Source organism: Pinus tabuliformis, chromosome 6 (genome assembly GCF_031772625.1).
Source record: "Pinus tabuliformis cultivar Carrire ecotype Pingquan chromosome 6, CPIR1, whole genome shotgun sequence".
Classification (NCBI taxonomy): domain Eukaryota; kingdom Viridiplantae; phylum Streptophyta; class Pinopsida; order Pinales; family Pinaceae; genus Pinus; species Pinus tabuliformis.
The window spans coordinates 1346952262-1347024350 of NC_142292.1; the positions used below are offsets into that span (position 1 = coordinate 1346952262).

The 72089-nt window shown below is 34.1% G+C and overlaps 1 protein-coding gene and 1 pseudogene across 1 annotated transcript; both read left to right on the forward strand.

Annotated features, from left to right (window-relative positions):
* Positions 1 to 11774: 11774 nt before the first annotated feature.
* On the forward strand, positions 11775 to 27234 carry LOC149263621 (uncharacterized). Its single transcript, XM_089389405.1, has 6 exons — positions 11775 to 11942; positions 12147 to 12213; positions 12326 to 12388; positions 12475 to 12509; positions 25902 to 26218; positions 26357 to 27234. Exons 1-6 carry the CDS (start codon positions 11775 to 11777, stop codon positions 27195 to 27197), a joined length of 1491 nt encoding a protein of 496 aa, XP_089245531.1. The 3' UTR covers positions 27198 to 27234.
* A 107-nt stretch (positions 27235 to 27341) lies between these two features.
* LOC149263622 (presenilin-like protein At2g29900) lies at positions 27342 to 28313 on the forward strand (annotated as a pseudogene).
* Positions 28314 to 72089: the final 43776 nt, after the last annotated feature.

Genomic DNA, 72089 nt, shown 5'->3' on the forward strand with positions numbered 1-72089 from the left:
GAGATATAATGGAATATATCTCAACCTATATAGCATTTATTACTTTATGGTTGGATGCACATTGATAATTGTGGTGAACAATATACACCCTCGCTATAAACACTAGTCTGACTTAGTATTTTAGAAACCTTATTGTCATAAATGGGAGCAACTGTGAGTACTAAATATTTTTTTCTAATTGTGTCCCCTTGTGAGGTTTACTTCTTGATGGGAAGAATCCATTTTTACTAAACCTATCCATACATCCATATCCTAGAGATCTCTCTTGAGAGATAATAGTAAGATTCCATGGATTGTATAATTTTGGATCAATGTTAATGTATATCTTTTTGTTTCCTCTTTTATGGAACAACTGGAAAGAGGTGTTATTTGATATTATGGAACCTTTCATATTTTTTATGATTTAATAATAGCTTGATTCCTTCTAACTTGTCCCTACAAGTATGAATGATAGAGATGCAAATTATACACTTCCCCTAGGGATTGTAGATTTTGAGATGCATTATCTATCACCCGATTAAGGAGATAGGTAATGAATTGGGGTTATTTGTGCATTTAAGGAGAGGAGAGAAAGTAATCACAATTAGTCGCCCCATCATATACAACTAGAGGATAAATTTCTAAAATGTATTCCTACTATTTTGGAGAATCTTAAACCCATTGAGTCTAATAATGATGATTGAGACCTAATTTTCATTGAGATGTAACCTATTAACATTGGATATTGACCAATCTCTAATAATGAGATGATCCATTCCTTGATGTTGTTCTCCTACTCACTAATCCATGATGTTTATGTGTCATTTTTAAGGATAAGTTATCTATTTATTAGTATTCATGTCATGGATTATATATTAAGGTATTTAATATATTTGATGTTTCCTACAATGAACAATAATCTTTATTTTCAACATTTCCCTTACTTTTGATGTCATAGTTTTCCATATTTTATGTACAAAACATTGTCCATATTTATACCTTGCTAATATAATAAAAATATAATTGGATTTCATTTTCACACTTAATCAAGCAAAGATAGACTCATGGAACTTTTCATATTTTTGATGTTTTAATAATAGTTTGATTCTTTCTAACTTGTCCCTACATGTATGAATGATAGAGATGAAAATGACACACTTCCCCTAGAGATTAGATATTTTGAAATGCACCATCTATCACCTGAGCAAGGAGACATTTGGTTCCACCCCTAGCCACACAATTTATCAATGGTCCCATATATTCATGTCCAATAATGTATTAGGGTTATTTGTGCATTTAAGGAGAGAAGAAAAGGTAGGCACAATTAACCACCACATCATATACAAATAGAGGATAAGTTTCTAAATTTTGTTCCTACACATTGAGTCTAATAGTGGTGATTGAGACCTAATTTTCATTGAGATGTGGCCTCTTAACATTAGATATGGTCCAATATCTAATAACATTGAGATGATCCATTCCTTGATGGTGTTCTCCTACTCATTAAGTCATGGCGTTTATGTGTCATTTTTAAGGATAAGTGATTTATTTATGCCTATTCGTGTCATGGATTATATGTTAAGGTATCTAATATCTTTGACTTTTCCTTCAATGAACAAGAATCTGAACTTTTCCCTTACTTTTGATGTCATAGTTTTCTATCTTTTATGTAGAAAACATTGTCCATATTTATACCTTGCTAATGTAATACAAATATAATTGGGATTCATTTTCACACTCAATGATAGACTAATAATTTTTTTTCATTATTACTCTTTTGAGAAATTAACTTTATCATTTTATTTTTGGTTTGATAAAGGGTCCACATTATAAAAAGTTTTGAGAAGGGATAAACATCATGCACCCAGAAATAAATTAATAATGATATATAGTACATAAATATAATGGAATATATCTCAACGTATATAGCATTTATTAATTTATGGTTGGATGCACATTGATATTTGTGGTGAACAATATGCATCCTCCCTGTAAACACTAGACTCACTTAGTAATTTAGAAACCTTGGTGCCATAAATGGGGGCAATTGTGAGTACTCAATAGTTTTCCCATTCTGCACCCTTATCAAGTTTACTTCTGGATGGGATGAATCTCTTTTTACTAAACATATCCTTACATCCATATCCTAGAGAGCTCTCTTGAGAGATAGTATTAAGATTCCAAGGATTGTATAATTTTGGAGCAATGTTAATTTATCCATGTATATCTTCTTCTTTTTTTTCATGGAACAAGTGGAATGAGGTGTTATTTGATATTATGGAACTTTTCATATTTTTGATTATTTAATAATAGCTTGATTCTTGCTAACTTGTCCCTACATGTATGAATGATAGAGATGTAAATGACACACTTCCTATAGAGAATAGGTATTTTGAGATGCACTATCACCTGGGCGAGGATACACTTGGTTCCTCCCCCATCCACACAAATTTTCAATGGTTCCATAGATTCATGTCCAATAATACATTAGGGTTATTTGTGCATTTAAGGAGAGGGGAGAAAGTAGGCATAATTAGCTACTCCATCATAGACAACTAGAGGATAAGTTTCTAAATTGTGTTCCTACTATTTTGCAGAATGTTAAACCCATTGAGTCTAATAATGATGATTCATAGACCTAATTTTCATTGAGATGTAGCCTCTTAACATTGGATATGGACCAATCTCTAATAATTAGATGATTCATTCCTTGATGGTGTTCTCCTACTCATTAAGACATGATGTTTATGTGTCATTTTTAAGGGTGAGTGATGAATTTATGTCTATTCATGTCATCATTTATATGTTAAGGTATTTAATATCATTGGCTTTTCCTATAATGAACAAGAATCTTTATTTCAAACCTTTCCCTTACTTTTGATGTCATCATTTTCCATCTTTATGTAAATAACATTGTCCATATTTATACCTTGCTAATATAATAAAAATATAATTGGATTTCATGTTCTCACTTAATCAACCAAAGATAGACTAATAGAATTTTTTCATTATTACTCTTTTGAGAAATGAACTTTACCATTTTATTTTAGGTTTGAATAAAGGGTTTTTGTGCATTTAAGGGGAGGAGAGAAAGTAGACACAATTAGGCACCCCATCATATACAACTAGAGGATAAGTTTCTAAATTTTATTCCTACTATTTTGGAGAATGTTAGGCTCATTATTTTCTAAGGTCTCTATGTTAAACATATGAAGAGAAATAATGTTCTTAATCTTTTGTTTGTTTTCACAATGTTCCAAATTGTTGAATTGGTTTTGAGTATTAACAACATCCATGATTTTTGCTCCAGATATTGCAGATGACACATTCACGTTAATGCTACTCTTTTCTACGCTATTGCCTTACGGTGTTTCCTTTGCAACATTTGGTGCAATTTCTAGTTATAAGGATAATGATGTAGTTGATGTAGAAGTAGAAGCTTTTAATTTATTTTTTCATTTGCAACAGAAACGTAAATAATTTTCATTATTATATCAAAATAAATTTCTATTGCGGACATAGAGGGGACATGCCTAAGTGTTCGGCCATGCATTATTTATAGTTCTCCAAATATTTTCAAAAATTAATATAATTTTTTGCAATGTTTGAATACCACATATATCTTTTCCTTTTTTTATGGTTCTAAAGAGATTTAAAATGCATGTTTCATTGGAAAAAGTATTGAATATATTAATTCTTTGTTTTACTATGAGATAAATATTAATATTTTAATTATTTTTTTATTTTAATATAATAAAAATAATATTTTAATTTTTATTATCGTTTTTGAAAAAAAGCATGTGGCCTAGAGACTGTCATATCACTAAAGAAAATATCTATGTTTTAAATATTTTTTTTGAGGATATGGTTAGTGAAAGTGTATATTGGAATTTTTAATATTATTATTGTTGGTGATGACGATTAATGTCTACTAAGGCCAATGTCCTCACTAATGCAGTCTAGGGACCTTAAGAAGAAAAATAATCTAATTGTAATTCTTTAGGATATTATTTCTATGTTAAAATAAAAAGAGAAAGATGCTCACTGTGATCACTAGAATTAAAATGGGCCGACATAACAAAACAAGAAGATTGTAAATGTTTTAAATTTAAATGAAAATGTAAAATTTTTAAACTATACACTTTTTAAAAGATTTAAATATATAATAATATAATATTACTTTTTAATTTTATTTTTTTTAAATCAATTGTAACATTTAAAGTTAACTTACCATTTACAAAAAAATTAAAATAAAAATTACTATATAAAAATGCCCATCCAGGACTTTGGTAATTGGTTCATTATGTGCAATCACATATATTTGATTATTTTAAATCATGAGTCCATGGAATTGACATGCACCGGATCTAATGAATCCCATATATGGTATTAAAGTCGAAAGGTTTGAGTTTAAATGTGAATGATCTGCCATGTGATTTCCCCGTTCTTACCCCTGGGGTGACCTACTACCCTCTGTAAGCCACGCAGCATGGAGACATGGAGTAAGGTTGCGCATGCTGACCAGATGGGTCATGCTGCTTGTGCTATCTGTTGGGTGTTGATGTTGTTGATCGGGCTCATGCGATCGAACGGTGGAGATCACTTAGGGTTTCAAACCCTAACTAATTGCTCGTCCTCGGCTTCTGTGTGGCTCATTGTTGCCGCTGATACTATGGTTTCTTGCTGCTCCATGAGGGTTTGTCGTTCTGCAAGGTTTCGATGTCTTGATCAAGGTTCTTGTCCATCTGGGCATCCTCTGAAAATGACGAAGATGGTAGTCATTGCCAATGGAGGGCCAAGTAAACCCCTTAGACCATTTCTCTGTGATCTTCTTAGATTGTATGGGGGTGTTTACCGTAAAGTTGGACTAAGGTTTTGGAGCTGTGTTAACACTTGGTCTCTACTGCACAGGAAAGCCGCATGGTACTTCCATCACTCCGGGCGACAGTCGATTCCAGGATTTAGCTGCAGAAGGTAACTTCTGAGCACTTCTGAACTTGAATGTTTTAAATCCTTTGATTTGCTTAATATTTCTCATATTGTTTTCTCTCTGTGGACAGGGAAGCTGCCTCCCGTGGGAATTGGCCACCTCTAGGTAACAAAATCTTCCCTTTGTTTATTTACCATGTTTGTTCGACTTTTCCATAAGGTTTTCTACCTTAAGGTTTCGGTTGCCTAACAGGTAACTATACAGTGCTTAAGTGTATTATTGTTGGTGAAGGTCATTCCTCATCAGAGCTTAAATTTCTCACAATGTCATTGTTGGCCCTTCCAGGTTGGAATCTTACCTCTGGCATGAATTAAGTTATTGAACATTTCGCATATGGTCAATGATAGAGACTCCGTGTCGAATTGGTTCAAGTTTTATCGTTCTGTTGATCATGTAATTAATTAAACACACATGAATAGTTAAGGGAACTCTGTGTAGGCTCTTTTGGTAATTTTTGGGGAGAATACTCCCGCTCTGTAATCGACAGAGAGTTTAAGCTCTTTCTCGCTGAGAGTTATTTTGTCAAGCGACCACTTAAGTGAACCAACCTATGTTCTGTTATTTAAAATGTTTAATTTATGCATTATCGTTTATAGGACTTTATTTGAATTATTCATATGCTTGGAAAATGGCACTGAATTAAGTTAATTGCTACCATAGTTGCAATCCGGGCTGAGAGGACCCTTCTCTTATTCATGCAAATTTAGTTAGGATGATTGGAATTCGGTTTAGTTTTTATTTAAGATATTACTAGGTTAAACAATCACTCTGTCGAAATTTTCGTAATTACGTAGTCAAGATATGATGCAGCACCTGCATTCAAACAATTTTATGAATTCTTGTTGTCTTTATATTTTAAATCTACAATTAACAGTTACATAATATCTATATTTAAATTTGAGTTCTAGCAGCAGTTTATGGATTGTCTTTCTATTGTAGTCACTTGTCTAGAGTGCGTAAAACTACTCAGGTCATTCCACAGATTCTCAGATATAGTACATTAAAAATAATTTATTTCTATATCTTACCAGTTTAACTTTGATTATAATGGATAGTGTATCGTAATCACTATATGAGCATTCTCTTTCCTTTTTGATGTGTTACATAGTAATTCTATGGTTATTAGAATACGTTGTCTACCATACGATTCCAGAAAATTTGTTTTATCTCCTATAATTACACTTTTCCTTACGACTTCTAATATAATTTGTCATTCCAGAATTTATTTTATGACAGTTCAAGCATAACAATTCTACTCTGTCATTAAATGTTAATCTCTATATGTTATCATTAACTCTAGAAAGAAACTAACTACAATACTTATCTATTCCACTTGTAGTTTCCAATAATTCCATAAAGTCTCTCCTCCCAGCCACGAACCTGGCAATTACGTCCAGGTCCTCCCCCGAGTACTTTCTCTGCTAGAATAATTTCGAGTTACAGTCAGTGCCTTGGGCCTCTGAACTCCACTGTCCAACCTCAAGTCCTACACTTCATTAACTGTTCATCAGCAACTTCCCACTGGTTTCCTCCCCTCCTCTAGGATAGTTCTTCTCTTTTCTATTTAGCCCCTATATCTCCCTTTTCCAGGGTAGGGGCATAATTATTTCTTGTTAACTGTTTCTTGTAATTGTAGTAAACAACTTCTTTTAATTAATCATGTTTACATTTCTAATCACTCAAAATTAGGTAACAATTTAATATCTAGCTTTCCAGCCTTGATAACACATAACAAAAAGTAAATGTAGTCAAATATAAACCAAATTAATATCCACAGTAAATCCTTTCAAGGAGCCAAGGGTGTTACATCTCACCCCCCATGTGCGGAACATTGTCCCTGGTGTTCCTTCTATTTCAAGAGAATAACATTGGGTAAGCTTCTTGCATAAATTCTTCTTCTTCCCAAGTTGCCTCCTCCGGGCCAAAGTGCTTCCATTGCACTTTAACCTCGGTGATCACTCGCCTCCGCAAGGTGGTTTCTCTCCGATCGAGAACACGAAGAGGTTATGCTAGAAACTCTCCTTCTGGTTCGACCTGCACATGCAATAATCATAGTCATATTCCTTCAAAACAATTGGAAAAATATATAAAACCTTTTAACTTGTTACCTGAATATTTTCTCAGTTTATTATGTGTTGCAGATTGTACACATATTTATTTAACAATGAAACATGCAAAAACGTTATGGACCCGAATGTGGCTTGGCAAAGCAAGTTTATAGGCTATAGGTCCAATTCGTTCCAAGACCTGAAAGGGTCCATAGTATCGGGGTGCTAATTTAACACAACCCCTCCACTATGAGGAACTTTTTTGGGGCTTAACTCTTAGATAAACATGATCTCCGATTAAAATTCTCTGTGCGTCCTTTTCTTATCTGCATAGATTTTCTGCCTATCTTGGGCAACCTTTAGATTCTGTTAAACTTTCTTAACGGCTTCCTCCATTTCTACTAGCATGTATGGGCCCAATGCTAACTTATTCACAGGGTTATTCGAATCCATAGGTACCTTGCACTTTCTTCCATAAAATACTTCAAAAGGGCTCATGCCCAGTGATTCATGAAATCCATTATTGTATGCAAATTCCACGAGGTGGAGGTAATCCTCCCACTTATGTGGTTGTTTCATTACAAACATGCATAGCATGTCCTCCAGTACTTGATTCACCTTTTCAGTTTTTCCATCAGTTTGGGGATGGTAAGCCATGCTAAACTGGATCTGGGTACCCAATCCTGAGAAGAGGGCTTTCTAGAATGCAGATGTGAATTTCACATCCCTATCTGAAATTACCACTTTGGGTATATCGTGCAATCGAAATATTTCCTTCATAAATATGTCCGCAATTTCCACAGTTTTGTATGTGGATTTCACAAGTATAAAATGTGCGATTTTGCTCAATTTATCTACTACAACCATAATTGAATCATGTTGTTTCCTAGTACGAGGTAAACCTGTGATGAAATCTAAAGATATGGTCTCCCATTTCCATTCTGGAATGGCCAGTGGTTGTAAAAAACTGACAAGATGCTGATGATCTGCCTTAACTAATTGACACTCCAAACATTTAGATAAATATTATGTGACATCCTTCCTTAATCCGAGCCAAAAATACCCTTTCTTAATAGTTGTTAATAATTTTTGGTAACCTAAATGGCCCACACAAGGTTTCCGGTGAAATTCATCCATTATTAATTGTTTATCAACACTTTGATTAGGAACATAGATTATATTTTTAAATGTAAGAATGTCATCCCGATCTATGTCGAAATCTGATTTTTCTCCTCTTAACAAAGCTTCTTTTGTTTGCTACCAAAGAAAACTATATTCTGAATCCTTGACAAATGCTTCTTTTATAATTACTGGAATGTTTGAGCATGCTTGACTGATCTGAACCTCATAAATTCAATGTATCTTCCTACTTAATGCATCATCTACCCGATTTTCCTTCCCTTTTAAATGCTTCATGTCAAAATTGAACTCACTTAAAAAAAAATTCCATCTGGCCTATCTGGCATTAAGGTCAGACTGGTTGAAGAAATTTGTAAGGCTATTATGATTTGTTAGCAACAGAAATTTCTTCCCCAATAGGTAATGTCGCCAAATTTTGAGTGCATGTACCACTACTGTTAATTCAAGGTCATAAGCGAAGTATCGCTGCTCATATTCCTTTAATTTCCATGATTCGTAAGCTATAACTTTACCTTCTTGTGTCAGTACTCCGCCAACGCCTTCCTTACTTACATCTGTGCATACTACAAAGGATTTTTCTGGATCTGCCACTTTTAGCACGGGTGCAATGGTAAGTAGGTGTTTTAATTTCTCAAAGCTTTGTTGGCATTCCTCTGTCCATTGGAAGGTGCATCCCTTCTTTTGTAAAGAAGTCATTGGAAAGGAAATTTTTGAAAATCTTTCAATGAATTGACGGTAATATCTGGCTAAACCCAGAAATGATATAATATCAACGACATTCTTGGGAGTGTTCCATTCCACAATGGTTTTAATCTTCTCCGGGTCTACCGCTATCCCCTTTTCTAATATAACGTGTCCCAAGTATTGGATTTGATCTTTGAAAAAGTCGCATTTACTAAATTTAGCATATAACTAGTTTTCTCGTAATGTTCACAGTACAATTCTCAAATGTTCTTTGTGTTCCTCCTGATTCTTAGAGTATATCAAAATATCATCAATAAAAATTAACACAAAATTATCAAGATAGGGCTGGAAAATACCATGCATCAAACTCACAAAGGTGGATGGGGCATTTGTGAGGGCAAATGGAAATACTACGAACTTGTAATGACCATAACGAGTTCAGAATGTCATTTTATAGATGTCCCCTCCTTTCCTTATCTGGTGATAACCAGATCCTAAATCGATTTTTGAGAAAATCTTCTCTCCCTGCACTTGATCGAATAGATCATCAATACGTGGCAAGGGATATTTATTCTTGATGGTTAGTTTATTTCATCGATGATAATCGATGCATAATCTCCCCAAGGGGACACACTAGGACGGATATACGTTTTATCCAAAAGCTCCTAAAGTTGCATTTTGATTTCTGTCAACTCAGGTATGCTCATGTGGTAACGGGCTTTAGACACCGGAGCTGCACCCACAATAAGTTCAATGGTGAAGTCAATATCCTGCTTGGGTGGTAAACCAGGGATAGATTCGAGAAAGACATCCACAAATTCCTGAATGACAGGAATATTTTCCAAGGAGGTCATTTTATTCTTGGAGTTGGTAAATCCCACTTGAACCACATATATTTGACAACCTTTCCTAATACACCTTCCTAGCTAACTGGCAGTAATGGGGCGTAGTTTGGCGTTAGAATTAATTCCTTGCAGTTCCCTCCTTTGTCCTGATTCTAAAATAAAACTAATGGTTTTCTGCTTACGATCAACCAAAGACCAATATTTTTCCAATCAGTCCATTCCAATTAAAACATCATATGAGCCTAAAGGAAGAATGTTGAGGTTTATGTGAATGGGTTTTCCGAAAATGATTATGGGGTGCTGATCTGTTTTGGCGACTACCTTTCTTTTTGCTCTAGTGGCTAGCTGAACTAGCCAAGATTTTGGGAATTTACTAGTCTGTAGTTGACACTTTTCTACCACTTTAGGACAAACATAACTTAAACTAGCACCACGATCAAATAAAACCAAAACAGGTTGCTTAGGAATCGTACCTTCACATTCAATCATGGTGGGCTGAAATTCTGCTTGATAATCATCCAACGCAGCATTAATTCTGGGTATATTTCTTGCCACTTCCCCAACAGTAGATGCTTCCCATAGGTTTGCAAGTTGTTCTGCCCTTGCCTTGTGAGGACAGTTTTTGTAGTAATGGCATTCTCCGCATCCCCAACATTGTAACGACGATTTTGACTATTGTTCATTACATAATTTATTAACCCCTTCTGACTATCAATTTTCAAAATAGACAGCCTTGGGTTGGTTTCTTGCCAGAAATTTATGGAGAGACTTTTGCTGTAAATTTCTGTTATTAGCAAATTTTAGGTGTTTACTTGAATATTCTTTCCCTTCTTAATCGTCCCTCCTCTAGACCCTTCATTTTTTTGTTTCATTTGTTGGTAACATATGCGGGCTTTCCGCATTGCATCATCCATTGTTTTGGGGTAGTCAAACTAAAGTTTCTCCTTCATGAGATTGGGTAAGCTACTGATGAAACGTTGAATCTTGGCTTTCTCCTCCTACATATAAGGCACATAGCATAGAAGAGAGGTGAATAGAGTTAAATACTTGTCCATAGTCAAGGCCCCTAGTCTTAATTCATGAAATTCTTTTGCTTTTTCATCATAGTAGCGCTCAGTTAGATATTTATCTTTAAAATGTTTTTGGAATTCATTCCATGTCACTTGTTCTTCGTCAAATTTTCTTACTGCTTTGACCTGTTCCCATCGCACCGTTGCCTTCCCTCCTAACTGGTATACTCCCAACCGTGCCTTCAACCTTTCTATGCATTCATAAATCTAAAAATACTTACCCATATTGATTAACCAAGCCTCCGCTGCTTCTTTGGATTCCCCTTCAAAAAGCGATGGTTTAATCTTTTTGAACTCTCCTTGTAGTTTTGACTTTTGTCTTTTTGCTTTGTGTTGTTTGAATACATTATATGAGCGTCCTTCATTATCCTCCATGTTTCTCTCGGCTGACTCAACATTCTCCTCACCATGTTGGGCAGTTGGGGTCTTTTCTCTGTCCTCAACACTAGGGTCTAGATGTCTTTGATTCTATCGATTAGACAGACTTCTGAGGATCCTTTCCTGTTCCAGGCACAGTCGTTCATTATCCGTTCTTAAATTGGTCATCTCAGCACGTAAATGTTGAACAGTCTCCAGTAAAACTACTTTAGCTTGACGAGTCTCCTCTCCCAGCTATATCCAAATGTCAGGGTTGGAATTTACATTAGTTGGTTCCAGAGTATTGGGCAGTCCTGAATTTCTCCGCATTTTGTTTTTTGTATGGAGGTTGTCTCTTTCTTTGTGTTCACATATGATTTTTATTCAGTTATATTTTAAGATGAAAAAAAAATATTATTACATGCACAGTCATATAATTATCTATCCCAAAGAGTCTCAATGTATGAACCTGAGCTCTCATACCACTTGCAACATTTAAAGTTAACTTACCATTTACAAAATATAATAAAATTAATTTGTATATAAAAATTCCCATCCGGTTTTTTGGTAATTGGTTCATTATATGCAATGACATAAATCTGATTATTTTAAATCATGAGTCCATGAACTTGACATGCACCAGATCTAATGAATCCCACATATGGTATTAAAGTCGAAAGGTTTGAGTTTAAATGCGAATGATCCACCATATGATTTCCACGTCGTTACGCCTGGGTTGATCTGCTGCCCTCTGTATCTGAAGCCACACGGCAGGGAGACATGGAGTAAGGCTATGTGTACTGGCCAGATGGGTCATGTTGCTCGCGCTGTCTGTTGGGTGTTGATGTCATTGATCGGGCTCATGCGATTGGGCGGTGGAGATCACTTAGGGTTTCAAACCCTAACTAGTTACTTGTCCTCGACCTCTGTGTGACTCATTGTTGCCGCTGCTCTTGTGGTTTCTTGCTACTCTGCGAGGGTTTGCTGTTCTACAAGGGTTTACTGTTCTGCAAGGGCTCTATGTCTTGATCAGGGTTCTTGTCCGTCTAGGCATCCTCTGAAAATGACGAAGGTGGTAGCCATTGCCAACAGAGGGCTAGGTAAACCCCTTAGATCGTTGCTTTGTGGTCTTCTTAGATTGTACGGTAGTGTTTACCATAAAGATGGACTGAGGTTTTGGAGTCGTGTTAACACTTGGTCTCTACTGCATAGGAAATCCCCATGGTACTTCCATCACTCCAAGCGATAGTCGATTCCAGGATTTGGCTGCGGAAGGTAACTTCTGAGCACTTCTGAACTTGAATATTTTAAATCCTTTGATTTTCTTAATATTTCTCATACTATTTTCTCTCTGTGGACAGGGAAGCTGCCTCCCACGGGAATCGACCACCTCCAGGTAACAAAATATTCCCTTTGTTTATTTACTAGGTATGTTTGACTTTTCCATTAGGTTTTCTAACTTAAGGTTTCGATTTCCTGACAGGTAACTATACAATGCTTAATGGTATTAGTGTTGGTGAAGGTTGTTCCTCATCAAAGCTTAAATTGCTCACAGCGTCATTATTGGCCCTTCGAGGCTAGAATCTTACCTCTGGCATGAATTAAGATATGGAACATTTCCCATATGGTCAATGATAAAGACTTAGCATCGAACTGGTTCAAGTTTTATCGTTATGTTGATTATGTAATTAATTAAACACGCATGAATAGTTAAGGGAACTCTGTGTAGGCTCTTTTGGTAATTTTTTGGGAGAATACTCCCACTCTGTAATCGACAGAGAGTTTAAGCTCTCTCCCACGGAGGATTATTTTGTCAAGCGGCCACTTAAGTGAAACAACATATGTTCTGTTATTTAAAATGTTTAATTTATGCATTATCGTTTACAAGGCTTTATCTGAACTATTCATATGTTTGGAAAATGGCACTGAATTAAGTTAATTGCTACCGTAGTTGCATCCGGGCCGAGAGGACCCTTCCCTTCTTCATTCAAATATTAGCTAGGATGATTGGAATTCGATTTAGTTTTTATTCAAGATATTACTAGGTTAAACAATTACTCTGTCAAAATTTTTTGTAATTACGTAGTCAAGATATGATGCAACACCTGCATTCAAACAATTTTATGAATTCTTGTTGCCTTTATATTTTAAATCTGCAATTAACAATTACAAAATATATGTATTTAAATCTATGTTCCTGGAGCTGTTTATTGATTGTCTTTCTATTGTAGTCATTTCTAGAGAGTGTGTAAAACTACTCAAGTCATTCCACGGATTCTCACATATAGTACTTTATAAATAATTTATTTCAATATCTTACCAGTTTAACTTTGATTATAATGGATAGTGTACCATAATCACTTTATGAGCATTTTGTTTCCTTTTTGTTGTGTTACTTAGCAATTCTATGGTTATTAGAATACACTCTCTACCATATGATTCCGGAAAAGTTGTTTTATCTCCTATAATTACACATTTCCTTATGACTTCTAATATAATTTGTCATTCTAGAATTTATTCTATGATAGTTCAAGCATAACAGTTCTACTCTGTCATTAAATGTTAATCTCTATATGCTATCATTAACTCTAGAAAGAAACTAACTATAATACTTATCGATTCCACCTGTAGTTTCCAATAATTCTAGAAAGTCTCTCCTCCCAGCCACAAACCTAGCAATTACGTTCAGGTCCTCCCCTGAGCACTTTCTCTACTGGAATAATTTCGAGTTACAGTCAATGCCTTGGGCCTCTGGACTCCACTGTCAACCTCAAGTCCTGCACTTCATTGACTGTTCAAGAGCAACTTCCCACTAGTTTCCTCCCTAGCTCTAGGATAGTTCTTTTGTTTTCTCTTTTTCTCATATATCTCCCTTTTCCATGGCAGGGGTATAACTGTTTCTTGTCATTGTAGTAAACCATTTCTTTTAATTAATCATGTTTCCATTTCTAATCACTCACAATTAGGTAACAATTTAATATCTATCTTTCCAGTCTTATAATACATAACAAAAAAATAAATGTAGTAAAATATAAACCAAATTAATATCCACAGTAAATCCTTTCAAAGAGCCAAGGGCGTTACATCAATAAATATCTTCTTAACTTTTGTGTTTTATTTTTTTTAATTCAATTTGACCTAATATAATAATTTCACAATTTAAATTTATTTAAAAAAATACTCATCGCTCATATTATTAAATTTATTTAAACCAACATATGCCCCTATAATTATTTAAGTCATATGTTTTCCATATAATCATTTAAAGTAACCAATGTCAAGATAACAAATCTTTTAATATTAATGAATAAAATTATATAACATTAATATATAGTAAATTAGGAAAATTTCCAAATTAAGATCTTAAATGGGAGGTTTCTAATTGCAACCTACATTTGATAAATATTTAGAAATACAAATCTTAAATATGAAAAACTCGAAATTTATCATAAAATGGAATACCTTATTTAATGTGATACTTAAAAACACAAATCTTAAATATTAATATTAATGCTTATCTTAAATATTAATATTAATGCTTGTAACTAGTCTTTTATGTCCAAACATTAGAATGTAATATCATTTTTTTATTATTTGGAATATTTATTTTAATTTAAAATTATTATATATTAATCAAATTAAATATATTTTAATTTAAAATTATTAATATTTATTTTAATTAAAATTATTATATATTAATCAAATTAATATATTTTAATTTAAAATTATTTTTTAAATTGATTTATTTATTTATCTTGAACTTTACTAAATTATTTATTAGATTTAATATATTATTTAAAATATAATAAATTCATTTTAACTATAATAAATTTATTTTTGTATATTTAGAGTAAAAGATTTAGAATTCATTATTTTAAAGTATTTGTATTTATGTAATTAAAAAAAAATAAGATTATTTCAAGATTGGAGTTTGGATGGGAAGAATGATAACTAGTTTAGTTAACTGTCCAATTTATTATTATGAATTAACGCATATCATTTTTAATTATTTCGAATATGTTCTAATTTTTAATATAATAATTTGATGTTTTTTTATAGTAATTTCGATATAATAATGTATTTAGTTTATTCACAAATTTATTAAATTATATAATTGATTTTATTTTTTTATGCGTAGTTTTAATGATAGAACTTTATTTTATTATCATTATCTGAGTGGAAATTTGTTACTAATCCATTTTTTTATCACATGATTAATCTTTATGTCTTACTATCTTTCCCAACTATGAGGTTCCTCATATAATGGTGAGCCCTTGTATTATGGTTTCATGTGAAAATTGGTGGATATCCATTATTTCTATTGAATTAAGACAATTAATCTTATATTATTTCCATTCACATGTTACAAGCTCATGGTTTCCACAAATTGCCATATTCACTCATGGCACTTACGCTAGTAATTCTCTATAGTATTAGCCATAGTATTTACCCATGTTATCCACCCATAGTAATCACCAATGGCCTTAAGACATGATATTTAATAATAAACCAAATAATGCAAGTGTGTGAGTTCTAAGAGAAAAGACACTTGAAGATAATTTAAATACAGACATTCACCTTTTTAAAATCTATGATTTTCTCTCATGACTTAGTCTTATCATAATATTACCATTTAATAAAAATAATTAAACTATTTTCGTATTATTATTCCCTATACATTATATTCTATGCACATATATGAATTTTTCTCATGACTTAGTCTTATCATAATATTACCATTTAATAAAAGGAATTAAACTATTTTCATATTATTATTCCCTATACATTATATTCTATGGACTTCTATTATATTATATTATCGATGTTTCCTCTACATTATTTTCTACCCTTTTGTACCATATTATATTGTTGATATTTTGTCTCGTTCCTCAAGGTGTATAGATTACTGGTATTAAAGTAATCTTCTCGTCCTTTTTTAGCACCTATCCTTGATGATGTCAAGTTATAGAGAGTTGAATCTCATGCTATTTTCACATGAGGATAACCACTCTCACCAACACAAGTGACCTCCCATTGAAAAATAAAAGACTTGTGACAAAGTAGAAGATCATATCAAGTTGTTTCTTGAGGAAGTACCCATGTGACGAAGGAATAACATGATGGGGAATTTTTTCCAAATCCTTCGACGACTACTGATAGTGACTGAGGAATGTTAAGCAAGAAGCAATTTCAAAGTTGTGACACCCTTAAGGTGCAAGTTAACTTTGATAACCACATATTTGAAGGCTAGATAAATATGGATTCCCTAGTGAAATGATTGAGCATCCTCAATGATTATTACTCTATCCAAAATGATTTTGATGTTGAAAATATCAATTTTGCACTCCTTAAAACCCTTCCACGTGTCAAATATTGGAGGAAAGGTTACATGAATGGATACATAGTGGATGAATCTATTGAATTTAGGAAATAACCCACTTGGAATAATTTTTGGATTCCCTCAAGAAGTATTTCTACCCTATGGGGTACTATGACCATTCTACAACGCAAGAATGACTGAAAAGTGTCAGAATACACCAATATTTTCCATAGTTTGTGCTCAAAGTTGGGTATCAAAGACTCTGAGTGGCACTTTCTTATAAATTAATATAGTGGCCTATATAGCTACATCCCAACATATATGGATTTCTTAAACATCTCCTGAATATGAGCTACTTATTGATATGTTGTCAAAATTTAATGGAAACTGAAGTATAAGAGTAGGTGGGAGTTTGGATCTACAAATAATCCATAATTTTTTTTTGAAAAAATGGACCTAACTCATAGAAGAAAGGACAAAGAAAAGAGAGTTAGCCTCAAGACAACTATCCCAAATCAAAAGAAAAGAAGGACACTAGAAAGTTGTGTGGATTCCACAAAAGCCCCTATTACAACACTCATGAATGTCACTTAAGGAAACCATTGTTAGATGAGCTTGAAGAGATGGAATTAGCACATATTTTGATTCAAAAAATGATAAATGAAAGAAATTCATTGATGTAGAACCCAATGCTACCAATGCATCTTCGAAGTTATAACTAGAAGAGTCAGAGGATATCGAGGAGTGGGGATGCCTCTTCCATTCATAGATGTGGGTGAAGGGGAGCCCACTACATTTCATTATGTACAATGGGAGATAGAAGAACATGCACTTTTTAGAAATTGGTTCAACACTCCAAGTATCTTTCACAACATTGACTGATCACCTATTATGGATCATAACCTTGGCGATCATAGTAGAGACTAATGCATGTAGGTTTTTTTCCTAATGAAAAGTGTGATTCAAACAAGTGGTATGAGAGTGGTAGGTGTCAATTTTAAAATCATTAGACTTGAACTAAGGGGAGATTGTTGGAAATTGGGTTTTATGTTTCTTATGTGTTTTCTAACATCGACTAGCTACCTCTCGTGGATCCTAACTCTGGAAATTATAGTAAAGACTAACACTTTTAAGTTTTATTTTAAGATAAATATTTATTCCAAAAATATCTCCACTGATGTAATCAAGAGATTGAAGCTAGAGATATTGAAGCTATAGATAGTGCTAGATCCCTAAGCATACACCAATGTTTAGTTGAGAATGATAAATTTTATGGCCATCTAAATTGACATGAGCCAAAGGAATTTAGAACTCACTTAAGGATAAAAACATGTTAAGTCCCTAATCACAACCAAGTATGGATAAGTCAAAATGGATTCAAAAGGATTCCTATTATAAGCCACCTCAACTTACCAGGCCAAAACCAATGGAAAGGCCCAAAATATTTTCAATGTAAACCTCTCAGCAAATGATAGGAGACAATATTCAACTGATGTGCAAAGTTAAAGATTTATTATTTGTGGAGACCTTCCATATTATCCCTAACTTTTCTTATGAAAAGACAATGGAAAAAAAGATGACATGAATCTTCATTTGGATTTCAACATAGGATATATATACTTGGACCCTAACAATTTATTTTCATTCTAGATCATGTTAAATCCATTCTTTTTATGTACGAGTTAGAATAATAGTTTTCTTTTGAGAGGTGCTTCTATCTTCCAAATATTTTTGTACAACCATTTTATAATTACCTAATCATTCTTTTTCAGATATTTATATCCTATTTTACTAGTGTAATGTCCACATGTAGAATTATACATACATACCTATTTATCATTTCCTTCATTAACCCTGATAGGTGCATTATTGACGTGTGCAATAGGGCCATCCCTAAATATCATTCCATATAGCTTCAAGGTTTAGGTTTGATGTAGAAACTCATCATTGATTCCATATCATAGTGGTATCCTCATGTTCTATTTTATTTATGCTTCGAAATCCCCTTTTGTAAAGGAACACAATCAACACATTTTGGAAGAGATTTTCTTACATTTTTTTTATAGCATCCATTCCAATGCAAACCCTAGATCCAAACCCAAGCCACTAAGCATGATAAGTATCAACTATATGTTCAAATTCTTGACAGATCACCCCCCAATGGTTGGAGGAATAGTCTTATGTCATGATAGTAACTAATTCAAGGTAGACTCGATTGAAATGCATTTGGTAATGAAAAGGCACCTCCATAATTTTTCCCTAAATCCTAATGAAGAAAACTATCCCAAAATTAAGAATACGCTTAAGCCCCAAATAACAAGATGATCCCCCAAATATTATTTCGATCCTTACAACATATAATTAAAAGTTATCTTATAGATTCTATTTAGGATAATTTTAGGGATTGGAGCTCACAAATTCCAATAAACATGAATAGCCTCCAACACTACTATTCAACCCATTGGAAATCTAATGATGACACTAGAAGTATATTATATTTTCCTCTTTAGCCTTTCACCACTTCTAGTCCTCTACAACATGGTCATTTGGTTTAATATTGAATCCAAAATAATTGAAACCACCATTTAAATCATGATCCTAATAACTGAAATCTTTGTCACTAGTTGCTTGAATCCATCCACAAAGTCAAGAAAATATATAGTAAATATCTCCATATTAACCTTCATTCTAGTAACGTTACAAAATGATTCTATGATCCCTTTAAAGCACTCACCTTCACTATCATTACAATAGCATAATAAAAGTACATTTTCCACAAGTGATAGGTGAGTGACTTCTAAGTTTTTTCCCATCGAAATTACTTGAATGGACTAAGATTATCTGGACTTAATTATCATCCAAATAAGATACTCTAAAGTTATTAAAACTAAGTATAGAGAGAAGGCACACCCTAGTCGAAGTCATGTAGAGGGCCTAAATATATTAGATCCTTCCCCATTCATTAATATTAGAAATGAGGAGAACTTAACACAATTGATAATCCAATTCACCATGTTTACATTAAAGCCACTGAAAATAAATAAATTTTTTGAAACGTTCCATGAAATCTAATCATAGACCTTGGAAAGATATAACTTCATCACTAATATGGGTATCTTTTCAGTTTTGATTGTGTGTGCCCCTCTCTATATTGGAACAATTTCTTCATGTATCATTTGACCATTACGGTACACAAATTTCTTATTAGAGATCATTCTCAAAAGCATAAGCTTAACTCTTACAATGATATTATAGATGTAATTACACAAAGGGATTTGCTAAAAATAAACAAATGTCATTAAGAAATCAGTCTATCTAATGAGAGAAATCTTTGTATATTTATAGCTACTTGGCATTCATTCAAATTAAAGAAATTGCTATATTAGGCATAGATACTTAAATGGAAAGTGTTTTATCACCCTTGGAACGATGTGAGGAGTTCTTGAAGGGCATAACAAAATTGACACTCTTGGTATCTAAACACAAAAAGGTACTTGAAAGGAAAGTATTTTAGCACCCTTAGAACTATCTGAGCAATTCTTGAAGGGAACAATCAACATGGCACCATTGGTATTGGGATATAAAAAGCTAGATTAAATTTGAAGTTAATGTGTCAAAGCACTAAAGTCACACAATACATGTCAAAAGTGAGTTTAGAGTTATATTTTATTTGCAAATTAGAAAATCTTTGGAAAAGGCGATTATGGAGATAGAAATAAATCAAACTTAAAAAAAAAAAAAATATCAAATAAAGTAAATTAACTTAATTAAGTATTTTATCCATCCTAAAACATGTGGGGGGGATATTATCATTTAGAAATAATGGAAATAAAATGTTGATTTGGTTCTAGTTTTAAAGGGAGGAGTTGTGCATGAAATAAAAGAAACAAAAATTTAAAACTAAGAAAAAATATAATTTAACTTAATTAAATATTTTATCCATCCTAAAACACATGGGGGAATATTATAATTTAGAAATAATGGAAATAAAATGTTGATTTGGTTCTAGTTTTAAAGGGAGGAGTTGTGCATGAAATAAAAGAAACAAAAATTTAAAACTAACAAAAATATATTCATGAGAACCCTCCTTGTAAAGGAAGCATAAAAATTAATTATCTAACTAACAATTGAAATAAAAGAAACAAATAAAATAAGGGAAATTAGAAGAAAAGAATAAAGTAAGAGAAGTTACAGGAAAATGATAAAATAAAGGAAGTTAGAAGAAAGTAATAAATAAAGGGAAGTTAGAGAAAAATAATAAAACACAGAGGTTAGAGGAAAATAATAAAATAAGGGAGGTTAGAGGAAACTAATAAAATAAGGGAGTTTTAAAAAATGATAATAATAATAAATGAGATAATTTGGCACGAGAGCCCAGGGGCATTAAAAATATCCTTTAAAAGAAGAGAAAAATATGAAAGAATATTAGTGTCCTAATGCTAGAATTTGTTTTTGTGAGACCAAGTTGGGCCTCATTGTGAGTTTGTTGTATGTATAGTTTTTTTATTTTTTTAGTTCAGTGGGAACCCCTTGGGCTTGAAATCCCATGTCCATGCTACTAGACTATTCATCTCTACAATATATAATCCCAAACTTATTTTGTCCCCTTTTGGCTTACAGGGAAACAAAGAGATAATCAGGTGTTGAACCCACATTTCCATATTGTTGAGATCTACACAACCATACATGAATTTTTCAAATTATGAACCCTTAGCACTAGTTGTTATATCAAAAAATCACCCAAAACTAAGTAATGCATTGGAGAATTACACATATCAACACATCTCCTAGCTAGAAGCTTTAATGCTTAAGTATTTTTATCCCAAGTCAATATAATGAACATCACTTAACAACCACCTTCCCTACAATTGACATTACTATATGGTCAACCCGTGAATTATCATAGGTAAATTGATATCAGAGTATAAATTTATTTCCGTAAACCTCAGAAGTCATATATAGTTATGATTCGATAGATGGAACGTCAACAGGAAATAAGGCTTCCACATTGGGTCCTTGTTAGTTTATGGTTGTAGGCTGAACATATGGACACATTAGCCAAATTGAAATACAAAGGATAAACTTGAAAAAAATTTGAGAATGGAGGTGGAACCTTACAACGAAACCAAGAAAAAAATATGATTTCATGTGGAAATTATATGATGATGTGAAAATGACATGTGTGACATATGTCACTCATATTCAACGGCTTTGCATGTTAGGTAGGCATAATGAGTGATATGTGACACATGTTAGCAGTGCCATATGGCTAAGGACATGTCAACACCCATCAAAATCAAGTGGTGATGGGGGGATGGAGAATGTATATATATATATATATATATATATATATATATATAACCTTTATCCACCAAAAAAATGTTTAATTTTATTTAAAAAATTAATAAAAAAGGTTAAACAAATATTCATATAACTCATTTTATAATTTTATTATTTTTGGAGTACATAAAAACACATCATGACATTAAAATATTTTATTAAACTAAGTCGCCGGGAACACTAGCTATTCAGTCAAATTTAGACATTAAAAAAATTGAGGCTATTATCCCCAATTTCCCAAATATCGATAAGGGCGATTTCCATGTTCTCTCTTGGTATCCAATTTGAAGAAATCAACAACATGATCTCGAAACAAATGAAATACTTATGAGGAGAGATGTGATGTTTGATGAAAGTTGCAATATATTTTGAAATCTTCTTCCTCTACTCCTACATCTTCATCAATTCCTAGTATCATTCATGATCACCTAACTAATGAAGAAAATTAGGATGACATGATTAATGAAGAAATTTTTGAACCTTGTGGAGGAGAAAATTTTCGTATAGGTCTGCAAGATGAAAACGATATTCTTTTCTAGAATAACAATGATTCTTTAAGATCTCTATCAAAAAGGTCCAAGGCGTCATTATGCTAACTATGCTGTGTGCTCTTATGATTAGAACGATTCATGTTGATCACTCATAAAGTTTTGAAGAATCTCAAGGAAAACCTAAATGGGATGTTGCAATGAAAAATATATGATTCTTCATTGAGGAGTCAAACTTCAAATTTTACTTGTCTTCCGCAAAGTAGGAACGCCATTGGCTACAAAGGGGCATATATGACAAAGTCACATCTATTAAGAAGAATAAGGCTAGATTACTTGTGAATTAATGCTCACAAAAATAAGTTATTGATGATACTCAAATGTTTACTTATATTTCTAAAATGACAATTCCATCATAGGCTTATATTGCCAAAATGTTGATTCACATTGTAGTTTCTCTAAATACATAATTTGGTTGGAGAATTCACCATATCAAAGTAAAAAGTAATTTTATACTTGTAATTTACATAAAGAAATCTATATGCAACAACCCCTAGGAAAGTTGTCCATAAACCTATTTCTTTTAAATTAAAAAAAAATAATATATGTATTGAAGCAAGCTCAAAAGAACTTGGTACTCCAAAATTAATCATCACTTCTAGAACGAAGTACTTAATGGAAGTCCTTATGATTTTGATATTTGTGAACCTATTTCTTTTAAAAGGAGAGGAGTACAATATTATAAAGAATTGGAAAAACAAAAGCTTATATAAATACATGTAGAAACACTAAATGAAAACTAAGAAAAAAAAGGGGTAAAATTAGAATATTAGAAAAAAATTTACAATAACATCTTTAATACAATATAAAACAAAATATCATAATAGAAAATCTAAAATAAAATAACATTAAGCTAGACAGTTTAATAATGCAATATGAAACTTAATACTATAAACATAATAAATATTAAAAACTTAATACTATAAACATAATAAATATTAAATAAAGTAACATAAATATAGAAATATTGAATTTTACTGATTGGTTTCATTATTTTCATTATTTTATTTCTGGTGTGATCTATATTTGTTTATAAAAATAAATTGACATTTTAAAGTAATATATGGTAAAATTTCGAAGTATTGGGTAATACAATTTTTGTATTTATATAAAGTATATGAAATATTTATTTGAGAAATTATTTATATAAATAAATTTATGTTACCTCACGGTTCAAGATCATATGGTGCTTTTCTTAATTTGGTATCTTGGTTTCACAAAGATATATATTTCATATCTTTATAACATGAAATGGCTTAAATCTAAATATGACATTTCTCATTAATTTGCAAAATGGATTTCTAATTAATGTGCAAATTGAAAAGTCTTTGAATTTTTACATAGTAAAAATATTATTAAAATAATTTATTTATATTGTTAATTAATTTACAATTTTTAATTTAAAGTAATAAATTAAATTAAATTAAAGTATTAAGTGTATTATATTTTTCAATCCAAATTATTATTGTTTTGATTTTTTAAGGTGAGAGTAATTAGAAGTATTTAAATAATTGGCAAAACTTATTTTAATTTTTGTTTAATGTTTTAAATTTCCATCTATCATTATTTTTGTTAAGCTTTTTATCCTTATTTAAATAATGTGGGGGTTAGGCTTCATCAACCAACTCAAACCAGTAGAAAAAAATGATATTTTTAAAATATAAGTATTTTAATATATATAAATTAGTGTATTTATGTAATTTAAATGGCTAATAAACATTGTAATGGATAGTAACCATCAAAATTATATTTATTAAAAAAATTAATTAGCTGATTTTGGGTATTTGTATAGCCTATTTTATTAATTTAAGGGATGGTTAACTAAACTACAAAGTCATGCTTCCTAGGGCTTGGTGCGGGTGAGGTTGGAGGAGCCTATCATTAAATACTTAGGGCGCATGAGAAGATAAAATCCATATCCATGCTACTAGACTATTCATCTCTACAATATATAATCCCAAACTTATTTTGTCCCCATTTCTCTAATAGGGCAACAAAGAGATAATTAGGCGTTGAACCCACATTTCCACGTTATTGAAATCTACACAACCATACATGAATTTTTCAAAGTATGAACCCTTAACACTAGGTGCTATATTGAAAAATCACCCAAAACTAAGTAATGTGTAGGAGAATTACACATATCAACACATCTCCTAACTACAAGCTTTAATGCTTAAGTATTTTTATATCAATTCAATATAATGAACATCACTTAACAACTACCTTCCCTACAAAATGGTCAACCCGTGATAGATGGAACATCAACAAAAAAAAATAAGGCTTCCACACCGGGTCCTTGTTAGTTTATGGTTGTACATTGAACATATCGATACATTAGCCAAATTGAAATACAAAAGATGACCTTGAAAAAAAAATTGAGAATAGAGGTGGAACCTTACAACAGAACCATGAAAAAAATATGATATCATGTAGAAATTATATGATCATATGAAAATAACACGTGTGACATATATCACTCATATTCAATAATTTTACATGTTATGTAGGCATAATAAATGATATGTGACACATGCTAAGGACATGTCAACGCCCACCAAAAATCAAGTGGCGATGGATAATGATATGGCATGTGGATCTTATCCATATTAGCATATTAAGATTATCTAGAACCTTAATTATCAATATTCTGATACCCTATATACATATTTAGGCCGATAGGCCTTCCTATGTATCAACAATTGTCAACACTTTTACTCTGCTCCGTTCGATCAGGTGAGACACTTTCAACCATTGATTTGAAGTCCCGCGCATCTGGCAAGCATGCACTGCGCTTTGACTACTTTTTCCAAATATCGGTAGAGTTGCCTTCTTTTCACCTGCTGTGCATTGAACCTGGTCACTATCATCTCCTTAACTGGTCATCATCTTTATTTTCTTCGCCACTCTCATATATGATGAACAATCTTCCGATTCTTACCTGGTGAGCCATCCTGCTCTTCATTTTTCTCTTATTTTCACCGACTCATGTTAATCTGTTTTCTTTTGATTCCTTTTCTTTTCTGCGTTTGTATTGTGTTGCTGCTTTGGGCCACAGAAAATACGGATCGACCCCCTCCTGCAAAGCTTCTCTCCGCCTTTATGTGCTGCTTTGGGCCACGGTCACGGGCTTCATCGCGCTTGTGAAACCTTTTTGTTTTTTGTTTTTTTTTCAGTACTGCCGTTGTGAAACCTTGCCTGAACACGCCCTAGTAAAACCTTTCCTGTAAACAGATCTTGCAGGGTTTCCACCATAAATTTATTCCGATACTTTTGTTTTACAACGGGATGTCTTGACCTTCCATAGGCTTAACATTCATACTCCATTTTAGGGCAGGGATATAGATTTATCTTGCAGGATGTATTCTTATTCTCTCAGATATTGAAATTTTGGGATCATATTTTGACGGCATTGCAGAATTCGTCTGACACTTGAATGCCCGATAATGGGACTACCGTGGACTTCATTAAAATACCAGATTCACACAAACTGTCAATGCTGATATGTTATGGTTGGGCAGGCTAATGACAAGTAGGGTCGTTCGGGTGCCTTTTAAAGAACAGGGTTTCAGTTACGCAGAAAGCAGGAGGAGAGTACGGAGAGTACAATCGAAGTGGAGTATTACCTAGTGTTCTTGAACCATCTATGGGTGGGGACAAAATTCCTCCAAATGGCAGTCGACCATTTCTGAACCTGCAAAATGTACAGATTGATACAGAATCTAATTGGCCAGCAACTGCAGTCAAGAACGCTTTATCTGAAATTCGTATTCACCGTCGAAATCTTGACAAAGTTGATCATGGTTTTGTGACCTTCAGAAATCCAGCTATTTTTTCCCAAGACCTCCATCGAAAAATTAACGGCAGAAGCATCCTATGCGAAGGTTTCTCCATACGGTAGGTTAACGCATGCCCTATACTCTCTCTTTGTTGCTTTTAACCATTGATTGTTTCATAAAAATGATAGCAGCTGACAGTTCAAAATGAATCTTCTTTGCCCTTTAATTATTGCGTTCATGGTTCTTGGATATACAGTGAATATGTTGCAAAAGTTAGAAGTGTGGACATAAGGAAATGTTGGCCATTGTCTGAAAGCCTACTCGAGGACAGTCTAAGAGAAGGGCAAAAGCCTCCGCTTCCACCTTTAGTTAGGCCTAATTACAGATGGTGGTCATGCCATCTGTGCCTGGAAATGTTTGGGGAACATAAGCACTTTGGGGCCTCCTTTGACAGGTTCAATTCTCTCAGCATTAAGGAGCCAGAAAATAATTCCAAAAATTTCGACCACATCAAAGAACAACAGCTAACAGTTTCTTTTGATACAGAAACTGGTCCGGGGTTTCCTCAGGACTTGGATGAGCCGATTAGGAAACTAAGAACAGTGAAACTTTCAGGACAGGACTTCAATATTTCTAAAAGCGAAGACGGTATTAAAAATATTGAATTAGACAACCAAACCCGGGCAAAGAAGTCCGCCTTTGATTTAATTGAAAGGGAAGGTGGTTTTCCGAATGTTGTAGAAAATGGAAAGGAAAAGGCTAAGGCAATGAGAGGCCCAGGTAAGGCAGTAGATCAGGCGGGAACACAGTCAGCCTCATTGGAGTGTAAGGGACGCAAAATTAATAACCTGGATTCAGAAATAACCAAAATTGACTCCTGTAGACATACTAACCCTTGTATTTGTAGCTGTTGTCACAGTGGTCACGTTCTTGTTGGTATGCCTTTTCATTTACAAATGCACGAAGTTTCTTTGTTTTTACATGGGTTTTGCAGCATTCGTTGTGTTGGGTTATATGGGTGGGGGCGTGGCCGTGCTTCTGGTGCAAGCTTTCTCTATACCCATTCACTGCTTTACTTTTGGGGTTGTGCTTTTTAATTTTGCTGTTGTGGGGTGTTTTTTGTTTCCCTGTGCAAAGTGCCCATAATTTTCACCCAGGGTTACTTGGTACTCATAGGCATGCTTATTGCATTCTGGTTTACTATGCTCTCCGAGTGGACTTTGTGGGTGATGCTTGTTGCAATGGCAGTATATGATGTTATTGCTGTTCTCATCCCTGGTGGCCCTCTCAAAATTTTGGTAGAGCTCGCTATTTGAAGAGATGAGGAAATCCCTACTTTGATTTATGAGGCTCGCCCTGTTACGAGAAAACCCCACATTGTTGTCCCCGAGTGTGAAAATGAAAATGTGCTTCTTCCTCGCAGTTGCCCTCTAGCTACTGAAAATGAAGAAGAAGAAGAAGCTTTGATAAACCCTTCCCTTCCTCCATCCGTGCAAAGATTAGAAAAAGCCCTCCCGCAACAACAGATGGGAAACATTTGGAAGAAACCAACAAGTTCAGGTTCGAGATCTGCATTATTGAAATCCTTGAATTCAGGATGCGATGAGAGCACTGCCTCTGCTTTTGCATTGCTACCTCATGAGGATTCTATTCAGGGTTTCAAAATAGCTGTCACAGAGGAGGAAGAGGCGGAGGGGAGTTGTGTTCAAGGAGACACAAAGACACCAGCAGAAGAGGAATCAGTTCCCCTCGTAAATCACCAGGTGAGGACTCCTTCTTCCACATATGTGAATCAACAAGTGGGTTCTTTGCCATTGCCTTCTACACTACAAGGATTATTGACCCAAACTGATAGTGATAGTGAGGGGAGGCCACACCCAAATGGGATTGAAGATTCTACACACACAAATACATACCAACGGGATGGGATTGGGCTTTCTGCATCTGGTGCAATTAAACTGGGATTGGGTGACTTCATATTCTACAGCGTATTGGTTGGAAGGGCAGCTATGTATGATTACATGACAGTTTACACATGCTACCTTGCCATAATAGCAGGCCTCGGTGTAACATTGATTCTGTTGGCCTTCTGTCAGAAGGCTTTGCCTGCTTTCCCTGTTTGAATTTCTTTGGGTGTAATTTTTTATTTCTTAACTCGTCTTGTAATGGAAGCTTTCGTGGTTCAGATCACTACTCACCTTTTTCTTTTTTGATATTAGAGCAGAATAACTCCAATCCCCAAAGTTGCACTTAGCTTGAATACCCTTAAATAGACTACTGGATATCGTGAGGCCATAAATCAACTCAGCTCTGACAAGGGAAGCCAAATTTTCTTTGTTGTAAACTGATAAATTCAGCACAAATAGCATTGATTATGTTGTATTCTATTCTTATCATTTCCTTCGGCAAAGCAATATACTCTGTAATTTGATTTTGTATTTGAAATTTACTGCAAGAGGAAATCTATGGAAATTTGAAAACAGTATTCTGATTATTTTATCAAACGACAAAGAGCGTTTAGAAAGATAATTGCACAATGATCTAGTCCAAGAAAACAAGGTTTTCCACAAACCAATTAACTCTTATAGAAAAATTCAACAATTCCAATTTAATAATCTTATCGGCCTCTCTTTGTACTTTTGGGACAATTGCTAGTAACATTTATGTATAGAAAACATTGTAGGGCTTGCTAATGACGTGGAAAGGTGAGTTGGACACTCACCCATTGACTTATTCTAAATGGTCGTAGCGCTTGCTGATAAAGCAGAAAGGTGAGTTAGAGACTTACGCATCAACTTATTAAAAATTGTTAAAAATTGTAGTTATAAGAATTAATACATGGTTATACCTAGTACGTACGCAGCACTTTCAAATTACAACTTTTATCACTTTATACCAGGCGATCGTAGACCTTTAAAGATTCGATTAGCAATGCATTATTATTACTAAGGTTAATGACTAATAGGATGTACACCTGACCTAATTAAACTCAATTTTTTATCCCACTGTACGTGTATGTGTATGAAATATGTCATGATATTGGACACCTAGAGTTCAGTAGACCGTGCATGGACCTCCACTAATCTGACGGTCAGCATTGAGGGCACGTTGGTTGAGGTAACCAATTACCCACCTGACTTCCTGACTCCGAAGACGAGGTTCTTTCAGGCATTTTGGTCCCGGGGTTAAGCGCTCTACAACCTGCAAGTTTGGTTGTCTCCTTTGCAGCTACACCGATTATGTTGACTGTTGTATATTTTGAAGAGATTAGGCTTCCCGATTTCTTCCTCGTTGACAGTTATATCTATTTAGAAGCCCTAAATTGTTGCACTGTCAATGCAGGTGGTTCTTATAGGTTTCGGCCTTGCATCCACAGGTGAAGGAAAGGCTATGGTCAGCTTCCTTCCTCAGGTAATGGTTGGAAACCGTTTTCTCTGGAAACAGTATCGAATCCTTTGCAAGAGAAAGGAAACTGATAAATGCTTATGGCATTTAATTACAGAGACTTGTTTCACTGACTCAGGTGTGCATTGTGACCCCACCACCACTCTACAGGTACTATATTGTTACAGGCCTGTTTTTCTCTACTTCTTTAACAGTCTGCGCTGGAATTTCTCTAACTTGACTCTTAAATCTGATTGTAGGTTAAGTATCGCCCAGCAACTCCTTTTCGCAACAGTTCGGAATGTTGCAGTGGAAACCACTTATGATTTTTCTCTTCCGTGCTCCAGGTTGGTTACTCTAGTCACTGAGGGTTTTTCTTTCACTTCCAGACAACGCAAAGTCACCTTTGGAACTTCCGGACAGGGAAAATTTTAAGAACCCCCCCCCAAATTTATAAATATAATAATTGGGCGAATCTCCATGGTATATAGGAAAAATGGAAGGCGATTTTATCAATAATATAATATGTATATATAATTTTCTGGCGAATCTCTCACCAGGCATGGCGAATATTTTACTCAATTATAAAATCTTGTAAGAACTTGGCAAGTCTTTCACTAAATAATAAAACTTTGTAAAGTCCTAGTGAATTTTAGCATTGTGAACTCTTAGAGAATTTTTTGAAGAAGTATAAAACCATATATGATAAGAGCCACATGGTGGCAATATCACTATCTTTTTTCACATTTCCACGACATGGAACTTGTCTATAAAATTATAAAAAAACCAACCAGGAACAGGAACAACTCAAATGCTTTGTGAGAGCTAGTCTAGAAAAAAGCAACAAATAACATGTCGGCAGAATTGTTCATCGGTGAGCCGCTATTTCGTGGGCAATCTGTAAAGGAGTAGTTGGATATCATATTTCCAAATCCGGGAAAGCCTTTCCCATCCCTCACAAGATTTGTTAAAAATGTTGGGTGTCTAGAAGGTGTGGATTTGCTGAAACAAATGTTACAAGTGGATGGAAACAAAATAATAACAGCTAATGAAGCTTTGAAACATCCATACGTTCAGTCCTACAGGACTATAAACAGCTGCCATAAAGATTAAAAATGGAAATCAGCTACAAATCTCTTGATGACAACACTATCAAGATAGAGGTCGATGCTCTCTTAAAGACAGAGCTGCTGGAAATGGAAGCAGGTGCTATGAAGCTGACACTAGTAAAAGATGGGACAGCACAGCTTCCCATAGTGCATCCCACTTTGGGACAATCAGTTTTTTGATGTTTTGCAGATTGGGTTACAGTCTTGCAACTTGTTTTGGATTTGTCACCAACCTGATGTTTTGCTTCTAATTTATTTTCATCTGGTGATAAACAAAGTGTCAATCTTTTCTTAGGATAAAATAGTATTCTTTACAGACATATTAACTTGGCTAAAAAGTCCAGGACAATATGAACAGGACAGCTTCCAGGTTTTTTTGAAGATTTATCCTATCAATTTACTGCCGGAGGGTTTTCTGTGATTTCTTGCACTTTTGAAATTTAATCAAATTTCTACTTGAAATAAAAGTTCAGAAGAGACTATATCACTAATGCTAAACACACATAATTGAGAAGCCGATATGAAGCATTGTTTTTTTGGGTGTGTTACAACTTTGGTGACCATGCAGCTCAGTCATTGCATGTTCAGTTTGTAACTCCACCTTGAAAGAGTGAAATGTGTGGTGTAGGATAAGAAGCTCTCTGTTAAGGCACAATTGTTTTTCCCCAAAATTCTAATATCTAGATTCTATCTTGTTCATGTCTGTGTCAGGTGATGTTTCTTTTCACGTGCATGTGTTTAGTCAGATATAAAATACTCAAGTTCTCACCAGCCTGGGCTATAGTGGCCATTCTGATGATCTATTTCATACTCATTGCATTTTTCTAATAAAATGACATTATATTCATTTAAATTATGTGATTGAAATAGGGATACAAGAGCTTATTTGTATTTGAAGGTCTATAAGGCAGAGTATAAGCTCACACCAATCCTTGTTATTCTCTGCAAGAGAAAATCAGTTTCTATTTCACTCCTCAATAACACTGACTAAATCTCAGTTTGAAAATCAGTTAAATTAAGAAGACTAAATCCCAGTTTGAAAATCAGTTAAATTTAGATGAAATTACTCATTCAAAATCATTTGGATGAGGAAATTGTCAAATAATTGTAAGTTGTCGTCTTAGAGAACATGAAGGGAGCACATTCGTCATATTCTACCAACTGCAACATACCTACCTTCAATGCACTCTCTGTAAGGACCATAACGGGAGCAAATGTGGACCCATGTACAAATTTTTACTGCCTCAGGGTTTGTTTCGTCCTGTGACTACTAGGTTCATTAGTCCTTCACATAACTCTCGAACAAAATGAATCCAAGAGTGGAATATAGACTCTTTACACGCAATTTATTTTCTAGAAAGTCTATACAGAGAAATGAAAGTTGCAAGTATAAGAATTATGCTTCAAAAATGAATTTTCTTGTGTAGTGAGCTATACCAAGGGTATGCTTTTGCAAAGTTTTATAACAGAAAAAATTTGTCAAGAGGAATTTATTAAGGAAATCTCTTGTTAGAAATGAAATCCAGTTGAGTTGAGATAAAGTCCATAGTTACAAAGAAGTATTGTTGTGGAAAGCAATTCCACTATGACATTCCTGTACATTTTAATACAATATAAAAGGAAATTGATGTGATTTCCAAGCTACTTGAATCCATTGAACACAGAGAGAACCAGTTGAGAACTGATGAATGAACATGGAAATCGATGTAATTCCTAAGCTACTTGAATCCATTTTGAACACAGAGAGAATCAATTGAGAACTGATGAATGAACATGAGCTGAAGCAAAAGGACACTATCATTAAGCTAGTCGACCCTGAAATTGAAGAAAATGATCATGTCAAACAAATCTACTAGCAGTGTACTAATAACGGTAAAATCGACTTGCAAGAAGAAAGTAACTTAAATACCACATTTGTTGGAAAATGAAATCAATCAACATCTAATCTTCTTCTGGAAAAAAACTAAAAGAGCTTTATTTCACTTTGAATTTCAAATGCTTGTTAAATGATCAAGTGGTAGTTGCAAAGAACAACTCAAACTGGGTGATACCAAAACAAAATAATTTAGTATTTCCAAGACAAAATAACATTACTGATGTATCTTTGGATTCCATGAAAACAAAGCAATTTGATGTATTGAAATGATATTAGGAGATTAGTAAAGAGGATCAAATTAAGTGATGTTATGGCCATACCATTGTATCCATTTACGCTTCGAGCGAAGAGACTCAGCAACACCAAGAACATCGAGTGCCCTCCAAGAAAATGTAGTCCTTGTGGTTTGTAGAGAGTCTTCACACTCTAACATCGGGCTCTTCAAACCATCTCTGCACAAGGTCATTACAAATGTAAAAAATCAGCAAGACACAAATTTGGTAGTAAATATGACCAAAAGAAGAACTAGTGCAAACAATTTTCACAATCCTGTTTTTGAAACCAACATTATAATCTCCTTAGCATTATGATCAGCTGTCAGTGTTCTTCCCAAGTCAGCAAACTCAGCTCCGCCTTGAAAAAGTGTAATTGCATAAAAGGAATGTCGGTCTCATGCCAATAGGTCTCCTACGATGAATGCGCAGGAACCTAGTACATAGACCATTTTTCTCTTCGCTTAGCTACCTAGGGCTTATTTCCCTTTCCAAATATCAATAATTCTTTTCCAAGAAAACATAAAATAAGAATAATATTTTACTATATTCTAAAAGGTGAAGATGTTGAAATCATGCCACAAAGTGAAAGGAAATCAAATATCTTTCCTCAAACCACCAAATATATAAAGAAAACAACAATAATTATAAAAATAAAACTAGATCTGTCGATCTATGCATGAAATAAGTCAAGCGACTAAAAAAATATGACCAAAATAAACCAAAAATTTCAAACTTGACAAAATCCTCTAAACAAGCAGCAAACAAACTGCTAAAATTTTCTAAGATATTAGAGCTAGACATCAACGCAATTTCATGTACTTGAATAAGCCCATTGTTGCTTAGCGTTAGACTTCTTAAATTAGTTATTTATCATTTAATACTAGGACACTGTCTATGTGAAAAGAAATAGGTCCCAGCTTCATCAAATCTGACTTCATTTCAAATCAAAGATCAAATCCAAAGAACACTAACTCGTTACTCTTGGATGGTACTAATGTTAAATACACAAAATAACAAAAAATAAAGATATGATAAAAAAGTAGACCTGCAAGATTATATTGGTCGAGTGTGACAGGGACACAAATAACTGAGACTAGAGAGATTTATAGAAGGCAGTAGTTACTATTGTGTGATTAGTGGTATGGTGGAGAGACCTACCAAGAAGGGACGTTGGTCTCGGAAAAGTATAGTAGGGAGATCCATAGAGCATTTATGTAAAAGGAAGATGAGAAGTGTCGTCTTCAAGTTGGTTTATGTTATGGTAGAATTTTGTTGGTGATAAGTGGTAACAAAACACTTACATCAATAGGTAAAAAGTAAATTCGGGGCATGAGTTGGACTGACTCATGTTATCTCATCCCTTAATGGTCCTAAGGACATGTGGGGACCCGAACAACTTAGTACCTAAAAGACTTGAAAACATGGCTGACAAATCACTGACAAGAAATGGCTAGCAAATGAAAAGAAATAGGTCCCAACCTCACCAAATCCAGCTTTATTTCCTGTCACAAATAAGAAACAAACAATGTAATGATTAAATATGAAACATCAATCTTAAAATAACACACATCAAAATAATGTTGCTGCAATGTTACAATGAAAAATACAAATATAGAACCTATTTTTACCTGAAGTTGACATATAGTAATTTTGCATGATCAATGGAACATGTATACCAAAATAAGAGTCCTAGGGTAGTTCAATTTCCCAGTTCTCATCTTGGTCCTCATTTTCTAAATTGTGAACATGATCTTCTCTAAATGAACTGTCATTATGAGCCTCCAAAACATTATGTTCTATATCAAGTTCATTAGATAGATTTATTATATTGTTTTCTCCCCTTCTATCACAATCTGATCGCCAAAGAGTTAGCGCTCTTTCATATGGAAAATTGTCAATGTCATACTTTGTTACATATAATCTTAAACATGTATCCACATGTTTATCAAGCTTGTTCCTCAACTTTGACTTCAAGAATGATAATGCACTAAACATTCTCTCATCCTCCACTGATCCCAAAATCATGGTTTGACACAAATCTGCTAATTTGAAATATTCTGATATGTTTTCTTGCAGGTATTGGCTAGCACTTAAAGTAGTCCATAATCTTGTTATAGCACCATTTTCATTAGGATTCTCCAAAAAAGGATATTGCTTCCACATTGTTTCAGCAAAGCGTCCACCTTGTTGATACAATTTTGATGAATCTAAAATACCTTCAATTTGTTCTCCATGTATCCAGACTTTCTTGCAAAAATGGTCTACTAAACATTTTAATCTTTTTTGAAAATCAGCTTTTAAAGTTCTTCGACATTGACAATTGTTCCAATATTGAGGGTATACCACACACATGGCCTCCAACAATTCATCTCGAGGAAATCGTTCTCTTATCTCTAATGATAGTGATCTTGCAATTTCTATCAAATTTTGTCTCACTGAAATCACAATATTATCAAATTGGTCTCTTGACACGGGGCAATCTTTGGTGATTCATCCTGTCTTACTAATATAATGAAAGGGAACCATATACCCACGCACTATGATACATAGTATCCCTTTTTCATCAAAGGTCAAAAAATTTTCAGTATTTTCTATATTGATGATCTCAGTCCAACTTTTAAACTCTGGACCAGTAAAAGAGTCTGGCATCATATACAAATTATCCAATGCAAGACATGCTGACTTTCTTGCATTTGTGTATTCCGCAATATACATTGTGCGATTCTGAGACATTTTCACGAGGACATTCATTTCATGTAGCATAGGAAGAATTCCAGCCAATGTCAATAATGTCTCTATATTAGTTAGTTGAAAAAGAAGATCTTGAGCTTTGTCTACATTATAGCGATTTTCATACATCAACCCTACCAAAGATTTGAACTCACTAAATAGTCTTTGAGCTGGTCCATTTAATGAGATCCATCTTGTATCAACATCTTTCAGTAGTTTTTTTCCATCCGTAATACCATCTGCAAATTGTTGAAACTCTAAATATCGTTTGGGACTACGAGAAAAGTATGCATGAGTCTCACGTACAAGATCTTCAACTTTTGAAACTGATGGAAACTTGCTTACTATTTTAAATGCAAGATTCATCCTATGAGCCATACAATGAATATTAAGCATATATGGTGAAGCTGATAGTTGTAGCCTAACACAAAGGCCATTCCTTTTTCCTTTCATTACCGCTGCTCCATCTGCTCCAACACATACCAACTTTTTTGCAATCATTAATTCATTCATACCACTTTCCTTCAATCATTAAGAACAAGTTCATAAATATTTTCAGCTGTAGAAGTCTCTCTCATCTTATTAATCCCAAGTAGATAGGAATGTCTAATATGGTCATTAACCATATAAATGCTCATGCAAATCCATGAAGTATTATCTATAGCTGTAACCTCATCTAAAGACAATGCCAAAAACCTAGCATTTGCAATCTTCTCTTTCAAATCATCCTTTTCTACTTGAGCTAGATATCCTGCCCATCCCCAACCACTAGTTACAGACCAATGAGAAGATGGAAAGTTTGGCACTTGAAGAAAAGATAGTAATTTCATGTGATCTGGATAATCTGTCATAGGACGACCTTTAGATAAGATGTGAAATACAGTGCTCAATTGTATCGTCTTGGATAACAAATTTCTTTCCATCGTCTTTTCAAATAGAGATATGATGGTTCCTCCGTCCGCCTCAAGTTTCCTCTTACATAATAAATATTTTTTATATTCTTCTGCATATTCAACATGTCGACATTCCTCGGAAGATTTCCATCTAACAATAGATTTCTCTTTACCATTTACAATTTTCTTTTCATACACCTTTCCTGCATGCTTTTGTACCGTATCTAGCTTCATCTGAAATTTCACTTCCTTTTGAGTTTTCCAACTACACGCAATACATCTAACTTGTCGGAAAAGCTCTTTCTCATTTGTAGGAGGTATTTCTTCAATAAATGGAAAACTTGAGACCCAATTTTCTTGGAATCGTCTTCCTATGGCCCACTGGCCTCTTTTTCTTTTCCGCGAATGGATTGTGTCACTTTCCAAGGAAAAATCTTTAACATTTTCATCACCAATTTCTGTTGAAACTGCATTTATCTCACCCTGACCACTTGAGGAACCTATTTCTTCATCCATCGTATGGATATCAAATGCATTTCCACAAGAGTTAACCTCTCTCTCAGTAACAGATTGTTCAAAGGAGCTTGAATCATGAAGAGGATGTGTATTTTTGGATGGAGCCTTTTGAAAGTATGATAATACATCTGTTTGCCTTGATGGTTTCTTCCCATGATTATCTTTTGACATCTCACTAAATATTCCACAAGTAAAATTTCCAATCGATCTGCAAACCTGCATCAACAGTTTTCAAGCGTTGAGATATGCTTCATATAAATTCACTTGTTCATAGAAAATAGAATTATACTTTGCAAAATAATTGTTGAGTCAACATTGAAAGAACATATATCAGAAATTGAATTTTGAGGCAAAATGGAATTTCACAAAAATTATTTAACAATGATAATGGGAAACTATTAAATTTTAAGACATAAAATATAATAATTCATTTGTATAACATTGAAACAACATCACTTTATTTGAATTATTCCTAATTTCCTACAGAAGTTGGTTGACGGATTCAGGACCTGGTCCCCTCCTCCCAAGCTAGCTTACAGTATGTCTACCATGCCCAAAACTCAAAAGCTAATGCTAAGCCAAATGAAAGGGTATTGCTACCTGAGGAAGAGATTTGAACAACCAGAAATCTAAGTATGGAAAGGGTAGAGCCTCCATCCCTTAGCATGTGAAAAATAAATGGTTAAAATATAATAAGATGGAAAGCTTAATTTGGAAGTCTTGACAGGGTCAAGGCAAGCCACTATTACTTCCACATCAAGAGGTTTGTTTAGAGAAAAGCTCATCTACTGAAAGTCAAGGCTTCTTTCTAACCAATCACTAGCCTTCGGAAGATGAGACTTCAAGAGAAACAATCAAGTCTGAAGATATAGGAGTTGATGAATGCCATTGCTCAGTTGGCTTGGCATTCTCTGTTTTATAAATCAAACAGTGTAAGCGGAACTATTTTGAGGAGTGCAGAAGGTTTAAGCATGTCTAGTTCCAGTTTTTCCATTTTGCAGCATTCTCAGAAATTTTATAGTCTGGAGTATCAAAGAAAGTTATCTCAGGAATGTTCTCAACTATGATCAAAAGTCTAAAGACCTACCTGTTTTTACTGACATCTAAGTGACAGCAATTTTCTCATGTAATTCTTCTTAAAGCCGAATTTTTCAAGGGGTTGTGCTCCAAGTGGGCTATTAGAGCCTGCCAACCCACAACTTCAATGACCAAAATATTCTAGGCAATACAGTTAGTACAGAAGAAATATATTTTATAGATATAGTATCATCGTTCAATACCTGCCAACAAAAAAATTTAAGCCTGACCAACTTGTAGGATGCTGCAAGTCAAGACTCAGATTGAAAGGTTGTCCTGCCTTTATTACAAAGTTCTATCTAATTTTGTAGCATAAGATATAAGGCTGAGAAACAATGTAGATAAGGCAAGATAATTTTATTTAAGTCTAAATAAAGCCTGACAGATAGGTAAATGGGACTACAAAGTACAACTAGTGATGCTAATATGTAGGGGAACCCTTATATGGTCTGGTTAAGAATTTAGAAAAATATTCAAATTCTACCCGGACTGTGGTAGGTATCCTAGGTTTATATCCTCAGTTAAATTTCAATATCTTTTTTCTAAACAACTTAGTTTTGACTTCGTCTTTGATTTTCCATATGCTTCTCTACCAGCATACTGGCTCCCCTTGTGTTTTCTCTGTGAGCACTGCTTTGTAACCAAGCTTTGCTGTGTAGCCGACTGAATCAAGGTTGTTAGACCAATTTAATTCATCCTCCTTATCTCTAATTTTGATTGTACTTAGTTGCAACAATGCAATATGTTAAGTTGTTAACATAGCCAACTCGATTGTCAAACGAATATCCTTCCAAACCTGTTGACCTTGCTGATATCTAGTGCTGTTTCTGCATGGTGGTCAAATTTGGATCCACAATATCAGCTTGATTGTGTGCCATTGTTATGCAGGGTCTCAATAGTTTCTTCATTAATCTCCTGGAGCCTTTTAAATTTATCATCGGCATGTATCTAGATGTGTTGGGAGTTATCATCGGCATGTTCAATCTACTTTATAAGTGAAGAAAATAAGTAATTGGCTCACTACTTAACATGGAATTGATAAATACCATGTAAAAATAATCTTATAAATATTAGAAAATATTTAATTCATTTTATATTTAGTTGACATGTACCACTTAAAACAAAAATATAATAATAGTTTAATACAAGTTATTACTAAACTATGTAGAAGTCTATTTTAAATAGCATAATTTTATATCAAATTTAGCATTTTTCTTATATGTTGATTAAAATATTTGAACATTAACATATATATGTATAAAACCTTCAAACATATTAATAGGTACTTTCTAATTAATGATATGGGGAAATTTGCAATTCAATTAATGTTTGATGATGCTTTAAAAAATATTAATAACAAAAATAATTTAATGTACACATAGATAGATAGATAAACAATCATACTTCTACTTTTTGAAAATTTTTAATAACAAGGGGAATTAAATCTCTCTCTTCCTCTCTCTATAAGAAACAGAGATAGTTCTAACATTTTGAAAAATTTTAATAACAAAAATAATCAAATATGTCTATATATATGATGGGCATGTATTAACATTTTATAAGTGTGCTTATGAAAACCAACATAGATGCATCTGAACTATGTATCCACTAAGTAATGAGATGGATCGAATCTCTTGAATTGCAAACCTCTCTTTAAGTTTTGCACTCTAAAAGATATTTGTTATCTTAAAAGTTTTGATGCTACTAGTCTCTTGGTAGATACACAACTAAAATGAAACTATGTTAGTTAATATGTTCAATCTTTATTCATAAAATTATAGATGGAATAATAGTGAGCCCATAAATTCATAAAATGTCACACAAGTTAAATCCATTGAAAATCTTACTAAAACCAGAAAATCAAATCAAAGAGAAAAACTGGTCATAACGTTTACTATCATTTTTTATCCTCAATAATGTTTCTATTAATTTTAGTTAGATTAACCAAGTTTATAGTGAAAATAAACAAATCATGAATTGAATTGCGCTCCTTCATCTCCAAATAATCACACAAGTTAAATCCATTAAAAATCTTACTACAACCAGAAAATCAAATCAAGGAAAAAAACTGGTCATAATGTTTACTATCATTTTTAATCCTCAATAATGTTTCTATTAATTTTAGTTAGATTAACCAAGTTTATAGTGAAAATAAAGAAATAAGGAATTGAATTGCGCTCCTTCATCTCCAAATATTCAATATCTCTTCTTAGATATTGTAACTCCACAAGGTATACTGCCTTGATATTTGTTTGACCAGCTCTACTGCTTTGATATTTGTTTTGCAATGTATGCCATACATCGATTTTGTAGCTTTCAAAAAAATGAAGTCCCGCATTGCCGTTTATATAAGACAAAAGGCTTTAGTGTATTTCTTCCTATTCTCTTTTACTATATTCCTCTCAGCTTGAGTAAGTCCATAAATGCAGCATGAACTACAGCATGCAGAAATCTATTTCCAAATAACTTCAGAGAAATGATTAATTTTCATCTTGATATGCTAAATATCATACATTCTATCATAATTGTTGATATCAAACCGTGGAAATTTTGTCTATGTACTACTGTTCACATTGCTATCCATCTCAAGCAAACTCAAAAAAAAATAAAAAACCTAAAATCCCCTTAAACCTGCTCTGATACCGGTCTCTAAATAAAACCAAGTATACAGTAAAATAACAGAGTAAACCCGAACAGAGTATAAAATCAAAGGATTCTAAAGTATACAGTAAAATAACAGAGTAAACCAGAACAGAGTATAAAATCAAAGGATTCTAAATCTGTTATATATGTGAATAAATTGAGAGACATAATACTGAGGAAATAAGCATCTCTCAGGTGAGCTTAGTCTAATCTGAAGAGTGTCTGCACAGGACACTATTACTCAATCAATCAGACTATTCATAAATATATAAAATTACCAATATGTTGAAGACTTAGAACAACTTTCTTATAAATAAGAATTAAGAACTAAATATGATACATAATGTCAATCAACAACTAATCTAAAACACCCTATATTTCTCTATTATTTGAAATAACCAAATAAATTTAAAAGGCTCCAAACACAATATTGAACTAATCTAGAAGACTTAGAAGAGATCGGCATCCTCTGATGGGGCTTTTTTCATTTCTAGACCAGTAGCAAAAAATATACTTAGAGACCAGCATCCTCTGATGGGGCTTCTTTCATTTCTAGACCAGTTTCCTTAGAAGATAATCAAGGAAAACAAGAACAGCTCATATTCCTTGAGGCAGGTGAAATAGGGCCTACAAAATCAATACCCTTTCTTGAAAAGGGTCTGGCTAGAACTAGCTACAAGGGTGTAGCACCTGTCTTTTGAAAATTTTCCCATTCTCTAGACATAATCACATGACCATGCGTACTTTTCTATAGCTCTGAAAACAGATGGCCAACAGTATGCACTTTGTGTGTAGTCTTTTGGGCTGCAAAATGTCTTTCAGAAAGGTCTCCATGGCATATGCTCAAAACGTGATAGATCTCATCCTCTCTTTCACATCTCTGCAGAACATAATCAATATCTTGTTTGTACAAGCTCCTGGAAATTCAAGGCAGCACTTTGTTTCACCAATGATCTGTGATCATTTTCAAAAAAGGTTGTGGCAACACCCCACCAACACCAAAGTTATCTATATCAGCGAACCATGGTGTCCTTTTGCTGATTGCAAACAGGTGCACTCCAGGACCATATCAGGGTTCCCTTCTACTCAATTCACTGACTATGATAGATGATCTGCAATTATGTTATCTTTCTGAGATTATCTTGGATGTCTAAATTGAACTCCTGAAACAGTACTCAATAGCGGATGATGCATGAGGTGGTGGTGGTCTTATTCATCTAGAACTTGATTGTTGAATGTTTGATGAGTGGTCAAAATAGATAAGGAAATATTTTTTGGTTGACTTAGCACCTCCGATCAATACAATGAAGCTGCAATTGCTTTATTTTGGATATTGAATAAATAAAAAACCCTGCCATTCTATGAGAGAAACCTTTGGTTAAAACCCCAGAAGTGGGGGTTGTTTATTTTGCCAATATTAGATAAAACTTACACTTGGGCCTACCTATTTCTCATAAGCATTGGAACACACATTATCATGGGGATATTGAATAAATAAAAAACCCTGCCATTCTATGAGAGAACCCTTTGGTTAAAATGCCAAGAGTGGGGGTTGTTTATTCTGCCAATATTAGATAAAACTTACACTTCCTACCTATTTCTCATAAGCATTGGCACACACATTATCATGGGGATAGTGAATAAATAAAAAACACTGCCATTCTATGAGAGAACCCTTTGGTTAAAATGCCACGAGTGTGGGTTGTTTATTCTACCAATATTAGATGAAACTTACACCTGGATCTGCCCATTTCTCATAAGCATTGGCACACATATTATCATGGGTATGAGCATGTCATTGGAGGACTTGAACCTTAGTGGGAGTAATAACAACACCTTGCTTTCATTGACTTGGCAAGCCACCAATGACAACAAATGAATTTTTATTTGAGATATGTTGCATATATTACTTCGAAGGTCAAATCACTACATACAAGAATTTCTTTTATCACATGATATTCCAAGATATAGATAATCCTTCAACTCAGGTATGCCATCAAATTAGATATGCCTATGGAGGGTCATGAAAACCTGAAAAAGTCAAACGTCCAAGAATTCTTAAGGTTCCACATATCAACAAAAATAAGGCTGGTTTTTTTTTACAGTGCCTATCAAGGAACTCCAAGGAAATGTGAAACTAGTAGCATTTTGTATTTAATAGAAAAACGTTATGTTTCTTTCAAGTATGCAACAGACCAGAGGACTAATAATAGAGCTGAGTTTTACACTTTATGGTTACTTCTGAAATGTGCAACTTAAAAAGGAATTGATGGTCTCTAAGATATGGGGGATTCAAAACTGATTATAGATTGGGCAAATGGAAGAAGCCATATTGAAAATCTGGTGCTTATTCTAACCATAAACAGGATTTCAGAGGTAAGAATGAAGTTTGCAGAAATTATCTATTTTCATGCCTATGGAGAATTCAATGAACATATTGTCTAAGTAAGAATTGTCAATGCAGAAAGGGCCACTGCCAGAAAAGGAATTTAAGGGTAAAGTTACCCCAGTTAGAACTATGCAATAATTGCGTTGCCTAGTGAATGAAGTTTTTATACTTTTTGAGGGACCCGTAGCATCATCATCATTTGGACTGGAGTATTTGTGCTTGGCTGGGCTATTAATGGAAGCAGGGGGTTTACAGAAGGCCCTTGTTTATTATAAGGGGGCAATCAGGTTGAAGCCTATATTTGGATGTTCAATTGAGCCAAGGAAATGTATTAAAGGCTATGAGAGAGCTTCAAGATGTAATTTTGCGCTACCAACCAACAATCCAATTGTGTATTGACTATCTATTTGCCTTCGGGTATTTATCCAACGCTTTTTATGAACAAGAGTTGGCATTACCACTCTAGAAATATTCTATCATCATGGACTCCATCTTTTTGGAGGTATAGAATAACCTGGGTGATGCATTGAAAATTTATGGGGAAAGTGGACGAAGAAATTGCTTGTTACCAGAACTACCTTCAAATTTAGGAAAATCATCCTCAGGCTCTGACAAATTCTGGGGGTATTTATATGGAATGGAATATGGTAAATTTGGTTGCTGCTCCTTTTTGTGGGATCCAACTGATATATAATGCAGGGGATGTCAAAGGTTCTCAAACAGTTTCCTTCAATTTTCCAAATGATAAGAAAACAATAAACGAGGTGGGAATTGCCATGGTCATGCTAAAAAATGTTGCAGAGGCTAAATTGAGGTCTATTGCAGGTACATGCATTTCTGAAGAACAAAACCAATATGTGGATTCTGAATCCATGTTCACACATATGGTTTTCAAAGAACATTGTCATGGGATTAAGCTTTCCAATAACAAGCAGTCACTTGAGAATAGAACAAAAGGATAACTTCTTATAGCTCCAGATGAAGATGCACTGAATGTTTTGGCAAACTTCATGGCTAATGAACAACGATATGTTGTATAAATTCTACATATTTACAACGTAGAACCAGATTATATTAACACAACATTGGTAACTGTCTTCCATAATTTTATAAGGGAGGATTTTGGTGACATTGTTGTATTCTTAATGAGGCAAGAGAGAATTGGAAGACTCCTGCAAAAGTAGGCTACACATTTGTTTGAGAAAATACCACAATTATCTGTTGTTGTCGGAGTAGAAAATTGCCTTGGGATAATGGAGGTCCTTCCAAGTCCATGGTTGAACTCATTTCCACCAGCTATTCTGTGCTTATAGATACTACTCCAAGGGAACATAGCCTGGTCATTTCACATCCAAAGTTAACAATCGTGCAAAAAGAATCTTCAGACATAGAGCTGGATTTTGCAAATTTGAGTTTTGAGGTAGTCTCACAACTGGTAGGTTGGTTCGATGAACTAGCCAATGAGATTAATTCAAGTAGAAGGCCAATTAGTATACTTGATAATGAAGATCTTCAGACAACTAATCCTTATATAAAAATTCTAGTGCGCCAGGTGGATGAGAATTGTCTTTCACTGACATTAGATTGGCCTAGTCCTAATGCCATTAATAGAATGAGGCAGCCGAGAATGGAAGAAGAACGAATAAGGCAATGGAACATCAGTTTCATTGTTTTCATGACCAAAGCAGATGGTAAGGCAGCCGAGGATGAAATGCAAGAGTTTAGCTAGGGTGAATTGGTTACACTTCCTTTCCAAGACGATGAGCATCAAATGAACATGATCGACACCATGGAAATGTGTGTGGTTGATTGTAGTTGTGCTTATAAGCAAGAAATAATGGGAAGGGGACGTGACCTTCAATTGATGAATTTCTTAGTTGACCTTAGATTAAAGGAGCATACATACTACATTTTTCCGACCTATTCATTTTCTCAAGAAAAACTACTTCAAACACCGTAGACAAGGCTTTTCACCATGGTAACTGAAAGTGGACAATGGATACCACCACTTTTATCCCAATAGGAAGGCATGAGAAGTCTAGAAAAGGAGAAAGGTTGTAGTGCAACTTATACTGCTGGAAAGAGTGGGTGGGTTGATCTAGAGCGCTCCTCAATTGACAAACAAAAAGGCGGATTTGAAGACACATTGAAAGCCTTCACCCTGGAAAGAAATCAGATAAAAGAAGCTATGGATTTTTCCTTGGATAACATTGATGCCTCAGGGTTTGACGAGACTTGTGCATTATTGTGGGATATAGATACTTCTGTAAAGATGGGAAAATTTCCATATTCAAATACTTCTAGTGAATCTGACCCGAACAACAAAGATGACATTGTCTTAATTGATTCTGTAAGGGTAATTTTGTGGATAATAAGGAGAAATCTAATATTGGGAATGGAAACGCTTCTAGAGTCTATGGATGCCAAGCAAGGCTACGAGGAAATTTTGTTGCATGCTCAATCTGCTCACATGCTTCACTCTGGAATAAAACCAAGTTCAAATTTTGATCATACTATGTATGAAGATGTTATAGTCAAAGATATTATTTTGTGTTTGAAAGCAGCAAGCGAAGAGCAGTGAGAACAAATTGAGTGTGCAATCGATGATGGTACTGGGATTAACTTTCGATATGCACATGGATGGACTTTCTTTCATTGGACTGCAGATTCTTAAGGAAATTCTACTATTCATAGGGCATTGTGTGACCATCGTTACCAAGAATTAGCTGAAGTAGTTATTTCAATGGGCAAAGGAGATTTATCAACACAAGAACCACAATAGTAGTATAGTACGCTGTAGAATTTCTTCCATCAGAGATTATTAGGGACAGAAATATCATTGCATATTAACTTGAGCTCACAATATGATACACCAAAATTATGTGACAAGGCCACTCGATGCATATGTTTGCGATTTCCTATGTTGAAGGTTCCAACAATCATTGCCGGCACCAACTGCTCTGGCCCTTATCACCGCAAGAAACAATATGACGTACTGTGCCAAAGAAGCACAACATATTCAGCGAATTGAAATTTGAAATTAACCTATCATCTGATAAAATAACCCTGAAAATAAAAATGACCGCGTATTTTGACATTAAACACCCAAGAACACATCTGGATTGCACAAAAATGAGCACAATCTACAGCTATAAGAAAGCTAACAAAATGAAAGGGAACACCAAAGGAAAAAGAAATGGACATTTAACGAAATAGGCGTGATATAAGCAACAGATAAAACAACAATGACCAGAAAGTTACTGCAAAAATGGTGCAGATCACGGCTACTTATCCCATGCTTGAATATCAACAGAGTTAATATACCTTTTACACGAACATGAGAATAAAGGGGCCTAATTTCTCGCGCTCAGCCAACAAGAGTACCGACTCTTGTTGTTGCTGCTGCAGTGGCATGAGCCATTCAAATCCAAGAAACAATGGATACCGAAACCAGAGAAGAATAAGCGGATTGAAATCTGAAAATGCAAGAATATCCCACCGAAACTGCTGCTGCTAGATTTGTGAACTAAGATGAAAAAACCTATTTCAAAACCATTTTTATACAAGAACCCAGGGAGCCATATACACTAAAACAGCGGGCTGAATCCGTCAAAACAGGTAGCCGCCCTCCATTTCAAAATAAATCTAACATCCCATGACCAAATCAACCCTCACAAACCACTCCCGGGACCAAATCGACCCTCACAAACCACTCCCAAACCAGAAAATCCAAACTGTAAATCAAAATGGGGGCGATTTTGATCAAATATGATTCCACAAATATCAAAATGGGGCTATTTTGATCAAATACAATTCGGTTAGTTTATCCGCCCTGGGCTAAAATAAAAAAATTAATTAATTTTTAAATAAAATATGGGCTAATTATATAAAAAAAAATATTATTTTAATTAAAAATTCGCCCCATTAAAATATAAAAAGCCTTAAATTTCGCCTTTGGGCGATTATTCGCCCCTAAAATTAACCTTGTTCCTCTTCCTCCTAATGGTCTGGTTATAACACAACCCGACAGCCTACTAGCGGTTATTTTTTACTACATCAACTTTTAACTAGAGTTACAATATATACTCTTCTAGAGTATTTTACATCATAATCACGTGGATAAATCCTTTTTCCATGAATAATAGGGGTTGAATCAACATCCTCTTGAACTATAGGTGTGAAAACAAGAAGGTCAACTTCTGAGTGGCATAATATTTTCATACAGACTCAGATTGACATGCTTCTTACATCGTTGGAAAGATATATGTGTGTAGAATAACATGAAATGGTGTATCACTATATAAATAAAGTTTTACCCCCCAAAAATGTCATTTGATGGCACAAAATGCTCCTGAAATGTTTCAGACCGCATTTTTCCAAACTAGGTCCCTCCAGTAAAAACAGTTCCATGAGCCAATTCCTCCACTTTTTCCACTCCAAATGCATTGAGATGGATGACAAACAATATAATTATCTAATCTAGATCAAACCTCCCCATTTTTGGAGGCTTTTGGTCCCCAAAAGCTTCTACTAAATGAGGTGAGAGAAAAATTCCTCCACCTTCTCTTTGGTGTACCATTTAGCTTTGCCTAGAAGTTGTCTCGTCAATCCAATATACCAAAAGTCATGCTGCTCTGTTTTGTCGTTTTGGACCTCTTCTACAAAACTGTATCTTCTGTCAACTCTACCTGAGAATTTGGTGCCAAACCCTCCACAAAAGGTAGGACATGTTCATATTCCTAATCTAGAATGGAAGGCTCATAGATTTTTAAATTCTCTACATTCACAACTGAGTAAATGTACATATATGGCGTTAAAATGAGTTGATCGACAGTATCACCCACATTTTCTCGTATCTCAAAGGGACCATACCTCAAAGCCTTGATTTTATTACGGAGCCCCTACAACCTCTCCTTGTTCAACTATAACCATACTCTGTCTCCCACCTTGAATGACTTCTCTATTTTGTGTTGATCATGCCTAGCCTTATACTTCTCCTATGACTTCTGCAGAGTTTCTTGTACCTATATATGGATCTTCCTAATCTTCTCTATAAATGTTTCATCCCTCAAAGCATCTCCTGTAAGATCTTCCCTCACTCCTCCTTGTTTCCCATATGCAATATCCAAAGGTGAAGGTGGAAAATATCCAAAACAAATCTCAAATGGAGACTTTGTTGTAGAAGTATGCATTTCTTTATTGTAAGAATGTTGTATATATACCGATTTCCATCCCAGGTCTTCATATGCTTTTGGTTGTATCCCCTTAAAAGATACATCAAAGTATTGTTGACTACTTTTGTCTACCCATCTTTTTGTGGATGAATGTTGTAAATCTCTTCAACTTTGTGTCCATCTTCTCCCATAATGTAGTCCAGAATGAACTGGGAAATCTTGTATCCTTGTATGAAATGATACTCCTCGGTATCCGAAATTGCACCCAGCCCTCTCCAACGGAAAAGTTTATTGCTTTTTTATTGCTGATGATATTTTTACAAGGCATTGGAACACACATCTTGTTAACCCTATCAACTACCACAAACAGGTAGTCATGCGCCTTCCTGGTTATAGGTAAACCTCCCACAAATTCCATGGAAATGCTTTCCCAAGGATGAGTAGGTACAAGTAAGGGACAATATAGACCATGTTTCATGTCTCTATGCATGCTAATAAAATGAAGCATGCATCCTCTTATGAACCAAGCTACATGATCTTGCATCTTGGGCCAATACGCATGCCTATGCAATTTAGCCATAGTTTTCCCTAGACCAAAGTGCCCGTGTGAGCCTATATGATCAACTACATCACTCATCTTTAAGAACATATAACTCACCTTTAGGAACATATTAATTTTAACCAAAATTCAGTAGAGATTTTTAAAAACTTGAGTTTAAGTTATTTAATTAATTTGCACAATTCTAGTGCTCAAGGAGTTTTTTAAGGTGCCAAATCCATTTATGCACTCAAAAATGTATTTTAAACAACAAAAATTCACAATCTTACTTGAAATTATATCAACGAAAACTCTCCCGTCTAGTATGGAAGAGATGTTGTAATCTCCTGTTATTTATGAGTTTAGGCTTGTGTGATGTGGATAGCTTTGAATCGATTCTTTGGTATCTATAACAACTTATTATTTAAGTTGATGTTTTGATTCATGTCCTATTATGTTATGTAGACATTTTTGACTCTGTCAAATAAAAATAAAATAGAATAAATAAAAATTAAAACCAAAACCCACTTTTTTTCCACTGAAAAAATCGTAAGTTTATTCATATTGAGTAAAATTACATGTTGTAGATGTTGTAATAGCATATGCTGTATCAAAACTTGTCCTGGAAAATATGGGATCTAATAATCATTAGTTGTCTATCTATGCTTTCCCACCTTTCTTTTTTTCCACTTTCCGCCAGCCTTCATTGTTAGGCATGGCTGTTACAATAGTCATTTGTGCTTCATTTGTGGCAGCCAAGATTTCTTTTTCAGAATCTGAGCTTGCAGTGGAGTATACTCGTTTGCTGCCTCCAATTTCTTGCCCAAGGGTGTGTTTCTCATATCGCTGCTATGGGTTGCTTGTTTTGGATCTGTTGCATATTCAATCATATTTTCATCATTCTGTAGGTTGTGTGGAAAACTTTCTTTGTTGATTTCTGGATTATTCCTTCCATCTTCTGCTTCTTGAAGTACACTAGTGGTTTCTGCGTTCTTTTCCTCTTCTATATCCTCTGCCCATGTGGCTGAAAACTACCATCCTTTCGGCTTTGGTGGTTGTCTTCTTTTCCTATCTTTTTTGTTTTGTGGGCATTCATTCTGAAGATGACCAGTTTGTCGGCATATGCAGCAGCGGAAAGCAGTATTTTCATAATCAAGTTGTTGTGCCCATTGCTTTTCGTTATGGAATAAGAGAATGTGATCTGGTAAGCCTTGACTGAGATCCACCTCCGCACAAATCCTGGCAAAAGTATAGATATCTTTGGATAGCTGCTCATTGTCTATTTTTAAGAATGTCCCCAAGGCATTGCCGATGCCTTCCAATACTTTGTAGTGCCAAACGTGTAGAGGTAAATTATATAATTTTACCCACACTGGCATTTTGGAAACCACCATGTTGTTTGGGTCGAAATCCAAAAACCAAGATGTCATTAGAAGGCCAGCATTACCCCAGAATCATGGTGCCTCATGCAATGCATATTCCTTGTCTTTTATGGTGTCGAATTTGACAATAAAAAATCCCTTTGAATAGAGATGGATATCACAGTTTTTTGTCCATATGGAGTAAATCCATTGACGAAGGGCTTCCAGTTTGGGCCAAAAACCATTAAACCTGCATATCACTGCTTTAGTTAAATAATCAACATGTATTTGATTTACCTCAGGTATGCCGATTGTTAATACATGGTTCTATGTTGTCTGCTCGACAATGTAGGCCCCTGGGGTTATAGCTTGCTGTTCTGTTTTCACTTGAGGTTCCATCTTCCCTTTCACTGCATCTTTGAAGGAAGTAGGTCCTTTTGAGCTTGTGCCGGAAAAACCTCCGCGAAGTCTTGTGCTAGGACATATGGTTGAGTCATTGCCTATGCCATATTCTTTTAGCTTGTGCTCCTCATGCAGTACTTTCCCAATGTAGAGCAGGAGTTGTTTGCATGGTGGGATTCTAGTCCTTTCTTGTATCCTTTGTTTGAGTGTTTTTTTCGGCGCCCATTTCCCTATCTTGATGCATATTGTGTTCCCTCCCATGCATCTGATAAAGATATTACTTTTTCTTCCTTCGTGCATATCCGATGCAGGTGCTTCAGGCTCTATTGTTGGGATGTTTCGTTGATCCGTCACAACCATCACATCTCTCTATTGCCAGCTCTGTTCTATGATCTGAGGCTGCGATCAAGAGATGAGAGGAGACTTTTTGTTATCAGTTCTCCAAATCTGGTTTTGGTGAATGTGCCTCCCGATCTGGTTTTGGTACAAGCTGTTCCATATGTTGTATGCCAGATCTTTTGGATCCTTGACATGACTGTGATCTAAGTTCCCTTTCATAGTGAGAGGGATTGATCTAGGTCCTTGCAAAATCCATTCAAGATCTACACTAGCGGAATCGGGATCTAGTCGCCGCACTCCGGATTGCTCAGGTCAAGCCAGCATTAATGCTTTGTGGACGAAAAAAGACTGCCTGCAGTCAATGTGGGCTATTAAAGGGCTGGATCTGATTGCCATGATCACTATTGTTGGCAATCCAGAGACTGGATACCTCAGATCTAGAAGGACAAGCCTCCATTCTGTCAAGTTGTACCACAGATCTACCTCCACTCCTCCCCTACGGATGCTCAGTTCCCACAGCGAGGTGTTAATCTCCTCATGCACCGGATTTGTCCATGGGGCTACCTCTGGGTCACAATTAGAAGGAGAAAATCCAACTGCGTTTGTGACAGATCGATATACTTTGCTTGCAAAGAGAGGTAACCTTAGCCATTTCAGATCTAGCCCATATCTAATGCTCTTTTGATTTTCGAGCACTCCACCCTGCGCTACAGTGGCCCTCGGATCCAAACCCCACTCAAAACTGCACCTTCGATTGCCATTGCTCGATCCATCCGGTGTTGCTCCGCCCCTTCTCTCCTCTGCGGCATCGATCAGGGAGAGATCTGCGATCTTTGTCCCTGCCGTTTCCTCTCGGTGCTTCTCTTCTTTTCAATTCTAACTAATAGATGAATTTTTATGATTAATTTTAATCAAAATTCGGTAGATATTTTTAAAAACTTGAGTTTAAGTTATTTAATTTGCATCATTTTAGCATTCAAGGAGTTTTTTAAAGTGCCAAATCTATTTATGCATCCAAAACTATATTTTAAACAACAAAAACTCACAATCTTAATCGAAATTATATTCAAATACAAAAAACTATTTTATATATAAATTAAGTAATCTAACTTATAAATAAAATATTATATATATATAAAACATTTTGTTTTTTTACGTTAATTTAGGGAAAAAAAAATTGTTATTTATTAAAACACAAAATTGACAGGGACAACATATATAAAATAAACTTTTTGTTTTTTTACGTTAATTTAAAAAAAAAAAAATATTTTTTTGTTATTTATTAAAATACAAAATTGACAAGGACAACATATATAAAATAAACTTTTCGTTTTTTAACGTTAATTTTGAAAAAAATATTTTTTGTTATTTATTAAAACACAAAATTGACGAGAACACTGATCAGATAAAATCTATCTAATCTGTCTCCCATATTAAAAGGGGCTTAATTGAAGTGTTGGGCGTAACTTTTCCGCTTATGCATTGTTTTTGTTTCTCAGTCTCACGATACTGTATAATTTCCATTCTAAACTTTTAATGTCGGTGGGAGTCGTGCCATTGGGACTACATATTTTATTTAATATTTTTAGATTTTTTGAGATTTAATATACAATTATTTAATATTTTTAGAATTTTTGAGATTTAATATACAACCACTTTAGAATTTTTGAGATTTAATATACAACCACTTTGTACAGAAGTGAAGTTAATTGTTTAAATTTGTTTCTATTTAGTGGGTGCATCAGTGCCATTGGTACTACATAGTTAAATTTTATTTAATATTTTTAAACTTTTGAAATTTAATTAAGTGAAGTTAATTGTTTGAATTCATTTCTATTTTAAATTTTTTGAGATTTAATATACAGTCACTTTGTAAAGAAGTGAAGTTAATTGTTTGAATTTGTTTTTATTTATTGGATCCATCGCATAAACATAACCATCAAGAAATAAAACAAAGCAAACAATGAACATTAAATAATAAATTAATGATTTGTTTGAATTTGTTTTTATTTATTGGATCCATCGTATAAACATAACCATGAAGAAATAAAACAAAGCAAACAATGAACATTAAATAATAAATTAATGATTTCGAAATTAATTGTTTGAATCTGTTTCTATTTATTGATTGGATCCATAAACATAACCATGACCAAGTAAAACCAACCAAACAATAAACATTAAATAATAAGTTAATGATTTTGAAATTAATGATTCCCTCATTTGGGAAAAAATTAACCTATAATTAACTCAATGCATAATATCGCATCATTCCCAAAGATGAGCATGTTGCTTTGTCTAACAATTGGGCATGATCATTTAACATGGCAGGATTGGTTATTTGAAAGGTTTTTGTAGGCATGTTCTTCTGTCTAACAGTTGGGCATGAACATTTAACATGGCAAGAGTGAAAGTTTTTTGTAGGTATGTCGTTCTGTCTAACAATTGGGCATGAACATTTGACAAAACAAGATTCATAATTTGAAAGTTTTTTGCAATCATGTTGTTGAGCAGATTCTCTTTCTATTTATGGTGTTTTTCTCACACGGGGACTTCTAAGCTTATCAAGAAAAAGTTTCAACATGCGTGGAAGCCCTCCTTGCTCTGATGACATCAAGAAACAATTAATTGTTTGGTTCTAGAAACAGGTTTTTAGTGATGAAGTTTGAGCGAATTAGGATATGGGGTACTCTTCCCAGTTATGCCTGTCAGTGGAGTAAGTGGAGACAATGAAAGGAACCTCACCACAACCTGGCTGGTTGAACAATACAATCACTGTCTCCTGGCTATGGTCTTAAACGCATTTATAAGAGCATTAAAGGAATCGAATACTTTGAAATCTGCTTCTAGCAATTGGGCATGATCATAACTCCTGATCAAGTTATTTAATATAGCAGCATCCATGCATTCAGGTATTTTCACAATCATCTTGCTAATCAGATACTCTACCTCTTTATGGTGTTTTTTTCACACGTCGGTATTTTCACAATCATCTTGTTAATCAGATACTCTACCTCTTTATGGTGTTTTTTTCACACGTGGGATTTTCAACGTATGAAACAAAGCTTTCATCATACCTGGAAAGCTTGCTTTGATGAGATCAAGGAACAATAAGGTCTATCAAGTTAATTTTTGGGTATGGAAAGCATGTTTTCTACAATGGAGTTTGAGCGAATTAGAGCACGGAGTATTCTTCTCTTTGTGCTTTAAGAACCGATGCTTCTTCTCTAATAACAATGTTATTGAGCTGAGAGGCTCATTGAAACAAAGCAAGCATCTTCTCTAATAACAATGTTATTGAGCTGAGAGGCTCATTGAAACAAAGCTTTCATCATACCTGGAAACCTTGCTCTGATGACATCAAGGAACAATAAGGTCTATCAAGTTAATTGTTTGGTTTGGGAAGCATGTTTTCTACAATGGAGTTTGAGTGAATTAGAGCACAGGGTATTTTTCTCTTTGTGCTTGAAGAACCGATGTTTCATCTCTAATAACAATGTTATTGAGCTGAGAGGTTTATTCTACAGCCTAGTATGATGTGTAACTCTGTCTGTCCGTCTTCAAAGTTGAAATTTTAATCATGTCCGCCCAAATAAAAACTAAAAAAATTAAAATACAAAAAATAATAATAATAAACTATACAAAATATTTAAATAATGTCGGTTCATAAGAAAATATTGTAAGTGAAGAAATTGGATCCCTCTCAACTCATATTAGATCAGTATTTAAAATGGATCTATACTAGTTATTATTAAATGGTTCCATATTCATTAGTTTCTTCCTGTCACAAAATTGATATCAATTGGATCTCTATTCGCTGGTAGAAGCATAACACTGTCAGTAGAGTAGGTTGAGACTAAGAGCAATTCCATCACAACTCAGTTGCAGAATGCAATAGTTGTTTCATGGCAATTGTTTTTACTCAAATGCATTTAGAAGAGCATAAGTGAATCTATATCAAATTTGGAGAAAGATCAAATACCTTGAAATCTGCTTCAAACCACAGGGTATAATCATAACTCTTGGTCAAGTTATTTAACATAACAGAATCCATACATCAGAAGCTTCTCTGCATCTTCACGGTGTTTTTCTCACACTGGGGCTTTTTAGCGTATGAAACAGTTTTCATTATTTCTAGAAACCCTACTATGTCGACATCAAGAAATAATAGGCCCCACTCTAACAACATCAAGAAACAATAGGGTCCATCAAGTCAAGTGTTCAGTTTGGGAAACAAGTTTTCTACGAATGGAGTTTGAATGAATTACAGCAAGGGGCATTCATCCCCATCTACTCAGGGGCCACCATTGAAGAACTGAGGCTTCATTTCCATTGTTATTTTTTGTTCTTTCGCTAATTCTCTATTTCTTTTTCACAAAATTGATTTCAATTGGGTTTCCTCTATTAGTTTGTTATAGGGTATTTTATATTTTTGTTCATTGGCTAATTCTCGGTTTCTTCTCACAAAATTGATCTCAATTGGGTTTCTCTATTTGTTTGTTACAAGTGATTTTATGAGATAAGTGTGTTTATGTGATTTCAATTGAGTTTTCCTCTATTGGTTTACTTTAGCTGGCAAGTACTGGGCGTTTAATAATGTATGTAATCCCATCAAATTGAAAGAATTAGAGTTTCTGATAACAAAGAAGATCCTTGGGAGATATTGGGAACCTTGCTAGTGCCCTCTCCATCAACTGCTTAGGTAGGAAACAAGCACCCTAAGCAAATCATGCATATAAACACTCTTTTTAAAATTGTGTGAACCCATTGCTCTTCGGGAACCATATCGTTAGTGGCACGAAGTCTACTCTTGTTGTCAATAGTCCAATCACTAGATGAGCATTGAACTTCCACTCAATCGATGTGGATGGACTTCCTCATATATTTCTTAGGCAACTCGAGTACATGATATTATGTTTCTAATCTTGTTCCCAGGAAATTCGTTGCCATTTTGGCCAAAAATCAAACAGAAAACAACAGCTAAGGGTACTGCACTTCACTCTTTATATTATTTCAGAGTTTAAGGTTTTAAGTGACTCTTTATTGAATCACGCAATAAGGTTAACTCCATTCTTGTGCTCTAAGAAAATAAAGCTATGATGTAAAGTAATGAAATTATATAAAGTACATGGCTATGCCTATAGACATTAATTTATCATAAAAATAAGGCTATAATGTAAAGTAATGAAATTATATAAATTACATGGCTATGCCTATAAATATTAATTTATAGGCAATTAATAAACTAAAACAGTACATTAATTCATAATAAACTAAAACAATTACTTTATGATAAACTAAAACAATTACTTTATGATATGGATATTAATTTATAATAAACTAAAACACTTACTTCCCCATATAAACATTAATTTACAATAAAAACATTAATTTACGATAAATACAGTAATTCACTATAAACATTAATTTATAATAAACTAAAATGGTTACTTCACCATACATTTCACCATATATCTCAATTTGTTAAAATTTAAAAAATCTAAATTTTAAGTAAATTATAATTCTGTTTAACAAAAACAAACAAAAAATTATTAAACAATAAAAATAATTAATATATAATTTTGACATATACTAGTTTAAAAAAACATATAATGAGATTCTTAATCATAAAGATTTATCACTAAGATTCTTAAGCTATAAATGTGTTTTGTTACAATATAATTGACAAGTACGATGGCTTATCAATACCACATGCTCAAAAAACACTTACTCATTTCGTATGACACTTGTATGCTATTTTTTTAATTAATAAATTTAATTAAAAAGACAAAAAAATATCTATTTTGGAAATAAATCTCCATCTTTTATTTGATTTGTGTATAATATTTATAAGATTCTATGAAATTAAATTCCTACACTAATTGATTATTAAAATTAAAAATCTTGGAAAAAAAAAATCCATAATTATATATACAATATTCAATCTAAAATAATAAACATCAAAATAATATATAATTGAATATTAATTATTGAATTAAAATTCTGAAAAAACATTCCAAAATAAACATATTTCTCAATACTGTTATAAATGCAATATTCGATGTAAAATAATAAATATCAAAATAATATAGGATTGAATCCACCTAATAAGTCCTTTCAGTAATCACGAGTTTATCAATATTCACAATAAGGAGTCCTTTCCGTAATCACGAGTTTATCAATATTCACAAAAAGGGAACCATGGTTCAATGAATTCGAAATCAGAGTAACAAACTTTATTACTATTTGCGTATAGTCTTAAAAAAAGACTGTTACAGTAATAGTAACTGACTCAAAAACAAACGAGTTTATCAATATTCACAATAAGGAGTCCTTTCCGTAATCACAAGAGTTTATCAATATTCACAATAAGGGAACCATGGTTCAATGAATCCGAAATCAGAATAACAAACTTTATTACTATCTGCGTACAGTCCTCAAAAAAACTGTCACAGTAACGGTAACAGACTTAAAAACAAATTCTACTAACAGTAACAGACTCGAAAACAAATTCTAGTAACAGTAACAGACTCAAAATTGTATGACAATTTCTTTTTTTGGGATGAAACAAAACCTTATTCATCTGATAATGATAATGAGAAAACACCTGTCGATGTGGTTGCTTACAAGGAATCACAATCCGTCGGTGCAAAAGAGAGCATGTTGTTTCCGTTGTCATAGAGAATATGGTAGTTTTGCTGTTGATAATTCCCTAATATGGACATCTGGATCTGGGAAGTCGGAAGCATTGCCAGGCAGAAAGTGGTGTCATCAACGTAGAAATAGTGTTCCGGCTGCAAAACATAATCTGCTCCCTTAAAGTGGAAAGTCATAGTAGGAAATTGATTAGAGGAAAGCCGAAAGTGATAGTCAGGACCTAAGTCAAAACAGAGGTCTAGTCCGAGTCCAGAGCCATCGGTTTGCGGAAAGTGAATGGCAGAGATCAATGCTTTCTTCAAAACTTGATATGCATCCTCATGCAAAAGCGTGAATGTGGTTCCGGAGTCTATCATAAATCCACCACTACCATCATCTTGAATATCAAAAGTAGATGCATCGATGTTTAATAATTTACCTCCAACGCTAATTCCTTCCAACCAAAGGAAATAGAAACTTGATGCCGCGTTTTGAATAAAAGGAGTTGAACTGACATTAACCTCGGCATTCAAAGTAGCACTGTGGCCTATAAACAAAGGGCTGACCATGTACGAAGGTTCTTCAAAACCCTGGAGACAATAAGAAAACTTATTAGCACCTAATGACCCAAGTTGTGAAACTAAGGATAAGGAACCTCGTCCGAAGCCTACACCTCCGTGTGCTGCGTAGTGGCCATCATTGTATTGCCCACAACCAAAGACAATCTGGTCCACTGACTCTGATGAAAAGGTAAACGTTTCGTATGAAAGGATCCCTGAGGTGGTGGAGTAATCACCATACTCCCACATGTAATGACACATACCAGCAGAGCAATAAAAGTTAGGGTTTGACGGGCACTCAGGGCTTTCGCATGAGACCTTCCTATAAGTGGACGATTGGGAAGGATCATAGATTGGATAGGGTTGATTAGAGCAATTATCACAGGGCAAGCACTGTGTCCATATCAAGTCACTACCTGTGTCTAGAATTCCAGAATATGATAATGACGGCTCACCAATTTCTACCTTCATCGTATATTCTCCACTTCCTGCACTTATTGGAGCTTGGATTCCTGAACTTTTGTGGGCCCATTGACCAACCTTCAGAACTACAGATCTATGCAGTGTTTCCAGCCTCTCTTGACTGCGTTGCACTGCTTGCTTAACTCGTTCAGTTGACTTAATATTCCCTGGAAACAATGGGGAAAGTGATGAATCTCTGTGCACAAGATCTATTCTCAACCCATCAACGGGTTTATGATCCGGCCTTGAAATCTTGGGCACAAGCGGTCTGCATTGCATCAAATTAGGTAACATGAAAAGCAATAACAAATAAATAAGAAGTTTGCAAAGAGCACAAGGAGATACGGTTGATTGTGGAGCCATGTCTGTTCTCTGTTCTCTACAGCTACAGAGGGAAACTTGACAAAGGAGGAAAATACGCAAGGCGTAGCAAAAGAAGGAATGGTTTGGTGTAAGAGGAGGGATGCATTCTATTAAATAGAAATCAAAAGGCCATGGCTGATTTGATTTGAAGTTACATGTCTTTCTTAACTTCACTTTTTCCATATATGTCTTTCTTAACTTCACTTTTTTCCATATTTGCAGGCCATGGCTGATTTGATTTGAAGTTACATGTCTTTCTTAACTTCACTTTTTTCCATATTTGCATGGCAAGCCATTGTAATTTTTTATTATTCTTATATAATTTTTTTTTATTATTCTTATATAAAAATAAAATATTACTATTGACTATGTACAAGAACTCTACTTGTTTTGGCCATTTGTGCATGGAAAGTAATATAATAGTAATATAAATTTTTATTATTATATAAAAAATTAACTTCAGTTTTTTCATATGTACATGGCAAGCCATTGTAATTTTTTATTATTATTTTATAAAAGTAAAATGCCATTGTAATTTTTTATTATTATTCTATAAAAGTAAAATATTGGCAAGCCATTGTAATTTTTTATTATTATTTTATAAAAAGTAAAATATTACCATTGAATACGGAAAAGAGCTCTACTTGCTTTGTAAACTAATATACTTTTTTATATTGTAAACTAATATAGTTTTTATATAGCTCTACTTGCTTTGTAAAGTAATATAATTTTTTATTATTATATAAAAAATTACGTAAAAAGTTTGAAATTCGATTATAGTCTCAAAACGATATGTGGCCCTATCCATCATTTAAAGAAATTATAGATATAGATTTATATTTATATTTACTTGCTTTGTAAAGTAATATAATTTTTTATTATTATATAAAAAATTATGTAGAAAGTTTGAAATTCGATTATAGTCTCAAAGATATGTGGCCCTATCCATCATTTAAAGAAATTATAGATATAGATTTATATTTATATTTTTGTTTTTATACCTAGTTTGCCGTATAAAATGTGTTTGATAAAGTCGAAGTTAAAAACATATGATATGTGGCCATGCATCATTCAAAGAAATTATATATATAGATTTATATTTATATTTTTGTTTTTATTCATAGTTTGCTGAGCCCCCTTTCCTTATTAGTCGAGTGTGCTAACGCACCCTAAAGGGTCCTCTCCCTATGGTCGAGCGCCTCCGGTCCTTAACAGTCGAGCCCTTACGCTCCTTATGGTCGAGTACCTAAAGGTCCTATGGTCGAGCGCCTCCGGTCCTTAACAGTCGAGCCTGCTTACGCATCCTTATTAGTCGAGTGTGCTAATGCACCCTAAAGGGTCCTCTCCCTATGGTCGAGCGCCTCCGGTCCTTATTAGTCGAGCACCCTAAAGGGTCCTTAACAGTCGAGCCCTGCCGGACCTTTCCTTATCAGTCGAGCCTGCTTACGCATCCTCTCCCTATGATCGAGTACCTAAAGGTGATGGCGGCCTTAACAGTCGAGCCTGCTTACGCATCCTTTGAGATGGCAACCTTAACAGTCGAGCCTGCTTACGCATCCTTTGAGTTTCAGATCTCAAAGCGGGCTTTGACCATGTCTCCCGAGAAAGATCAGTACATATGGCGTAAGACGATTTCACATATCGAGGTCGGTATGGGATCGGGTGTGTTTCCCGTCTGACAATGATGATGGCGTAAGACGATTTCACATATCGAGGTCGGTATGGGATCGGGTGTGTTTCCCGTCTGACAATGATGCCCGCCCGGGAAGAATAGTTTGCTGTATAAAACATATATCATCATATAATGTGTTAAAATTTGTCTTTTAATAAAAAAATATTAAATACATTAATATTAAAAAAATTTATTTAAAAATATAAGATTAAAAAAAAAATTATTTTTTATTTAAAAATATTTTTATACAAAATAAAATTTTAAAGTAAAAAATTAGGCATGGCATCTCCAATTTATACTTCAATTTGCATATTTATATAGAAAAACATGAATATTTATATAGAAAAACATACCTATGACATCTCCAATCTATACTTTCAATCTGCCAATCTACACTTCCAATCTGGATGTTTATAAATAATATTAAAAAAAAAAATACCTTTCTTTAAAAGAGAATAGTAATTTATTCATGCATTTTTCAAGTAAAATATAAATTTGACTGTGCACCTCCCGTCCTTGAGGAATCTAGTTTTACTAAAAATATTTATGAAGAAAATGATTTATTTTTATAATAAATATTGTTTTTTAATTTAATGTTGTAAAACTGAAATTGATATTTATGAAGAAAATGATTTATTAAGAAAATGATTTATTTTTATAATAAATATTGATTTTTATTTTAATGTTGTAAAACTGAAATTTTAATTTTAATTTTTGTCTATGTTCTTGAACAAAGATGCAAGCTTCAGCAGAGGCTCTGCATATATTCATCGCTGTTTGCCCACTGTGTAAGTAAACAATTTGGTCGGAGCAACATTATTTTCTTTACGGAAACTAAAGAAATACATGAAGGGGTTGTTTACATTGATAGTATGATCGAAATGGATGAACTGCAGTTTACCATGTTCTCAGGTTGAATAATCTGAGCAGGTACGCCTTCCCTCCAGGTTGAATAATCTCAGCAGTACACCCTCCACGTTGTGTGGAACATTGAGGCCAACTATGGTGGTCTCACTGTAATATAATATAATATAACATATAAATATATATACAATTCCTTTAACTGATGCATGCCGTGTAGGTCGGGGTTCCTTAATACCATACTCCGGGCTTTTTTCTTAATAAAAATATATAATATTAATTTATTTAATATTTTTTAAATAAAATATTAATTTTAACCTATTAGATATAATTTAGGTTTTTAACATTATATTTATCAAACACATTATATCTGGCAAACTATGAAGGGCATAGTTCATTTCATAAAATAATGGAATAAGTCTTTTTTATTTTTTATAAATCTCTCTAAAACCATAAATAACAATATATATTCTTGCCATGCAAATATATATATATATATATATATATATATATATATATATATATATATATATATATATATATATATAATTTCTTGAAGTGATGCATGTGGAGACATCGTTTTCGGTGGCTACAATCGAATTTTAAATTTTTTATATAATAATAAAAAATTATATCCATTTCCCTGCAACGATGCCCAAAGCAACTAAAAGTCCTTGTGTGTACTCAATAGTAAGATTTTATTTTATATAATAATAAAAATATGAAAAGAATTGAAGTTAAGAAGGATATCCAACTCCAAATCAAATCAGCGATGGCCTTCTATCTCTGATATCGCCTTCTACCTCTGATAAATAGAAGGCACCCCTCCCCGTAGACCAAACCATGCTGAGCCTTACGTATTTTCCTCCCTTCCCAAGTTTCAAAGGCTGTAGCGGTAGAACAAACATGGCTCCAAAATCAACCCTATCTCCTTGTGCTCCCTGCAATCTCCTTATTTATTTGTTATTCCACACCATCATCATTACAGTCCATTACACTCAACTCTTCGGGCCGATTTGAATCTCCTCCTCTGTGCATGTCCAAACGACCTGCAAAGTCATAGAAATCCACGAGAACTGAAGACAGGCTCCCTTTTAGCGTCTTTTAGCGTCTCTCCACTGTTGTAGAAAACTCCTCCAGAAAAAAAGAAACCCAACGTTGTTATTTGTAATCTAACTAATTTCGAGATTGGAGAGGAACATCAGATGTCTCACAGTAGTTTGGAGAGGAACATCAGATGTCTCACAGAAGGGATGAGTGGTGCAACCACAGAAACAGTCAGGCACAACTTTACCTTAATCTGGTCTCGTGCCATTGTCTGTAACACCGTTGGTTGAAACTAATTTTAACTGTGAGACAGTTATGACAGTTACCCCCTTCTTTCCTGATAAAAGAGGGATCTCAAGGGAAAGAAGGGTTTTGCTTTCTGAGAAGTCCAAGGGGACAGAAAGAAAGGTCTGCGGAACTGGGAGGACACTGCAAAGGAGTAATTCCTGTGCTGGGCATGTGCCAGTATAGACTCCGGAACAGATCATATTCAGATGGTATTCACTGGACGGTGGTGCTGATGCCAGATACTTGAGTCTGACAAGCTGTACATACTGCTCTGGAGTGGAAGCTCGGGGGAAGAGGACGTAATTGCCCTTCTCACGGTAGGTAGGGAGGATCAGATTCAGTCTTACAGTAATTCTGGAGAATCGAGTGAACAATTAAGTAGTAGCTGCTTATGTTTCTTGTGTTCACTTTTGTTTTAATAAAGTAATGAGTAAATCCTGGAATCCTACTTCCTTCTGTGAAATGTTTTTAAGATTTTTTGAGATAAGCATAATGATTATAGATGGAATAATGAGTGAAGCCTAGAATCCTACTTCCTTCTGTGAATTATTTTTGAGATAAGCATAATGATTATAGATGGAATAATGAGTGAAGCCTAGAATCCTACTTCCTTATGCGAATTATTTTTGAGATAAGCCGCACAGGTAAACTTGCCCACTCAATTCCATGAATATCAATGGCGCTTTATGTAAATTCACGACCGTGGTTGATAACTAAGGAAACTTTTTACATTCAAACGGTCGAACATATGTGGATTGAACCCTCAACATTCCAAGAATCCGCTATCATGTTCAGATGCATGAGAAAACTTTAATACATGCTATAACTAAAACCCGTAAGAACGAATTGGGGTTAAACCCAGAAAAATTAACATAGATTAACTCGTATTAATGTTTAACAGACATTGCAACAGGATTGCTCATTCCAGTAATGAGAGTAATATGGCAGCCGACTCACCTATTCGGTTCTCAGTTCATACAATTACTGTCTTGTAACCCTAAGCTAGAAGCAGAACAACATTATCAATTGAAATGTCGGCAAGACCGACCATAGATTAACTCTATTAATCATCTCCGGAAGCAAGGTTAATTTTAGGGGCGAATAATCGCCCAAAGGCGAAATTTAAGGCTTTTTATATTTTAATGGGGCGAATTTTTAATTAAAATAATATTTTTTTTTTTATATAATTAGCCCATATTTTATTTAAAAATTAATTTATTTTTTTATTTTAGCCCAGGGCGGATAAACTAACCGAATTGTATTTGATCAAAATAGCCCCATTTTGATATTTGTGGAATCGTATTTGATCAAAATCGCCCCCATTTTGATTTACAGTTTGGATTTTCTGGTTTGGGAGTGGTTTGTGAGGGTCGATTTGGTCCCGGGAGTGGTTTGTGAGGGTTGATTTGGTCATGGGATGTTAGATTTATTTTGAAATGGAGGGCGGCTCCCTGTTTTGACGGATTCAGCCCGCTGTTTTGGTGTATATGGCTCCCTGGGTTCTTGTATAAAAATGGTTTTGAAATAGGTTTTTTCATCCTAGTTCACAAATCTAGCAGCAGCAGTTTCGGTGGGATATTCTTGCATTTTCAGATTTCAATCCGCTTATTCTTCTCTGGTTTCGGTATCCATTGTTTCTTGGATTTGAATGGCTCATGCCACTGCAGCAGCAACAACAACAGTCGGTACTCTTGTTGGCTGAGTGCGAGAAATTAGGCCCCTTTATTCTCATGTTCGTGTAAAAGGTATATTAACTCTGCTGATATTCAAGCATGGGATAAGTAGCCGTGATCTGCACCATTTTTGCAGTAACTTTCTGGTCATTGTTGTTTTATCTGTTGCTTATATCACGCCTATTTCGTTAAATGTCCGTTTCTTTTTCCTTTGGTGTTCCCTTTCATTCTGTTAGCTTTCTTATAGCTGTAGATTGTGCTCATTTTTGTGCAATCCAGATGTGTTCTTGGGTGTTTAATGTCAAAATACGCGGTCATTTTTATTTTCAGGGTTATTTTATCAGATGATAGGTTAATTTCAAATTTCAATTCGCTGAATATGTTGTGCTTCTTTGGCACAGTACATCATATTGTTTCTTGCGGTGATAAGGGCCAGAGCAGTTGGTGCCGGCAATGATTGTTGGAACCTTCAACATAGGAAATCGCAAACATATGCATCGAGTGGCCTTGTCACATAATTTTGGTGTATCATATTGTGAGCTCAAGTTAATATGCAATGATATTTCTGTCCCTAATAATCTCTGATGGAAGAAATTCTACAGCGTACTATACTACTATTGTGGTTCTTGTGTTGATAAATCTCCTTTGCCCATTGAAATAACTACTTCAGCTAATTCTTGGTAACGATGGTCACACAATGCCCTATGAATAGTAGAATTTCCTTAAGAATCTGCAGTCCAATGAAAGAAAGTCCATCCATGTGCATATCGAAAGTTAATCCCAGTACCATCATCGATTGCACACTCAATTTGTTCCCACTGCTCTTCGCTCGCTGCTTTCAAACACAAAATAATATCTTTGACTATAACATCTTCATACATAGTATGATCAAAATTTGAACTTGGTTTTATTCCAGAGTGAAGCATGTGAGCAGATTGAGCATGCAACAAAATTTCCTCGTAGCCTTGCTTGGCATCCATAGACTCTAGAAGCGTTTCCATTCCCAATATTAGATTTCTCCTTATTATCCACAAAATTACCCTTATAGAATCAATTAAGACAATGTCATCTTTGTTGTTCGGGTCAGATTCACTAGAAGTATTTGAATATGGAAATTTTCCCATCTTTACAGAAGTATCTATATCCCACAATAATGCACAAGTCTCATCAAACCCTGAGGCATCAATGTTATCCAAGGAAAAATCCATAGCTTCTTTTATCTGATTTCTTTCCACGGTGAAGGCTTTCAATGTGTCTTCAAATCCGCCTTTTTGTTTGTCAATTGAGGAGCGCTCTAGATCAACCCACCCACTCTTTCCAGCAGTATAAGTTGCACTACAACCTTTCTCCTTTTCTAGACTTCTCATGCCTTCCTGTTGGGATAAAAGTGGTGGTATCCATTGTCCACTTTCAGTTACCATGGTGAAAAGCCTTGTCTACGGTGTTTGAAGTAGTTTTTCTTGAGAAAATGAATAGGTCGGAAAAATGTAGTATGTATGCTCCTTTAATCTAAGGTCAACTAAGAAATTCATCAATTGAAGGTCACGTCCCCTTCCCATTATTTCTTGCTTATAAGCACAACTACAATCAACCACACACATTGCCATGGTGTCGATCATGTTCATTTGATGCTCATCGTCTTGGAAAGGAAGTGTAACCAATTCACCCTAGCTAAACTCTTGCATTTCATCCTCGGCTGCCTTACCATCTGCTTTGGTCATGAAAACAATGAAACTGATGTTCCATTGCCTTATTCGTTCTTCTTCCATTCTCGGCTGCCTCATTCTATTAATGGCATTAGGACTAGGCCAATCTAATGTCAGTGAAAGACAATTCTCATCCACCTGGCGCACTAGAATTTTTATATAAGGATTAGTTGTCTGAAGATCTTCATTATCAAGTATACTAATTGGCCTTCTACTTGAATTAATCTCATTGGCTAGTTCATCGAACCAACCTACCAGTTGTGAGACTACCTCAAAACTCAGATTTGCAAAATCCAGCTCTATGTCTGAAGATTCTTTTTGCACGATTGTTAACTTTGGATGTGAAATGACTAGGCTATGTTCCCTTGGAGTAGTATCTATAAGCACAGAATAGCTGGTGGAAATGAGTTCAACCATGGACTTGGAAGGACCTCCATTATCCCAAGGCAATTTTCTACTCCGACAACAACAGATAATTGTGGTATTTTCTCAAACAAATGTGTAGCCTACTTTTGCAGGAGTCTTCCAATTCTCTCTTGCCTCATTAAGAATACAACAATGTCACCAAAATCCTCCCTTATAAAATTATGGAAGACAGTTACCAATGTTGTGTTAATATAATCTGGTTCTACGTTGTAAATATGTAGAATTTATACAACATATCGTTGTTCATTAGCCATGAAGTTTGCCAAAACATTCAGTGCATCTTCATCTGGAGCTATAAGAAGTTATCCTTTTGTTCTATTCTCAAGTGACTGCTTGTTATTGGAAAGCTTAATCCCATGACAATGTTCTTTGAAAACCATATGTGTGAACATGGATTCAGAATCCACATATTGGTTTTGTTCTTCAGAAATGCATGTACCTGCAATAGACCTCAATTTAGCCTCTGCAACATTTTTGAGCATGACCATGGCAATTCCCACCTCGTTTATTGTTTTCTTATCATTTGGAAAATTGAAGGAAACTGTTTGAGAACCTTTGACATCCCCTGCATTATATATCAGTTGGATCCCACAAAAAGGAGCAGCAACCAAATTTACCATATTCCATTCCATATAAATACCCCCAGAATTTGTCAGAGCCTGAGGATGATTTTCCTAAATTTGAAGGTAGTTCTGGTAACAAGCAATTTCTTCGTCCACTTTCCCCATAAATTTTCAATGCATCACCCAGGTTATTCTATACCTCCAAAAAGATGGAGTCCAGGATGATAGAATATTTATAGAGTGGTAATGCCAACTCTTGTTCATAAAAAGCATTGGATAAATACCCGAAGGCAAATAGATAGTCAATACACAATTGGATTGTTGGTTGGTAGCGCAAAATTACATCTTGAAGCTCTCTCATAGCCTTTAATACATTTCCTTGGCTCAATTGAACATCCAAATATAGGCTTCAACCTGATTGCCCCCTTATAATAAACAAGGGCCTTCTGTAAACCCCCTGCTTCCATTAATAGCCCAGCCAAGCACAAATACTCCAGTCCAAATGATGATGATGCTACGGGTCCCTCAAAAAGTATAAAAACTTCATTCACTAGGCAACGCAATTATTGCATAGTTCTAACTGGGGTAACTTTACCCTTAAATTCCTTTTCTGGCAGTGGCCCTTTCTGCATTGACAATTCTTACTTAGACAATATGTTCATTGAATTCTCCATAGGCATGAAAATAGATAATTTCTGCAAACTTCATTCTTACCTCTGAAATCCTGTTTATGGTTAGAATAAGCACCAGATTTTCAATATGGCTTCTTCCATTTGCCCAATCTATAATCAGTTTTGAATCCCCCATATCTTAGAGACCATCAATTCCTTTTTAAGTTGCACATTTCAGAAGTAACCATAAAGTGTAAAACTCAGCTCTATTATTAGTCCTCTGGTCTGTTGCATACTTGAAAGAAACATAACGTTTTTCTATTAAATACAAAATGCTACTAGTTTCACATTTCCTTGGAGTTCCTTGATAGGCACTGTAAAAAAAAACCAGCCTTATTTTTGTTGATCTGTGGAACCTTAAGAATTCTTGGACGTTTGACTTTTTCAGGTTTTCATGACCCTCCATAGGCATATCTAATTTGATGGCATACCTGAGTTGAAGGATTATCTATATCTTGGAATATCATGTGATAAAAGAAATTCTTGTATGTAGTGATTTGACCTTCGAAGTAATATATGCAACATATCTCAAATAAAAATTCATTTGTTGTCATTGGTGGCTTGCCAAGTCAATGAAAGCAAGGTGTTGTTATTACTCCCACTAAGGTTCAAGTCCTCCAATGACATGCTCATACCCATGATAATATGTGTGCCAATGCTTATGAGAAATGGGCAGATCCAGGTGTAAGTTTCATCTAATATTGGTAGAATAAACAACCCACACTCGTGGCATTTTAACCAAAGGGTTCTCTCATAGAATGGCAGTGTTTTTTATTTATTCACTATCCCCATGATAATGTGTGTGCCAATGCTTATGAGAAATAGGTAGGAAGCGTAAGTTTTATCTAATATTGGCAGAATAAACAACCCCCACTCTTGGCATTTTAACCAAAGGGTTCTCTCATAGAATGGCAGGGTTTTTTATTTATTCAATATCCCCATGATAATGTGTGTTCCAATGCTTATGAGAAATAGGTAGGCCCAAGTGTAAGTTTGATCTAATATTGGCAAAATAAACAACCCCCACTTCTGGGGTTTTAACCAAAGGTTTCTCTCATAGAATGGCAGGGTTTTTTATTTATTCAATATCCAAAATAAAGCAATTGCTGCTTCATTGTATTGATCAGAGGTGCTAAGTCAGCCAAAAAATATTTCCTTATTTATTTTGACTACTCATCAAACATTCAACAATCAAGTTCTAGATGAATACTGTTTCAGGAGTTTAATTTAGACATCCAAGATAATCTCAGAAAGATAACATAATTGCAGATCATCTATCATAGTCAGTGAATTGGGTAGAAGGGAACCCTGATATGGTCCTGGAGTGCACCTGTTTGCAATCAGCAAAAGGACACCATGGTTCGCTGATATAGATAACTTTGGTGTTGGTGGGGTGTTGCCACAACCTTTTTTGAAAATGATCACAGATCATTGGTGAAACAAAGTGCTGCCTTGAATTTCCAGGAGCTTGTACAAACAAGATATTGATTATGTTCTGCAGAGATGTGAAAGAGAGGATGAGATCTATCACGTTTTGAGCATATGCCATGGAGACCTTTCTGAAAGACATTTTGCAGCCCAAAAGACTACACACAAAGTGCATACTGTTGGCCATCTGTTTTCAGAGCTATAGAAAAGTACGCATGGTCATGTGATTATGTCTAGAAAATGGAAAAATTTTCAAAAGACAGGTGCTACACCCTTGTAGCTAGTTCTAGCCATACCCTTTTCAAGAAAGGGTATTGATTTTGTAGGCCCTATTTCACCTGCCTCAAGGAATATGAGCTGTTCTTGTTTTCCTTGATTATCTTCTAAGGAAACTGGTCTAGAAATGAAAGAAGCCCCATCAGAGGATGCTGGTCTCTAACTATATTTTTTGCTACTGGTCTAGAAATGAAAAAAGCCCCATCAGAGGATGCCGATCTCTTCTAAGTCTTCTAGATTAGTTCAATATTGTGTTTGGAGCCTTTTAAATTTATTTGGTTATTTCAAATAATAGAGAAATATAGGGTGTTTTAGATTAGTTGTTGATTGACATTATGTATCATATTTAGTTCTTAATTCTTATTTATAAGAAAGTTGTTCTAAGTCTTCAACATATTGGTAATTTTATATATTTATGAATAGTCTGATTGATTGAGTAATAGTGTCCTGTGCAGACACTCTTCAGATTAGACTAAGCTCACCTGAGAGATGCTTATTTCCTCAGTATTATGTCTCTCAATTTATTCACATATATAACAGATTTAGAATCCTTTGATTTTATACTCTGTTCTGGTTTACTCTGTTATTTTACTGTATACTTTAGAATCCTTTGATTTTATACTCTGTTCGGGTTTACTCTGTTATTTTACTGTATACTTGGTTTTATTTAGAGACCGGTATCAGAGCAGGTTTAAGGGGATTTTAGGTTTTTTATTTTTTTTTGAGTTTGCTTGAGATGGATAGCAATGTGAACAGTAGTACATAGACAAAATTTCCACGGTTTGATATCAACAATTATGATAGAATGTATGATATTTAGCATATCAAGATGAAAATTAATCATTTCTCTGAAGTTATTTGGAAATAGATTTCTGCATGCTGTAGTTCATGCTGCATTTATGGACTTACTCAAGCTGAGAGGAATATAGTAAAAGAGAATAGGAAGAAATACACTAAAGCCTTTTGTCTTATATAAACGGCAATGCGGGACTTCATTTTTTTGAAAGCTACAAAATCGATGTATGGCATACATTGCAAAACAAATATCAAAGCAGTAGAGCTGGTCAAACAAATATCAAGGCAGTATACCTTGTGGAGTTACAATATCTAAGAAGAGATATTGAATATTTGGAGATGAAGGAGCGCAATTCAATTCCTTATTTCTTTATTTTCACTATAAACTTGGTTAATCTAACTAAAATTAATAGAAACATTATTGAGTATTAAAAATGATAGTAAACATTATGACCAGTTTTTTTCCTTGATTTGATTTTCTCGTTGTAGTAAGATTTTAATGGATTTAACTTGTGTGATTATTTGGAGATGAAGGAGCGCAATTCAATTCATGATTTGTTTATTTTCACTATAAACTTGGTTAATCTAACTAAAATAAATAGAAACATTATTGAGGATAAAAAATGATAGTAAACGTTATGACCAGTTTTTCTCTTTGATTTGATTTTCTGGTTTTAGTAAGATTTTCAATGGATTTAACTTGTGTGACATTTTATGAATTTATGGGCTCACTATTATTCCATCTATAATTTTATGAATAAAGATTGAACATATTAACTAACATAGTTTCATTTTAGTTGTGTATCTACCAAGAGACTAGTAGCATCAAAACTTTTAAGATAACAAATATCTTTTAGAGTGCAAAACTTAAAGAGAGGTTTGCAATTCAAGAGATTCGATCCATCTCATTACTTAGTGGATACATAGTTCAGATGCATCTATGTTGGTTTTCATAAGCACACTTATAAAATGTTAATACATGCCCATCATATATATAGACATATTTGATTATTTTTGTTATTAAATTTTTTCAAAATGTTAGAACTATCTCTGTTTCTTATAGAGAGAGGAAGAGAGAGATTTAATTCCCCTTGTTATTAAAAATTTTCAAAAAGTAGAAGTATGATTGTTTATCTATCTATCTATGTGTACATTAAATTATTTTTGTTATTACTATTTTTTAAAGCATCATCAAACATTAATTGAATTGCAAATTTCCCCATATCATTAATTAGAAAGTACCTATTAATATGTTTGAAGGTTTTATACATATATATGTTAATGTTCAAATATTTTAATCAACATATAAGAAAAATGCTAAATTTGATATAAAATTATGCTATTTAAAATAGACTTCTACATAGTTTAGTAATAACTTGTATTAAACTATTATTATATTTTTGTTTTAAGTGGTACATGTCAACTAAATATAAAATGAATTAAATATTTTCTAATATTTATAAGATTATTTTTACATGGTATTTATCAATTCCATGTTAAGTAGTGAGCCAATTACTTATTTTCTTCACTTATAAAGTAGATTGAACATGCCGATGATAACTCCCAACACATCTAGATACATGCCGATGATAAATTTAAAAGGCTCCAGGAGATTAATGAAGAAACTATCGAGACCCTGCATAACAATGGCACACAATCAAGCTGATATTGTGGATCCAAATTTGACCACCATGCAGAAACAGCACTAGATATCAGCAAGGTCAACAGGTTTGGAAGGATATTCGTTTGACAATCGAGTTGGCTATGTTAACAACTTAACATATTGCATTGTTGCAACTAAGTACAATCAAAATTAGAGATAAGGAGGATGAATTAAATTGGTCTAACAACCTTGA

What these genes read in the sequence shown, in the direction of transcription:
- LOC149263621 (XM_089389405.1), top strand. Translation starts at nt 11,775, where the DNA reads ATGGTATTAAAGTCGAAAGGTTTGAGTTTAAATGCGAATGATCCACCA. An exon ending in CATTGCCAACAGAGGGCTAG is followed by an intron (nt 12,214 to 12,325) that starts GTAAACCCCTTA and finishes TCTACTGCATAG; the next exon opens with GAAATCCCCATGGTACTTCC. An exon ending in CCAGGATTTGGCTGCGGAAG is followed by an intron (nt 12,389 to 12,474) that starts GTAACTTCTGAG and finishes CTCTGTGGACAG; the next exon opens with GGAAGCTGCCTCCCACGGGA.